The 72,089-nt window shown below is 43.9% G+C and overlaps 2 protein-coding genes across 3 annotated transcripts; both read right to left on the reverse strand.

The window, feature by feature from the left end:
• Positions 1-3,796: 3,796 nt before the first annotated feature.
• OPTC (opticin) lies at positions 3,797-22,268 on the reverse strand. 2 transcript variants are annotated; one of them, XM_081195291.1, is made up of 7 exons: positions 21,345-22,268; positions 16,970-17,192; positions 15,539-15,692; positions 11,140-11,298; positions 8,729-8,931; positions 6,846-6,941; positions 3,797-6,286 (listed from the first exon to the last, which is right to left on the reverse strand). In XM_081195291.1, exons 2-7 carry the CDS (start codon positions 17,183-17,185, stop codon positions 6,116-6,118), a joined length of 999 nt encoding a protein of 332 aa, XP_081051417.1. In that variant the 5' UTR covers positions 17,186-17,192; positions 21,345-22,268; the 3' UTR covers positions 3,797-6,115. The 2 variants fall into 2 exon arrangements, with proteins under 2 accessions (XP_081051417.1, XP_081051418.1); XM_081195292.1 differs by lacking the exon at positions 21,345-22,268 and adding an exon at positions 17,786-18,278.
• A 3,791-nt stretch (positions 22,269-26,059) lies between these two features.
• PRELP (proline and arginine rich end leucine rich repeat protein) lies at positions 26,060-60,020 on the reverse strand. Its single transcript, XM_081193559.1, has 3 exons — positions 59,813-60,020; positions 33,273-34,218; positions 26,060-28,518 (listed from the first exon to the last, which is right to left on the reverse strand). The coding sequence occupies exons 2-3, from the start codon at positions 34,201-34,203 to the stop codon at positions 28,343-28,345; spliced, it is 1,107 nt and encodes a 368-aa protein (XP_081049685.1). The 5' UTR covers positions 34,204-34,218; positions 59,813-60,020; the 3' UTR covers positions 26,060-28,342.
• Positions 60,021-72,089: the final 12,069 nt, after the last annotated feature.

Here is a 72,089-nt window from a genome sequence, read left to right on the forward strand (position 1 = left end):
ATAATACCAAGTTTCACCAACACCCAACAGAAACGGTTTTCCCAATAAGAGAGAAACTCCACTGTTTCAGAAATGCTTCTTCCTAGCAATTTTGCTTTAGGTTTCTTGGGGGCGGGGGCCATCCGTCCTCTTTATTTTTCCTTTAGCACAAGTTCCATTCAAAGTGTGTGTTTCCCAGCAACCAGCCAGTAGGATATAGACGATGCTGTTAACTGAAGGGCAGGAGCTCACGATTCCCATTGATTTAGATAATCAGTTTAAATATTAAAACAGCAGCAGAAGGGAGATAAAAACCCTTAACAGCAGAGATTAAGAAAGCAGTTTACAGAGGTGGGTATTTTGACAACATTCTGTTGCCCCACCTAGTGGCTCAAGGAAGAAAAGTGCATATTGATTCTCTTAAAGGCACTCAGTTCTGTCTTGCATTGTGCAAGCAATACTTTCCATTTCTTTGTAGGCCCAAATATTGCAGTTGGGGTGGGGGGATACCCCATAAAACTTTTTAACAATAACAATAGTGATGGGTGTTGCTGTCCAAAGAATGGTGCTGAAATAGGTGTTTAAAATTATTTCACAGGAGAGAGTAGAAAGAAATTTAAAGTGTGGAGTTGAGGATTTAAGGCAAGATCTGATACCCCTCACCCTGTAAATCCATGCCAGTAACGGAATACATGCCAGTTCTTCTAAATACCCCCTTAATGTTTCCTTTCTCTCTCTCTCTCTCCTCTCTCCTCCTCCTCCTCCTCCTCCTCCTCCTCCTCCAGCATCCTTAACCTCTCTCTCCTCTTCAGCCCAAACAACGGGACTGCTAAATGGAGATTTCACTAATGAGGTTTGGCTGCTTCACATAAAATGGATTTAGACAATCACTGCTGACCCACCTCCTATGTGCATTATGACACAACCATGTGCACTTCTTATCACTCTGCTGTGGACACTAAACAGTGTTTTGTGCATGAGAATTGCATAGAAACCCAACAGATCTTGTGGGCTTTGGGGGAACAGAAGTGTGTGATTTTGGCTGAGCAGAATCACTGCAGGAGAAGAAGAAAAAACAAAGTGAAATGTTCCCCCCTTCCCTTCCTTCTTTTGCGTCCTAGAGACTGCGCACTTAAGCAAAGGGATTATATTCTCCTCCACATCATTTCCATCTAATTGAATTTAGCAGAAGGTTGGTGCTGAATCAAATGCTTCTTGATGTTTCTTCAGGCTTCTGTCTATCTGAAACAGACTTTCCATGTATTTATTCAACTTTAAGAAGAAGATCTTAAGGAAAAAATTACAAAAAACACACAAACATATGGGCAAATGTGATCTTTGAATTTATTCTTCTAATACATAATTTTAAAGAAACAGATGACTTCTCCACAGATCTATCAGGCTGGATTTTAATGTAGCTTCTGGGGCAGGATGCTATATCGCAGATCCTCTGACCTAAACCATTCAAATTGTGATGGAGCTTCCAGTTTTATTCTGTTTCATAGCAATGCAAACTTTGCAATGCAGGGGTGACTTCCGGGTTGGCGCGATCTGGAAATGGCGGATTCCCTCCGAGCTGCGGAGGGAATCGGCTCAACTGAGGACGGGTCTTGCCGCGCCGGCGACGCGGGGACCCTCAAAAACCGCAGGCGCTGAAGCCTGCGGACTGAAGACTCGGTGGGCACCTTAAGCGCCCCCCCGATTCACGAAGAGCCTTTTTAAAGGCTGCGGAGAGGATACGGAGGGTGGTGTGATGCTGAGAGTCGATCGCTACCTCGGTTGAGCGAAGCTGCGAGCCATGACTGGAGAGCGCTGATTCCCTTCCTTGAAATTCGGACTGAAAAGAATAACCCGTGAGTAAAACGGAATTGGACTTTATGAATATTATCCCGTGAATTTGAGACGACCGGGGGGTCTGCTAAAAGGAAGTCCACACCCCCCCTTCTTGCAGACGATCTAAAGCAACGATATAAGAACTAAGCTGGAGTGCCTACCCTTTGTGGGGTGAGTTGAAAAAGACATTAACTTCCAAGATTTGGCAAAAAGAAATTTTTAGCTGGAGAGTGGAGTGTTGGAAGCTTTCTTTCAGTTGTAAACCCCCCCCCCCCGGGCCCGGGAGCGTCCTGCTTTTGAGCTTGTGGAAGAGGTGCGGAGTTTGACAGCTGTCAAAGCTGTCAAACGGACAGTTTAAGTGGAAAAATCGTTATTTAAGATCCCTCTGGATTAAAATGAGTTGCAATTGAGTTAAAATTGTTGGAAACAAAGTAATAACAATAAGTTGGAGGATTGTTGGAGAAAGATTACTAAGTAACCAGATTCCCTCTAGGGGGAATTCTGTGAAATTACAATGGCTGTGGATGGAAAGTTACTAGTGGAAATCGAAAGAATGTTTCATCTGGTGGGAGTCTTACAAGAGCAGAGTCTGGCTATGAATAAACAACTTATGACCTTGACTTCTGGAACAAGCAGCTCTGCTGAATGTATTGAGGACCTGGATGAGAAAGAATCCACAGCTGAATCGGAAATGATATCTAAAGAAGTGGAAGAGACTAAACAAGAAAAAGAGAAAGTAAAGTTGGAAAGTACCAACCAGAAGCTGACATCTGTGGAATATAAACAAGGAGACTTTTGGATTACATCTAACACAAATCTGCGAAAGATGCAAAAGATGAAGGAGGAGGCCCCGGGAGTTTATGGAACACAGGAACTTAAAATAAAGAAATATGATGGGGGCCTCCACTTTGACTTTGACTCTGAAGATGCAGACTTTGTGGAAATTTTCCAGCAGCTGTTTCCAAATGTTCTTGTGGGAAGAGAATATGGTTGGATGGTGACAGAACTTTTTCGAGATTCGACGACCGACATAAAGGATTACCAACAAGACCGGCGGAGAGGGACTGAAAGAGACTTGAAAGCCTCGGACGTGAGGAACCCAGGCTAAGAACTGATATTTTGGATATGTACTGGGAAGGGACGAAAACCGGGGATGGGAGGGAGGGAAGAATAGAATTGTAAAAACACTCAAGACCTTTGGGTTTAGTTAATATGACTTTTATTTAAGACAAATTGGGAAATCAATGGAAGAGAATTTGAGTCCAACTTAGAAAAAAATTACTTTTCTTTATAAAAGAGGTAATTTTAAGATGATTAAGAAGAGAAATACCAATTTGCTGACACAATTTTGGGAATGGGGATGCATGAAGGGGGTGGGGGGAAGTCAGGGAACAAGGTTAGGAAAGTAGGATTTTCTGAAATTATACATGTTTTTGTCTTTTGTCTTTTTTGTGTGTATTTGTCTTTATAAAAGGTGAAAAACCAATAAAAAATTCTATTAAAAAAAACACAAACTTTGCAATGCAGGTTTGAAATTGAGGGATTGGACCACCTTTTTATTTTACAGAGTAGACCCAGCCTACCTACTTATTATCTTGGGATCTCACCTCAACTGTCCCATCAGCACAAGGATTGCCTCCACCTGTGTGTGCCCTATCGCCCCAAATTGGTTCCTAGAAACCTCCCAAAAAATTACAAGGGGAAGGGGGGGGGAGTTCTATTGGCCAGGCAGAAATCCTTGCACTGATGGGACCATTTACTTAGTGCTAAAACCAACCCCATGCAGAACTTGTCTGAGGCCCGGGGCAGGATTCCTGTTAGAATAAAATTATAAACTCAAACAAAAAAGCAGGCAGTCTCTGGTGGCCCCCACCCCCAGCTTAGCCTTCCAAGGTCCGGGGCAAGTGTACACAATGCCCCCCTCCCCCTTCCCTGCTTTGCATGGGCCTGGCTACAACCCCCCAGGATTCAACCTTTAGCTTTCATTAGGTTAACAGAAATCAATCAGAAGTATTTAGAAAATTAATTTTCACTTTAGTTTGTATTTTATTTTAATCAAACGATTGCACACGTATACCATTAATTAGAAGGCTCCAGAACATATTAAAACCTCCCATAGCAACGTTGATAACATAATTAAAAACAAGTTAAGAAGCTTTCAGTCTACAAGACACAATAAAAATGGGTAAAAGGAGGCAGAAAAGAAGCAGACTCAGGCATCCATTCTTGAAGTCTTGCAATAATCCAGCTGGAATAGAAGCAGTTCAGGGAGAAGAGGAGCCAATAGACCTAATCACTTTGCCTGACCACAATGGAACCAGATCTTAACTCTCCCTCCACTGTAGCCTGCCACAACCACATAGTGCACCTGAGCACATGCCAAGTGTTTTCTTCACAGCACTAAGCAATTACGACCTGCTCCATTATCACACATTTAGGGCCAAATTGCATGTTATGTGAACAACATATATGTGCCTTTAAAAGCAGCTGTTGTTTTTTAAAGCTGGAGATGGCTTAGAGACAGCTTTAACCTTTTAGGCAATTGTGGTCCTGATCCAGTTTGAGTGTGTGTTCGTGCATGCAACAGAGGTTCAAAAGCTACTAATATTTTCCTCCTGCATTAAAATCTATGGCAGCAACTACTGGAGAAATAAGGTGGTGTTTGTACAAATTGAATTTTGAAGCATGAATTTTGCCAGGATTACAGTGTTTGAAGAGGGAGCCACCTAATGGAGTCCATGTGCAATAAGTATTTCTTTCGTTTTAGAATATAATAGTGACACGGAGGCACCAATGTTTTGGGGGCCCAGGGCACTTTTGGAAACTTGAGAAACTTTTGTGAGCACCCCACACACTCACACACATCACACAACCACACACACTTTGCAACTGACCAATCAATGACATACCATATAGCCCCACCCACCACTGCAACAATGCAACCTTCTGATACGACAAAATTCCACACAATCACATTCCTTGCAATCATCCTCCACAGCAATCACTCACACAGCCCTCAACCACACAACGCAACACAACCGTACAATACATGCTTTACTACCACACACCTCATGTAACCACAGAACTCCTCCTGCTCCCACAGCCACACACACCCTTTTCAGCCATACAACGAGAACTAACAATTACATTCAAAAAAATCATTCCTGCAAAAAAGCTACTTTCATGTTTAAGAGACCCTAATATTTCAATACATTTGCTTTTCAAAAACCAGGAAAATTAAAGGATTAAAAATATATATGCTGGTTTAATTCTTGAGTTGACTCAAACTCAACAAAACCAGGAAATTAGAAGTCAAGGTTGATACCTTAACAACTGGGCCCCTCCATCAACCACGATGTTGTGCAATGTTACAAACTGTGCTTTCTTACAACTTACCCTTCATGCACCCCCTGCCTTTCCTTGGTCCTTCAGGCCCAAATCCAGAAGCGAAGGATGGAGTGCCTGGGACCAGCAAAGACATCCCACATTGTCCTGATTCTGTAATATCTGAGCCTTAGACAAATTCTCCTGTGTGTTGGTCCAAACCTACATGTGGGCTTGGAAGCACACCAGCTGCATCCTCCACAAGAGGCCTTGATTTGCACAAAAGGCTGTGTTATTGTGCAGCACAATTAATATGCAGCAGATACTCTGCCAGAATAAAGAGGGTCGAAAGGTCAGGACCCAGAGGGGGCATCTGCAAAAGTGCAAAAAGTCCCCAAACTACAATAGCAGCAGGTGGTGGTGTCAGGCTGGGGGAGTTTGGTGGTGGTGGGGAATCAAGAATGGAAGGTCAGCTACAGAGCAACCCAGGGATCCAGAACTGGACTAGTTGTGAATCTTGAAGAAGATGCTTTAGAACAGGATATCAAGTCAAAAAGCTGCACAGAGCCGTTGTTTCATGGAAGGAAATTGCAAGGTGGAGTCTCAGAAAAGGAACCTCAATTGATCTGTCAATCTTTTCTAGCAAGTATCTTGACAGTTGCACATTAGGATTAAAGGAAAAGGAGAAGACGTACTGAGTGAATGCTTAATTTTTTAAAAATAGCACTAGAGTCATTGATTCCTCTTCCCAGCACTGGCAGATCAAGGATTAATGGTGCTTATGCAGCCCAGCACTAGATATACTCAAGTAAATGAGAAGGACTACGGTAAGTTGAAAAAGGGAGAAAGAGGGGGCAGTCCAAGGGAGCAGTCCAGCAGCATCACTATCTTCCTGGCAGTGAAATTAATACCAGGGTCACTTTGTCTTGAAATCTGTTCCCCTTAAGCTTATGGTGCCAGCTGGAGGTTGCTGCTCCATTCAGTAGAAGCGGCCTGTGGGCAGGCGAGGCAGGCAGAAATAAGCACTGGGGAAGAGGCTCAGGTTGATGGGGTTGCCGTCCAAGCGGATGTCCTCCAGAGCCCGGCGGATGTGGCTGTGGTCCCTGCTGTTGCAGAACGTGTCTACGTGCATGGTCTGGATGTTGTTGTTCTAGGGAAGGAAATTGAGAAGCGAAGACGATCACCAGGTGGGGCTGGTGGAGGAGAGTGGGGGGGGGAATCACCAACACTCATAGATCAAGAAGAGGCTCAAAGTTATTAGTGTTTTCCCTTGTTCTGAATTCTGAGACTCCACGGGAAAAGCAGACCAATCAGTAAGCCTTGGGGGCATGATAGCTAGCTGGAAAGGGCCTTCACCACTATAGACCAGGGTGGACTACAACCTGGACTTCAAAACACTTAGGCCTGATTGAATGCATCCAGGTCTCTTGCGGGGCATGGCGTTGGTCATGGAGGTTGGCAAGAGACCCCATTTAGGGTTCAATCGCAATTGCAAGACAGGGAAAGAATATCAGTAGGTACAGATCACATGCAATTAGAGAAATAATGGCAAAGATAATGCATGAGCCCATATTATAACTGCTCGTTTCTTTTTAACAGTAATCCAAAAGGAAATGAATGGCAAATGACTGAGCCTCTCAGAGGCTTGTGCTTTGGCTGTTGGTGTCCTCTCCCTCTCTCATTTAAAGAGTTCATCGTCACTCTCTCACCTGTAGATGCAAAGACCTCAGTCTCTCAGGTAGCAGCATGGGGATGTAGTCCAGTTTGTTGTCAGACAGATGAAGGAACTCCAGCTTCTTCAGATCCTGAAAGCAGAAGGAAGAAGGACCATCAGCCCTTGCCTCCTTGAGTGTTCAAGTGAGGCATCCCAGGATTTTCAATGGAAATGTGAGATTTCAAAAGAAGTCAGCTTGGCTAGGCCCTAGCAGATTGAAATCCAGGACAAAGCAGCTAAGGGTTCATGCAGGGGTAAAAATCTAACCCAACAGGAAGCTGGGCCTCCACAGATGATAGGAGGAACCCAAAATATTATATCAAATTGTGGTTCCTCATAAGGATGTCAGAGAATTCCATCCTAAGCAGCCATTGGAGCAGATATTGCTATAGTTTGCATATCTACCTGTTCAGGAGCTGTGTTCAACTGATGGTGAGTGGGTGTCTTCAAATCCTGCTTTCTCTGGCAAACCTCTAAGCACCCAGCCAACCTAATAGGATTTAACCACTGCCCCATCTCTGCCTCAATCAGCAAGTGCAGGTGTGAAATCAATAATAGTGACAATAATTATGACAGAACTTATGAAAAAAATATAGCAGACAGACAGCAAGATGCTGGGAATGAGCTACAGCAGAAAAGAAAAGATTTTTATGAATAAAATTATGAATAATTTTTTATGAATCCATACAGGTTGGAATAGAAATGGCTGCCTTCTTACCTTTAAGCACCCAGGCCAAGAGACAAGCTCAACAAACAGATGGCAAAAAGTCTTGGGTGCTCTGGAGCCTGCTAAACGTCTGTTACATAGGATGTAGTACAAATGAATATTGATTTTCTACAGCTTTATATTATGTTTTTTTGTTTGTTTGCATAAAACATAGGCAAAAGGTTAAATGCAGAGACCTCAAGGTAATAATAAGGGAGCCTCCATCCCCGGACCTTCCTGAATTCCACTGCTGGGTTCATCACCAATGGTTAATGTCTAAAGCAGGAGCAGCCAAAGTGATGCCCTCCAAATATTGATAGACATCGCCCCCAATAATCTGCTATGCTGTCTGGGGCTGATGGGAGTTAGGACAACATCTGGAGGACCCCACGTTGCCTACTCCTGTTCTAAAGCAAATCAAGAAACTGTTAGGATATTTCCGTTCCACCTTAAAAGGGAGCAGGCTTTGTGAGTCAGAGTCTGCGTATTTCCTGTTTCACAGGATGTTTCTGTTGTGTCTTTTGTTTTCGCTTTCTCTGTGTCTGGAGACACTGAAGCAGGCAGTCATGTTTTTCTTTGTTCTGATCAACGCTGAATAAAACTTGTAAATAATGCTCTCCTGCGTGCAACTTCTGCTGTGAATTATCTGCTGATAGAGAGCGTGCATCGGCTCTAGAATGTGGCAGGCTATTTCTGGAGCTCGTGTCGCTAATTGCTGATACTGTATCTACGGGAAATCAATGGACATCCGGACACGGCTTGGGGGCCATGATGGACTTTGTCTCCCTGGCAGTATCCCAACAGAAACCACAAGGAGAGGGCTCAAACCTGGTGATAATTCGCTCAAATCCCAGGTAGGGCTGTAGTGACTCAGTGACATGGCAAGCAGCTGCAATCAATGAGATTGATCAGCCTCTATAGCTCAGATCCATTAAGAGGTCCACAACACCAGGGGCAATCACTTTGTACCCTAGATCATGTGAATGCTTCACTCACGTTGTCTGTCCCCACTCCCCACCCCAAAACACTTGTGAAATGATGCAGAACATCCATGTGGAACAACCTTCTCTTACCAATACGGAATGAAAACAATCCAAAAAGGAGCAGCAAATAGTGGAAGGGGTCTTAATCTAGGCCTTGCAGCATTTGAGAGATATTTGAGTGATGCTCACCTTGAAGGCTTCTGGTTGAATGCCTGCACTCTGGATTGCATTAAAACGGGCGTCCAGATGCACAATGGAACTGGGCAACTCAGGCAGGGAAGTCAATTGGTTTTCAGGGAAGACAAGCTCTTGCAAGGAAGGCAGCATCCTGAAAGCGTCTTCATCCACCCAGGAAATAAAGTTGCTCGTGAGGTCAATTCGTTTCAATTTTGCTGTGAAAAAAATAGTTTTGGGAGCCAAATCACAGGCGATCACTTGGAAATCAGTTAATGCGTATCACTACCATAGTGTTTCCTATTTTAAATGAGACCACACATTCCTTCCAAGAGAGTGAGAGTAGACTGGGATGCACTTTCGCATTGGTAGTTGATGATAGCCCCTGTGAAAGCCCAATTTTGCATCACTTGCCTGTTCAACCCACCTCCCTCCCCTCACACACACACTTGTTGCAGTGATCTCTGGTGAACTGACAAGGTTAGGGGGAAATTGTCAATTTTGCAGATGCCACCAGCGGTTTGGTGCTGTTAATTACAATATTACTATGAACACCAGCACTGGAGTACATATATGCTATTTAAACAAAATAAAAACAGCTAAAGAAACATGCCACTGAAAAGCTGCTTCAACACATGCACAAAATGTAAGATAAAAGCAAATGTGCAGGATACACTCCTCTCTCAACATTTGGGAGCTGCAACTAGAATCTGGGATCTCTTTGGCGCAGGAGTGTAACACAGATTCAGCACCAAATAGGATCACTTCCTCTTTTTGACATGTTTGGTTGTATTTGTCTTTCTCTAGGGCTTTGATGGGGGTGGACTGAAATATTGAGCCCTCTGGTATTGTAACAGGATTGTATCCAGTGCTATGCCAACAAGTTTCCACTGGTGCAATGAGGACTTCTTTTCCTCTCCTCCCAACAAATCTGCTCTTAAGAGTACCCCTATTTCTCCTAAGCTGATTTGGGGGGGGGCAGACAAGGGGCTGGAAATGGCACAAGAAGAAGAGGAAGTTCTATTGTGCCAGAATTGAATATGACCTCTTCTTTTTTTAAAGAATCAAAATGAAATTAGCTGTTCTGACACTGATTTCTCACAAAAAACTTGCTTTCAACGCACAGCCCAGGAACTGCACAGCTGACAGGCTTTGTGAAGTGAACATGTTCTCTTCCACCAGTTTCCCCTGGTATTAAACAGTGTGAGATGCTAGCAAAATGCCAGCCTTTTCTTTTGGTATTGGCTCAAAACCTTCAAAGGTGAAAACCACATTCCTCTTGAGGCTTTCCACTGGCTGGGAATAGTGCATTACAAGGTCTCAAATGTATGTGCCTGGCAGAAATTGGTCAGTCTTTTCCATCTCCAGATCCTGGCATATTTATTTGTTAAGAAAAAGAATCTTTTAGGCCACAGTTATTTTGGGTTAATGTTCTGCAGCCACAAACACGAGGAAGCCTTTGTGCCTTACATATGCTGGCACCTGGCTGCAGAACAAGCAAAAGTCCTGAGGTTTTCTTTTGCATTTACACATAATTTGTGCACTAAAGATCATATACGACAGGAGTCAAATTAACATCAGGCTGTGCAAGAGAGAATAGTTTGGTGCTCATATGAATCCTATTCCAGATCTTTATTTGTTTTACATATGGTCGGAACTCAAAATAGTTGCCCAGTTGTTAATGGACTGGGGGATCAAAGGGTGAGTTCACCCAAATCCCACCAGGATGGGATGAATATAACCAGGTTATGTCCAGATGAACAGTGAAACTGGCTTTGTGTGATTGCTTCATCACACGCCCAGACTAGTAACTCAACTCACGGTTATCACTGCAGAATCCATTGTGATAGCACATAATAAAGGTGGATATCGTTCCAAGTAGTGCAGCAATTATGTCATACTCACTGCAACCCAGATTTTGCCCAGATTCATCCCATTCACATTTTCCAGCACACTTTCAGCCTGTTCACACATCCATTTAGCATTTGATAGCCACAGGGAAAGCCTGTAGGAATCTAGCCTATGCTGTGCCAGCTCTATGTGTCTTTCACCACGTCGCAGAATTTGTGGTGACATGCCCAAAACCAAATTCCTTTCCCACTGCTGCTTCCATGCACCTTGTGGCCATGAAAACAGGGCCTGATTGGGTCAGATTCTTGGCTTGCAATCTGGCAAGGACCCAATCTTCTTTCAGTCTGCATTATGAAATAAGAGCCAGTGTGAAAACAGACTCTGGTATTCAAATATCCACTTCCGAGACAAACGTGTAGCAAACACATTTCCCATTTCACCCTCAGGAGAGTAGAGAGGAAGAGCAGAGAGTTGCACAGGTGACTTTGCTTGTAACAGACAAGGCTGCCTAGATGGGGTGAAGCAGCTTGCAAGTGTGAGAACTGTAACCAGAAGCCCTAAGGAGTATAGCATACCAAGTCCGGTGAAGTCACTGGCCTGAATCTTGCTGATGTGGTTGAAGCGGGCATAGAAATATGTGGTCTCCAAGGGCAGAGGTGGGATGTGTTCTAGATCAGAGTCATCACAGTACACAGAGGTGCTGATGCACGCACAGACCAAACAGGTGGGAAGACCTAGAGACAGGGTAGAGAGTGTTAGTCAATATGGGCCTGATCAGTGAAAGAGTTTAGGAATGGCCCTCCACAGAGAGGGAGAAATCGTTGCTGAACCCAGTAATGATATATGTGGTGGGACAAAGCCACAGAGCTGCTCTCCTGAGGCCAGCACTGCTACAGCTTAACCTGGATTACACTGGGATGGGCCAGAGTGGTGGTGTGATTGTGGCTGCACAAACACACCAGCAGAGGAAATTGGGTGCTCTAGCTGGGGTATCCATATCCTGGCCACCCTGCCTCACCCCAGCACTGCCCAGGTAAGCTGAGCAACGCCATTGACAAGAGGCTGGCTCTGTAGCTCTGCCTCGCCATTTGGGCTGCTAGTGGTTGAGCTACAGTTTCCACCATTCCTAAGCACTGGCCATAATGGCAAGGGCTCAGAGGGAGATGGAGTTCAATAACATCTGGAAGGCCACAACTTCCCTATCCCTGCTTTAATGAATAAGACAAACATTTAATTCTTAGAGGATTAGAGCTACGGGACACATCCATTCTTTAAGTGCTCACATTTTGGTATTACTTTTTTTTAAAAAAAAATGCATTTTCCATTTTTCTATTTACACATCATACTTTCCCATCATGCATTGTTTCTGGTATTATTTTTTTAATTGAAATGGTGTTGCATTTTACTGTGTTCCTTTGTTTGCTAAACCGATCCTGAGAATTCTCCACCTGAAAAATCTTGTTAAACATTTGTCTCTTTTGAAAGCCATAACATAGTGAACTGTCAGCTGGACATTCATTTTATTATTTGTGTATATTGAATGAATGAATGAATCTTTATTTGCATCATCCACCAGCCATAGCAATAAAACAAACAAAATGTATATTTGTATTATTACAACAAGCAGCAGCAGCAGCAGCAGCAGCAGCAACAACAACAACAACAACAACAACAACAACAACAACAACAACAACAACAACTTATTACTTACACACACACACCATTTGACTAGGTTGCCCCAGCCACTCTGAGTGGCTTCCAACATCATAAAAACACAGCAAAACATCACACATTGAAAACTTCCTGATACAGGGCTGCCTTCAGATGTCTTCAATAAAGTCAGATAGCTGTTCATTTCCTTAACATCTGATGGGAGGGCATTTCACAGGGTGGGCGCCACTACTGAGAAGGCCCTCTGTCTGGTTCGCTCTAACCTCACTTCTCACAGTAAGGGAACTGCCAGAAGGCTCTCGGAGCTGGACCTGTCTGGGCTGAACAACGGGAGTGGAGATGCTCCTTCAGGTATACTGGTATATATTTATACCCCACCTTTCCCCAAAGGAGCTCAGGCTGGCATACATGGTTATGCTATGCACCTCACCAGGTAACCTTGAGCCAGTCACTTGCTCAGTCACACTTACTCAACCTAGGCTGCCTCACAGGTTTGTTGTGGGGATAATACAGGGGGAACAACCTTGTATTCTGCATTGAGCTCCCTGAGGAAAGGGTAAGATTGAAATGTATGAGATAAATGATAGATCTGCTATTTCTCCAAGACTCAAATATTTTCTGAAAACTGTGGGCATGGGATAGAAGGAATTGCCATTCTCATTTTGCTATCAGGTGAGAGGACGACCAAACAGCAGGCCAAGTTTTTATGATGTCCTGATATGGAAAATGTGGGGTGTCAGATTGGCTCTGTTCACAAGTGAGTGCTAAGTTCTTTTAAAAGGCAAAAAAGAGGAACAAATGAGTCAATTCCAATTAAAGAGACGAATCACAAACCACTAGTCCAAATAGCTGCTTAGCAATGAATCAGCCTGGGCCAAGTCCAATACAAAGGGTGCAACATTGCCTTATTAACCTTATGGTGTTACCCCAGGAATTTTGTTTGGCCTTTCATATTCAGAGAAACCCAACCGAAAGGAAATGGGAGTTATTTTTGCACTGAGAAATCATTGCTGCTGTTACGTCTGGAGCCAACAGCCCATTGCAGAGTCAAAGTGACAAGATTCCAGGCACCAATTAAAACTGCTTGAGTATTTAAAATAAAAAAGCCTCCTATTCAGAGGACTAAACAGACTCCAAATCTATTAGTGGAGGAGTTCAAAGCAGAAAGCCAACAATTTCGCTCAGCCTACTACTTAATTTGTCCCAGTTCAGAGTGGCAGAAAATGAATAAAGATATTTATCCCTCGCTACAGGATTTTAATTGTCACTAATCTAATTGCTACTCTGTCCGATTTTCGCTGCGTCGCTGCTCATTAAAGTCTTGGTGCTTTGCTGGTGTTTCTGTTTGTTTCTGAGCAGCTCCTTTATCAAGCTTCTCTCCTGTCTCAAACAAGGAGCCCAAGCCTGCTTGCTTTTTGAATGTACAAGCAGAGCAAATTTTGCTTTCTTTCCATCTGTTAGATGGATGGGCATAGGGCAGAGAGGGGATGAGGTGAAAAGAATCAGGCGCCTCTTTTCAATGTTCAACAGGGTGTGTTTGTTTATCAAAAGAATTGGGAGCTGCTTTTCCCATCAATTAAAATGCTCAAAGCTGGCATGCAGTTTGAAAAAACAACATAAGGACAACAAAGGAATACAAAAATAAACCAGGCAAGATATAAAAGCTGGCAGCAGAGATAAATACAACACTAGCAGCATCATTCCCTTAAAAAGAAAAAAAGAAAAAAGCAGGATTTACTTGAACAGAATTTTTTGTTTTATGGTGGAAGAAGGATGCTTATTACCATAATATATTATTCATTAAATTGGTATCGCACATCTGAAGATCACAGGGAGGTTCACAACAGAAAAATACAAAATGAGAACACAAAATACATAATAAAAGACACAATAAAACAAAAACTAATCAATAGTCCCACAAGCACATTTAAAAGGCCGCAGAATATTAATCAGCCAAAGACTTGGTTACAATGAAAAGTTTTCGCCTAGCACCCACAGTTATGAAGGAGCCAGGTGAGCCTCCCTGGGGAGAGCATTTCACACATGGGGAGCCACCACAGAAAAGGTCCATTCTTGTGTCCATTTGTGGAGGAGGCACATGAAGAAGATTCCTATGGGAAGAGGTGGTCCTTGAAGTATTGCAGTCCTGAGCTATTTAAGGCTTAGGTCAAAACTAACACTTTGAATTGGGCCCGGAAACTAATTGGCAGCCAGTGCAGTTGGGCCAGAATTGATATAATATGCTCAAACTGTCTTGCCCCGGTGAGCAACCTGGCTGCTGAATTCTGCACCAGCTGAAGTTTCTGAACTGTCTTCAGAGGCAACCCTATGTATCATGTGTTGCAGTAGTCTAACCTAAAGGTTATCAGAGCATAGATAACAGATGTTAGGCTATCCCTGTCTAGATAGGGGCAAAGCTGAGCCACCAGCCCATCTGATAGAATGTATTCCATGCCACTAAGGCCGCCTCAGCTTCAAGTAACAGCAAAGGATTCAGGCGGACCCCCAAGCTGAGTTCCCGCTCCTTCAGAGGGAATGTAACCCCATCAAGAAGAAGGAAACCATCCAGTCTGGGGAACCACCCAATAACAGTGCCTCAGCCTTATCTGGATTGAGCTTCAGTTTGTTGGCTCTCATCTAGTTAATCACTGAGGCAACACAATGGTCCATCCCATCTACTGCCACACCTGCAGATGTAAAGGAGAAGTAGAGCTGTACTCCAAAACTCCAGATAACCCAACTCAATGTTTTTGTGTATATGTTAAACAGCAAGTCTGAAGCAGATGCTGCCGAATATATGCGGATTTTTTAGGGCTTTGCAGGCAAAGATGATCAGGTGTTTAGTGATTTATTTATTTCTGGATGTTCAACTTCAATAAGCTTTTAATATTTAGTGATCTGTTGCTTTTAGACTGTTTCTTATTTAACCATCACTTGTCCCCTTTGAGCTAAAGACAAGGAAGCTATCATCACAGCGAGGACCCAAAAGAATAAAGGAGCCATTCATTCCCAGATGTGACAAAACATCCCTTCCTTGGGCCTTCAGGTATTGTGTGATGCCTTAAGCCTAACATGGCACTCCAAACAGTCATGAATTGTAGCTATTGAGGAACCCATCCTGTACGGATATGAAGAAACACACAGATGCTTCACATTCCTCAAGAGACCCCAGCATTACAACTGGGGCAATATTTCACCAGCTGCTTCATGCTGAAATTTCCTGCGCAGCATATGCCACCCTTATCCTTAGTTTTTGTTCCATGCAGAAAGACTAATGGTTTTGAGTGCCGGTGTTTTACTCACCCTGATCTGTTATGGACCCAAACAGGCCTGGTCCCTGAGGCCTGGCAGCCGTGGAAGTTGGTGGGCTCTTTTGTGGAATTTCAGTTGCCCCAGTTGTTGTGCTCAGAGGCCCCGCCAAGCTCTTGGTCGCAGGAGGCAGGGTGCCAACCTCAATCTGTTAGTAAAGCAAGGGTCTTGTGATTGCATTAGTTATGATGCTCAGAGTCTATTTTACAGAGGGGGAAACCGAGTCATATGTAGGGCAGAAGTTTCCAGATTGGTCTTCTAAGGGTGATTCATACATAATGATGTTTTTCTTCTGCACACAAACATTTCAGGTGTCCCTTGCTGGGGTAATGTTACATAGTCTAATGTTCCCAGCAGCTGAAAGGAAATGTCACCCTTCTTGTGGAAATTGCAGTTCACCATATTAGAGGCCAGTTGATTATCACAATACATTTCTTTATGTATGGATGCAGGGGTCTTGATCTGGATCAGGACCCTGGTAGCAGTGGGTAGGCAGAGAGGGAGGCTTTAACGTTTTGTCACCTGCTGCAGTTCTGACCAAGATTTGTGTCTGCTACTTGCATTGGGAAGAAAAGCTCTCATTTGCACGACTGGACATTTTCCTTCCAATGCAAATAGCCGTTGGAGGGGGGATCCAGACTAAGGTTGCACTGGTGGACAAAGGGTTAAAACCTCCTACCTGCATATACAGGGGCCTCAGTCTGGATCAGGTACCTTTTTATATGAAAAAATCGAATCATTCAATTAATTGCAGAAACGGCATCTCATTTAGTTTGTTTCTGAGGGCTAAATCATAAGTTACATTAAAATGTTGCTTTAACTAGTAAATGTAGTTGGTTATGAGAGGGGGAGAGGGTGACAGAATCGGAACAGAACAGTGGCATGTGGAGAATTTGAGATCTTAACCCTCCTCCTGCAGTCTCCGAATCCCCCTCTTGGCTGCAATTGGATGGAATCTCCCTTTGGTGTCGTTTTTGTTGGCGCCATGGCAGGGGAGGAGAAGGTCCCCCTCCCAGCATACTATGGTCCTGATCTGAATCTCCCCACTCCTACTGCAGTGGCATGCAGTTGCTCTTTAAGACTTTGGTCTCCTTAAGCATATTTATGGCTGCCTATGAACTGCCCCGACAATAGCGTTGGTGAAGGATTTATAGACTATGTCTACATATAAGTGTGGACACACTGTACACCCAGAATTGTGATTTGGCCCAAGGGTAATCCAAATTCTGCAAGCAGAATATACCAGTTTGCATGTGTACACTATATACACAACCATCTGGCAAGAGTTAGTGGGTTGTTACAAAGGCAGAGTATGAATATTGGGGACAGCTAAATTATTGGGAGGCACTTAAAGCTGCGATTCTGAGCAGGACAAACAATCTGCTGAATAACAGACCTCACATTTCAGTGGCAATTCTATAGTACCTTTGATGCCAGGTCCCCATAATCGTAGTTCTCTTCATAGTTACTGAGATCGATGACCTCTCCATAGTTGTCCAGGTTGAGGTCATAGTTGCCTAAATCCAGGCTGTCATAAGTGGCAGATGTGTGCTTCTCCTTCTTCTTTCCATCTTCCTTCAGTGGAACAGCCAGAGCCAGAGCAAGGGCAGATATTATGCCCACCAAGGCTGCAGTCTGCATCCTGTGCCTGAGTGGGGAGAAAGAAGAGCAGGAGCACCATAAGAAAGCCAGCACGAGGTGAGTACCATTCCTTGTTCTGACACAGACCCTTTGGCATGTTGGCCTACCTGGGCCTTAATTTTGCATCCATAAAAGTATGGGTATGTTGTAAGTATGAGTATGTTGTAAGAGACTCCAGTAAGATGGTGATGGGCAGAACCTTTCAAAACCTGACATCAGAGCATGGTCTAGAACCTGCTTTCAGTACCAAGTAGAGGAAAGAAAGGAGCTAGCTTTTGAACGTAAACTGAGTGCTTTCCTTCCACCACTGAGAAAACACCACCAAGACCCTGGTTCCCTATGAATCAAGAATTCAGGTTTGCAGTGAAACCCTCACACTGGGTTCCCCTTACAGACTCCCTTTTCGAGAATGCAGGGCAAAGCTGACTGGGTGACCTTGGGCTAGTCACTGCCTCTCAGCCTAACCTACCTCACAGGGCTGTTGTGGAGATAAAATGGAGAGTGAGGGAGCCACATACACCACACTGAGCTCCATGGAGAAAAATATAGGCTATGTGTGTAATAAAATAAGATAAATAAATAAAACCATGGGTTGTTGACCTGATCTAGTAGGCTCTTCTTATGTTCTGAGGCAGGAGTTGGCTGAGGGCAGACTGAGGTTGGTTTGCCCTTCTGGAGCAGCCTCCACTGTCTGTGGCAGAGCCAGATCCTAAGGAGCCTCAATATTGTTTTCTGCTCACTAGCCTTTTCTTCCTAGCACCACGCTTCCAACTCTGCCTTCTCAGTAATCTGGCTGCTGCTTTTTCCTGCTCCAACTCCTCATCAAAGCTTCCACTTTAGCTCCTTATTACTATACCTTCCAGTGCTTTCAGAGACCGCCTGACCTTGCCCTGCGGCACTTTCAAAAGGAGCTCCACTACAAGCTTCATAAAGAGCTTGCAGGCGGCAGGGAGTGGGGGGGGGGACAAGCAGTGGAGGTTCACAGCGCCAGGGAACAAATGGCTGAAGCTTCCAGCCCTGAGGGGATTATTAATCTCCTACCCCTTTCAGTCATTTTCATGCCTGACTGCTTTGCCGTGCTGGAGAGGCCCAGAGCAACTTCACCTCTTACTCACAAGCCAGATTTGACTGCAGCAGAAAAGGACGTTCAGACACAGGGTGGCAAAGCTTCAGAAAGAGGGAGTTAAAGCTTCCGCTGCCACCAGTGGGAATGCTGAGGCATCATTAGCAACTTGGTGAGTTGCAGACAATAAAGAGGATGCTTCTTCCTTAGGTCTTAACCTGCATTTTTGCAGGTTGCCCTGCAGATTGCCAAGTGCATGAACCCTGTCAAAAGCTATTTTTGGTTCAGTTCACAGCCGAGGAAATGAAAGCATGACTAGGAGATGCAATAGCTTATTATTATTATTATTATTATTATTATTATTATTATTATTATTATTATTATTATTATTATTATTTTATTAATTTATTCTCAGCCACTCTGGGCGGCTTCCAACAGAATATTAAAATACAATAGTCCATCAAACATTAAAAGCTTCCCTAAACAGGGCTGCCTTCAGATGTCTTCTAAAAGTCTGGTAGTTGTTTTTCTCTTTGACATCTGGTGGGAGGGTGTTCCACAGGGCGGGTGCCACTACCAAGAAGGTCCTCTGCCTGGTACTCTGTAACTTGGCTTCTCGCAGCGAGGGAACCGCCAGAAGGCCCTTGGCACTGAACCTCAGTGTCCGGGCAGAACAATGGGGGTAGAGACGCTTCTTCAGGTATACTGGGCCGTGGCCGTTTAGGGCTCTAAAGGTTAGCACCAACACTTTGAATTGTGCTCAGAAACGTACTGGGAGCCAATGTAAGTCTTTCAAGACTGGTGTTATGTGGTCTCGGTGGCCGCTCCCAGTCACCAGTCTTGCTGCTGCATTCTGGATTAGTTGTAGTTTCCAGGTCACCTTCAAAGGTAGCCCCACATAGAGCGCATTACAGTAGTCCAAGCGAGAGATAACTAGATCATGCACCACTCTGGCAAGACAGTCTGTGGGCAGATAGGGTCTCAGCCTGTGTACCAGATGGAGCGGGTAAACAGCTGCCCTGGACACAGAATTGACCTGTGCCTCCATGGACAGCTGCGAGTCCAAAATGACTCCCAGGCTGCACACCTGGTCCTTCAGGGGCACAGTTACCCCATTCAGGACCAGGGTACCAGGCCATCACCTTCCTTCCCAATTGGCAAAACAAAACAAAAAGGATCCAAAACCTTTAAGGGAACAGGACTAGAACCCATAGCCTTGGCCACCTACAAGGAAGAGGTCCAGTGGTTGAGGCATTCTGAGTCTGGTACAAAGTTTCCCCTCTGAACAATGTGATGAAGAGACAGAGACTGAGTGACAGAATTTAAAACCGATTAACTTCTCTTGGAATAAGAATCTGTTTTGTTCGGAAGATGCCAGTGCTTGGACAGCAGCCATTTTTGAATCGTAATGTGTTTGCCAACGCATTTATTCCATCTGTTTGTGTATTTATGATTAATAATAATAATGATTATATATATAGAACCATCAATGTACATGGTGTTTACACAAGCCTAGGTGCATGCACACAGACACACAAATTCAAATATGTTCCCACAGCAATGCATCACATATGTCCAATACTTGCAAACAGACACAGAAGCTCGCCCACAGAAGCATACAAGAAGCCTACATTATTACATTTACTTAAGCTTGTTTCAGGCACAATTATAAATGCTGGTTTTAACCTTCGGATCCCTAAATGGTTTGGGACCCAGATATTTGAATCTAACCTTTAGGATCTGGAAGAGCTAACTTGTTTTCTAGGCACCCTTGACTTTGGAGATTTGGCTGATAGCAACAGGGGAAAGGTCATTCTTCGTGATGATGCTCCCAACCTTATGGAACACCCCCCCCTTTCGATTTGTCAGATATGAATGACATTTATGCCATTCAAATGCCACAGCTTCTGATGGTTTTGTTTAAGGTATGGTTTTTTATATGCTGTGGTTATACATTTGTTATACAGTTTCTACTTTATTGGTTAATTTCTGCTGTCTTTCTTACATTGTATCGCCTTTGCGGTTGCGTGGATAGTGGTTCTTTAGACTTTTGCAATGCAGTGTTTACTTCAGTGAACCACCTTGTAGACCATCAGGCAGGAAAGTGGTATATAGATATTTAAATGTATTTAAATAATAAAATAGGCACACACATGACTATTCTACAGGAATGCATATGTGTAGGTAAAAAAAGGATAAAGCACCACTGGACGGTTAAGTCCAGTCAAAGGCGACTATGGGGTTGAGGTGCTCATCTCGTTTGCGTTTGTCCACAAACAGCTTTCCAGGTCATGTGGCCAACATGAGTAAACCGCTTCTGGTGCAACAGAACACCGTGACGGAAACCAGAGCACATGGAAATGCTGTTTACCTGCCTGCTGCAGTGGTACCTATTTATCTACTTGCACTGGCATGCTTTTGAACTGCTAGGTTGGCAGGAGCTGGGACAAAGCAACGGGAGCTCACCCCATTGTGGGGATTCGAACCACCAAACTTCTAATCGGCAAGCCCAAGAGGCTCAGTGGTTTAGACCAGAGTGGCACCCGCGTCCTAGCATAGGTGTACTCACACATCTGTGTGCACACACAGCCTTTAGGATCTGGAAGAGCTTGCCAGAATATGAAAACATTATCAGAGGTGCTCTATCTCTCTTTCTCTCTCTCTCTCTCTCTCTCTCTCTCTCTCTCTCTCACACACACACACACACACACACACGAGTCTTTAATTGATAGGTGGATGTACATATCTGAGTAGAAATCTGTTTGTAACATCCATTTCTGCCCCCTCCCCCATGCATACATACGGACACAAGTAAATTTAACCCTAAAAGAGAACATTCTAGTAAGGTGCCTTTAAGTGAGGACTGTGGTCATTACTCCCCACAGATCTTCCATTGATCATATCCAGCACTGGGACTATCATGGCCAGCTTTTGAGCCTCATCCTGCAGGAAAAACTCGTGCTTTGTGTAATAGTCCCAATCCCTGGGTAGTTTTCATGCCTGTAACTTCTCTGAACCAAGCCTGAAAGATCTTGAGCTCTGCTTGTTAGCAACGAAGAGGGAAGGGGAAGAGGAGCAAATTATTGACATACATACCACTTTTGCTGCTTGCCTGCCTTGAGAGAAGAGGCTCGGTGTTCCTGTAGCACCAAGTGTGATGGGACTGAAAAGCTTTTAATGAGAGTGGTGGCAGTGAGGAGGGAACACAACTGTGCAGATGTGAGGGGTGGGCAGGGGCAGGCAGAAAGGGCAGCCAATCAGGGTGATGATTATTCAGCCCATCTGTCACCAGGCTACCCCTCCCATTTTACCCCCCATGGCTACCTTAACAAAGTCCACCAGAGAGCAAACATGCTCAGTTAAACCTTTTCTCCAAGAAGCTGGTCTTGTTGTTGGGATGAAATGCTGGAGGCCTGGGAGTGACATTTCAGACTCTGTTGCAATTGTGTGTAGGTTTGGAAAGTTAGCAGCTGGTCTGTAGTGTGGGGATGATTTCAACTCACACAGAACACCCTGGGGACAAACACTGCTTCTGGGAACCTTCCTAAATACAGTGGTACCTCAGTTTACGAACTTAATTCCTTCCAGAAGTCCGTTCTTAAAGCAAAGCATTCTTAAACCAAGATGTACTTTTCCTACTGAGGCTTCCCACTGCCCTTTCACTGTTTGGTTTCCATCCATTTTCCAGGACAAAGTTTGCTAACTGGAACACTTACTTCCGGTTTTGCGGAGTTCATTCACCGAATAGTTCGTTAACAGGGCTGTTCGTAGACCGAGGTACCACTGTATTTCAAATTATATTAGTGCCTGACTAAAGCATACTACTACTACTACTACTACTACTACTACTACCACCACCACCATCACCAATAATAATACTATATCTCTTACTTGCAATAATGGCTTCTTAGGGTTATTTTTAGGGTCATGGTGACCTCCAAAATGCTAGTATTGTATGTCTGTGTGGTGGTGGGAGGGATTCAAGCACATAATTTTGGCTTGCTCACTTAAAGTGGATTAAATTGCTCTGCTGCCCAAGCAAGGCAGGTGATATATAGATTAGATAGATAAATAGATAGGTGATGATAGATAGATAGATAGATAGATAGATAGATAGATAGATGATAGATATAGATATAGATATAGATATAGATATAGATATAGATGTAGATGTAGATGTAGATGTAGATGTAGATGTAGGTGTAGGTGTAGGTGTAGGTGTAGGTGTAGGTGTAGGTATAGATGATAGATATATTCTTACTTGCACAGGGTTCCTGGGAGTAATTTGAAGCCAATCAGATCCATCTTTGAGAGAAGGGTATATAACTTTGAGAGAAGGGTATATGCCATTTCACACATGAGCCTGGAACTGATATATCCTCAGAAACTAGGCATTCAAACCTCTCAGAAATAGTACTACAGTACTGTTTTGGCCTTCTATGGCAGCTGTGGTCATTTTTCTTATGTGGGGGGAGGGCAGAAACATGACATAATAAGAAATGAAATCAGTTTGACAGCATTATTAGGAATTTTCTTTTAGTTTTAATTAAATTACATTTGTTTTGTGACAAATATTCTGTGCTCTGTCTGGACCAAACAATTGGAAATAGCTGTCAAAGAAAGCAAAGAAGAATCTGAATGTAATTAATAGATTGATTGATTAGTTTCAATGCATATAGCCTGCCCATGGATGATTGTACAGTCTTTCCAAGCAATTAAAAGGGAATTATATGACATTGTTGTAGTAGCTTTAAAAAAACAACCCTGCATCTTTAATAGCATGCCAAGATGTAAAAATCAAGGAAATGAAGCTTCTCTGCTTATATGGAGACTGGGGGAGGGTGGGGGAGCTTCCGTTACCAGTTTATTGCTGAACCCATCCATTGGGGGCACTTCCACATTGTGGCCATTTTCAGGTGTGATTCAGTCAGATACCAGCTTCAGGTGTAAGTTGATTGGGAGATCTTGCAAACAGGCCGACTTCCCCAAAACATGAGACTTTTTATTAGAAGGAAAATCTTGGGAAATATGCTGATAAGTGTGGCTAACCCTTGCTTTGATGCAACATCATCTAGCCTCCCCACAAACAAATCAGAATGGATACTCATACAGCTGTCAACTTTTCCCTTTTCTTGCGAGGAATCCTATTCGGAATAAGGGAATTTCCCTTTAAAAAAGGGAAACGTTGACAGCTATGGATACTCATTAGATACCATCTAACCCCTGAAAACAAATCAGTGTGTACCCATTGTAGCTGATATCATATGAAATAGGATCACCAATTGATCAGGGAGAAATGGCCTGATCTTCTTTTGTACCTTTAACAGAAATTAGCAGATGAAGTTTACCACAGCATTGAGTTGAAACTTACACAACATATTTAATATGATATAAAAAGAAACCAGCAGATCATGTTCCAAATGTTACAAGCATACGTAAATCCAGAGTAACTCAACAAATATCAATAGGGTTACGCTAGCTTACACTGGTGTAACAAAAGGCCAAGTATGGCCCCATAGATAGATAGATAGATTAAATTAAAAGCAAGTTTCATGCCTGCATTTCCATTAAAATAAATGATCCCAAGCATGCCCAACCCCAACATGGGTACCAGTGGGATATGCTGAGTTTTATCCGGAGGGATGTCCAGTGGACTGAGGTTGTTTGGTCATTAGGGACAAAATCCAGAGTCCTCTGTTTTCAAGGGATGTGGATTAAGGCTCCACCCAAGCAGTGGTTTGGAAAGAGCAGAGATTGATTAGATAAGATGATAGATGGTAGATAGATAGATAGATAGATAGATAGATAGATAGATAGATAGATAGATGATAGATAGATAGATAGATAGAGATAGATGATAGATAGATAGATAGATAGATAGATAGATAGATAGATAGATAGATGATAGATAGATAGATAGATAGATAGATGATAGATAGATAGATAGATAGATAGATGATAGATGATAGATAGATGATAAAAAGAAAGAAGGGGGTAGGTTGTGTATATTGCTGATTGCAGAGCTTCATTTACATTTAGCATGGTTGACTTGATACTAGTTTGTGAAGTATAACAGAAGTGATAAAGGGTCTACAGGAAAAATCATGACAGGAGATATTTCTCAATGTTCAAGTCTTTCAGTCTGAATTGTAAGAGAGGATCAGGAAGGCAGTGGAAGAATCTGGAGTTGTTTGATGGTTGAAGGTGAAACACCTTAGGGTGCAGGGCCTTCTCTAGAAGTCTCTATTTCTGTTGTGCTCTGCTTGCATATTTATACTTCAATTATTATAAAGACACTATGTCTCCAGTGCTCTCACATCCAAAGAAAGCTAGACCCTGTGTCATTGCCTTTCAGCTTAGGTAGGTGGGAAGCACATAACAAAATCTTCAAATCTAATGTGAAAGAAGAAGAGAACATGAGAATGGTCAGTGAATTAAATCATCAGCTTTTCTGAGTCACCGGAGAGTCATTAGCGCTCTTGGAACTGAGGTTGAAATATGAAAATGTACTGAAGAATCTCAACTGGAGAAGTTATGCACGGGTCCAAAGCCTAATTTTCTTTCAAGAAACCCCCACTGAGTTTCATTTCACTAAGCTGTAAAAAGACTTGATTGGCTATAAAGAAGGATTTAGAGAGCGTGCAGAGTGGAACCTGGCTCTTGGGGCAGAGCAAATCATGAGGATCAAAAGGGGCCTGAGTCATGGAAGTGAGTTGAGCAAACATAGCTCAGTTGGTGTCGAGTGATTAGGAGAAGAGAACTGCTCCATGTGTTGGAAGTGACTCATATAGGTCAGCAGAATAGGAAAGTCTTGTGCCCTGTTTATCCACTGGGGTCCCCTTCTGATGTAATGTTTATGTTCACCAATTGACATGTAAAAATTATTACGCAAGCACCTCTGCATGGGAATGTTACCTGGGGACTGTGACATTTCTTGAATGGATCTCTGAACAGAATCCTAGGGTTTTCAAGTAAAGTTGTGTTTGTGGACACAGCCCTGGACAAAGTCACATAGATGTCTAATCCTCATGTAATGTTTCCAGGGGTGCTGACATTGAGGGGGCCTGGAGTCACATGATGCATCCCACCCCCACCTAGCGTGCCAGTGCTCTCCCAGCAGCAGAGGCATATGGGAAGCACAGAGGGTGATCTTCCCCCTCTGCCTGTGCTGCCCCTGCCCAGCATGCCAGCACTCTCCCATCATCAGCGAGGGAGGTGGGCCCCTCAATATTGGGGGACTTGACCCCCTTGAACACAAATATTGAGGGGGCCAAAACCCCTTCCACCACCTATAGTTGATGCCCCTGAATGTTTCCATGTGGCAGAGGTTTTCAATGTTATTGAGTCCACGGCTCCCTTGACCAAATGCATTCTTTATGTGGCACCCCTATGGAGCTCAGGAGCCCAGTTATGTCACCCCTTGCCTGCAGGGCTGACAACCTTTCATCCTTTTTTGAACACCCTCCCTTGTTCCCTCAGCCTCCTCTCCCCTCTCCTTGGGAGTCCTCTGGGCAGCCACTGCCGCCCCCAGCCCCCCGGCCCCAAAGAGAGGTGCCTCCCAGAGGCACCATTCACCTGGGGAGCTTGTAGACAGGGCTACTGCAATAAACAGCTGTGCAAGCCTTTGGGAGGCAGAGATAAGAGAGGGCATCAGAGGAGGGAGGGGAAGAAAGAAAGAGGGAAAGAGGCTAGTGTTGCCCGTTGCACCCTTGACCATCATTCAAGGCACCCCAGTGTGCACACTGGTTGAAAACCACTGTCATATGGGAAGTGCTTGCAAAATCACATTTAAAAGCCAATCTTTGAACTCGAACTCAGGAGGCTATTAAGCGAGAAGCTACCCTAGGCTGCAGGAGTATAAAGAGGACAACACCTAACTTTTCACCTTATTGGTAGGCTCTGGTGAATGGAATATTGCATAGGGGCAGCTTAAATTTAAATCCTTGTGTTGCCCCTATTTCTCAGTCTGTTATTACTCCAGAAAGTAGGGTGGGTAACAGGCTTTGGCTACAGCTTGTGGTTAGTGAGGAGAGCGCTTAGCCATGAGTCCCAGTTCAGATGACAAGCAAAGATAAAGAGACTGCAGCACAGCAGAAAAAAAGGACTGGGGACGCCATATTTTTTCCACAGAATTCCTCCTGACAACAATGAGATGGTATTGTCCTGTCACTCCCAGGGGGCGCTTGATCTATGTGCATTCATGACACATAGTGGCAAGATGCCTAGAATGCAAGCCACTCAGGCTTTGACAACTTGATACCCTGTTTTTAGAAGTTTTTAAGGAGACCTGGGGAGAGTAATGGAGGCAGCACACAACCCTCAAATCATCTCACGAGTACTTCTCTTTTTTTAACTGTGTGTTTTCAGGTCAATTTTTTTCTTACAGGTTTCCAATTAAAAATCTACCCAGAAATGGAATGGGATGGACTTTATCCCCTCTGGAACTAGGACAGACTGGGCTTTAATGGGTCTGTCTGTCCCTACACACAAGCAAGGTATTAGCTATTTCAGGCTAGTATGACTGGTTTGGCCCCACTGGGTACCACACTGTAGGGGGCACCACAATAATGCTGTATAACAAAGTGCAAGAGGTGTGAGCATTTTAGCATCTCACAGGGTGCCGCTGGAATTTGAGAGCCTAAGGTTCACCACTGGTACACTGCTGCACCCCCCCCCCACACACACACACAATGGAGGGGTATCTACTCATCTATATGGGACTCTATTAATATCTGTTAGTTGTTTCTAACATAACAACATATGTTTATTGTTCCTAGTCCAAGAGAATAGTCCATGCCAGCTCAGTTCCACATTCCCACAGCTTCTCTCAACTGTATTTTGGCATGCCGTTGCTCCTCCTCTTTGAGTAATTTTACTGAAAGGGAAAGCAACATTATGCTTGAGAGCTTCAAGGAGACATTGCCTGAAGGATGGGGAGGCACAATTTCCTTTGTGACATCTGTCCTGTATAGACATTGCAAAGGGAAATTGTGTGAAAGTTAGTGAGGCAACAGAGCATTCTGATAAGCAGCCTCTTATGCAAAAAGACTCCCACATACAAACACATACACATGGCCCAGAAGGTATGGCCATATCCTTCAAATCATCATGGCAATGGGATTGTCCTTTCCAGGTACACCTTTCTATCCTTTGGCAATTTCTCTCTAGTACTGCACTTGTGTCACAGTAGCAAACTGAAGTGGAATTATACTGTGGGGAAGAGAATGAGTAATTAATCAAGCAATTATTCTCATTTTAAAATGGTGCTGTTAAAGTACCATCATCCGAATCTCGGTGATCACATTATGTTCGGCAACTCAGGTAACATACTGACAGGATGTTGCTACCATCACCCGTATCATCCCATAAGAGCATAAAGGGGGGAATATCTGTTCTTTGTTACTTTTCATTGTACCCACAATGCACTTCACATGGCTCCACAGAATACAATGCTATGCACTTTTATCTATTGATTAGCACATGCCACAGTATGGTGTTCCTATTACCATGGTATTTATGAATAAATTTGAATATCCCTTTCCTTTTGATCCAGCATCCTTATTAGACAAATGACACTTTGAAATTTTACCTATTTAAATGAAATTGCTTCCTCTTCTTCTTCTTTTTGGTCTCGATAATAATAACAAATCCAACTTCTTTTATAAGCTTGATGTTGTTGGCTAGGGGTGGGTGGGTGCAAATAACTCAATCTGAAGTGTTAGACAGCAAGAGTACAACACAAATGCTGCATCTGGGTGTGTTCTCTTCTCTAATTTTGAGACAAATTAAGGAGTTGGTATTTAAGAAGCCAGTATTACTGTGACTTCTAGCACTTCTGTGGATAACACACATATCAAAGAGGAATCTGTGGAACTCTCCTAGGAGACTCCGTAAGATGCTGTGTAAAACAAGACCTGCAGAGTTTCCTGCAACAGAAGGAGGAGGCGGCAGCAGAATGGAGCAGTAAAGAGAAGGCACTGGGGCAGCAAGGTCAGGGTAGGGATGATAACATATATTCCCCATGTCTAACATAGACTGAAATCAAGTCACTGTGCAAAGCCAAAGTCCCAGAGGAGTGGCGATTGCTGCGAGGCTTAGAACACGACAGATTGCAAGAGTCGGAAGCACATCATCAGGTCCAAGGGGATCGGTGGCTTCAGATGGTTGCCATCCAGGCGCAGATAGCGAAGACGGGGCACGTTTTCAAAATCTGAGGATGGATCGTGGAAAGCGACCATAGAATTGGGGCAAATCTGGGTCCCGTTGATTTCTAAACAGAGAAAAGAAAGCACAGCAGTAAGTTAGGAGAGTCAAGATAATTGATTCTGCACTTCTCTTTTCACCCTCTGGTCTTCCACCAATCGTCAATTCAAAATCCAAGGTTATGCAGTGGTCCCTTTTGGCTTTAAGACCTATGTTTCCATTCATCATTGTGAAATATCTGGAGAAATCCTCCTTGTCTGCCTCGAACAAGAGCTTTCCCAGTTCATTCCTCAAGTCCCATATCACCCTCCCCCCATTTCATAGGCCTGTATAATCTAGTTTATAAACGATACAGACATCTTTCAAAAGAGGTTGGCAACAATGCTGCTGTGTGTACCCACACCACAAAAGTGAACATAGCTTTAAATGCACATAGAGGGACGCGGGTGGCGCTGTGGGTAAATCCTCAGCGCCTACGGCTTGCCGATCGCATGGTCGGTGGTTCGAATCCCCGCGGCGAGGTGAGCTCCCGTCATTCGGTCCCAGCTCCTGCCCACCTAGCAGTTCGAAAGCACCCCTAAAGTGCAAGTAGATAAATAGGTACCGCTTTATAGCGGGAAGGTAAACGGCGTTTCCGTGTGCTGCGCTGGTGCCGGCTCACCAGAGCAGCTTCGTCACGCTGGCCACGTGACCCGGAAGTGTCTCCGGACAGCGCTGGCCCCCGGCCTCTTAAGTGAGATGGGCGCACAACCCTAGAGTCGGACACAACTGGCGCGTACGGGCAGGGGTACCTTTACCTTTATAAGATGTTAGAAAAGGGTGAATGTCACATTCCAAGGCTGCTTAGAAAAGGGATTAATGTAACACAGCTTGGTGTTTAGCATATTGGATATCCATGTCATCCCTGTACTATTCAGACAATATTGCAATCTGTACATTCCAATCTTAAAGCAGATCCGATGTAAAGATGTAACTAAATGCTTGGTACGGATATGTGACTTCATTCATGTATAACTATTGATTGCTAAATTGATGGAGTGCATTTAGGTAAGCAGTACAAGTTTTGCTTGTTGTGAACCACACGGAGAAAACTGAGAAACTTGCACTCAGTTTCCCATATGGAAGACAAATTGGCCACTGGGTCTCTCTGCAGGTTAAGCCTTGGAATCAGTCTGCATTTGTCATTGAGCAGCTCTGATTCTGCGCAAAAAGGGGAGGGGGTTGGAGAGAGAGAAGGAAGAAGCTTAGGAAGACCCAGAACTCTGCTCTGAGGCCCCCCACTGCCCTCCTATGCACCTCTGCCATCTGAGTCCTACCATACCAACAACACAGACATGTATTTCTACAGGGGGTCTTGCATACCCTTCAGGTTAGTTTTGGTAAGAGACATTCAGTGCCCCTGAGATGGTGATGATAAGCAGCAGCAGCATTATATCAACAGAACAGTGTTGTTCCACTTCTAGGTTCCAAAGACCTGCTCAAACATAACACTAGATGGCCTCAGGCTAATGAAGACTCGCATCCGTATTATTATTGTAAAATGAAACTATTCAAATGGCTCCCTCGCTGGGGATGTTATGAAGATAAAATAAACAAGTTACTGGGCCTTTGCTGATTGTGATTTATAAATACTGGCTAACATTATTTAAAGGGGAAAAACAGTTGTTGTTTTCTAAAAAAAACCCTAACCAACAAAGTAGGCCATTATTTAAGCAGGAAAACATCCAACCTCTTCCTTTGATCTATTCTTCAAAGAACCTTAAGTATTCTGTAATTCAGGGATCACTAACCTATGCTCCTCCAAATGTTCCCAGACTCCATCAGCCTCAGCCAGTGTGACAATCAAGACTACTGGAAATGGTAATCTAGCAATATCTGGAGGCCCAAAGTGTTGCCATATCTGCTGTAAATGCTAGTGCTCAGAGGGCTATACAGAAGGCTGGTTATCAAGTAGCCAACTACTACACCCTTTCTAAAAAGGCTCAGTTTTTAGGTGTTAATTTATCTGTTGCTTAGCAGACATTTACTCATATTTAGGTTACAATATCATTCATCCCTAGCCCTGATTGGCTCTGCCCCCACCCTCCTTATATCACTTCCCTGAAGTCTGATCAGTTATCCAAAGGCACACATCACTGGTGAAAGTACTGAGTAAGTGTAAAGTCTAATACTCTTTTGTACCATGTTTAGGCAAAGCCAACCTGGAGTAGTAGTAGTGGTGGTTGGTAAAATTATGTTTACATATGCTTCTTTCCTCCTCTGTGTCAATGGCGTGGGTTTTAGATATCAACAAACCACCTTTGACTCTACTTGGGGATTTCAACAAGCCTGTTAGACAAAGGATCAGGGGGTTGTTGGCAGTGCAAGTATCAGACTCATGGTGTGTGTGTGTGTGTGTGTGTGTGTGTGTGTGTGTGTGTGTGTGTGTTTGAGACAGGGGGTCCAATTCTCATTGGGACTATGGCAGAGACCAATGAAGCCACAGTCCCCATCCAACTCCCACCCTGAGCCAGCTTTTTTTTTAAGCTATGCAACGTGAACAATGTGGCAAACCTTGCATCAGATTTGGAACTTGTTCATAGCACAACAAAGCCTTCATTTGATCAATTGCTTTCCTGTGCTTATGCTTATGAAAGCCAGATACCTGGGCTTTAAAAATATAGAACAGAAGCAAGCTGATATATTTCCACCTTCCTAGAGGAGCCAGGGTAGGGGTGGCAGCTATTATAAGAGAGAGGGGGGGGGAACCTTTTTAAGGGAACCAGCTGAGGATGTAAGGCAAAGAGGTTGGTAAAAAGCCATGCTTGGCTCTAAGGCATTGCACATTATAAGCACTGCAATTATGATTAACAGCAATCTTAATTATAAAAGTTCATGAATCAGAATTTGCTTCCTGTTGCTAAATCATGAACCATATGTGCACTTGAATCTCAGTGCAAACAGTTTATATTTCATGCCATGGCACCAGCTAAGGATTATATCCATGCCATTTCTTCTTTTATTGTTTCAGTTATCTTGAGAATATCAGGGGGCAGGGCTAGGATGGGGTCACCAACTTGGTGCCCATGGTCACCAGTGTGCCCACCAGTACCTCCTATGGTGTCTGCAAAAGGCCTTTGTACCTAACCCATTAAAAAAACTCACAACATAAGAGAGACGTTGGCTCTTCCTAATCAGTTCCTGTCTGCACTGGCTTAGCCTCTCTTACATTGCCAGTTAAACATGCCAACATTTCATTATCTGTCATGCTTGGACACCTACCTTCCTATCCAATTTGAGCAGAGGAGAGGTGCATAGTGCTTCTCTTTCTGCTCTTTGAGGAGTGGCAGCCATTTCTTGTTATGCCACATCCTGATGGCAGCCATTTTGTGACTGGCACCTATGGCCCTTCCTTAAAGTTCAAAAGGTACCCACTGGGTGGTAGTCAATAACATTTTAGTCACAGTAGACCCATTTAAACTTAGTTCCTGTCATTCATTTCTGTGGTCCTACTGTGAGTAAACTTAGTTGAACACCACCTACACAGTCGCCAAAAGGCTGATGCTCCTTATATTATATTTCCCCTCATGTAGCAACCTAGGCAGAGCAAAGGGCAAGGGTGGTGATGTCTTTTGCTGGAGTGCATCTCTAACTGAAAGTAACTAATGAAGTAATTAGTACCCTCAAACTGAAGCACTAATGAGACCCCATTTACCATTTAGTAAAATATCTGCACCCACAAGTATCACATCCCTGCTGTGCAAAAGTGCTTTTATCCTTACTGCACAGATGGAACAACTGATGCTGTGAAACACATGCTTATCTGTTCAAAAGAAATGTTAAAACCCTTTAGGTCTTAATCCTGAGAAAACTCCCCAAGGGGTTAAGAAGTTTGGGAGTGCCTCCTGAAATGGGGCAAGTCCCGTTGCATTTTCTAGGTGATATCCAAGCTAAGTGTCAACCTGAATGCTGTGGGGTTAAGAAGAAGAAGCCCCAAATAAATCCGAGCTCCACATTTCCCTGCTTCTAAAAGTAGGTCTCTAGCCTTTGTACTTGCTAATAAAAGATGTAAAGTGTGACCTTAGGATAACCTTAGACTAGAGACTCCAAGGCGTGTGAATCTAAGTTATGAATTTAAAACAAAAACTTGTAATTTTAACACAAGAATCATTAGTCTTAGATCCTGCCTGTGTTCTGTTGAGCACTGGAGTCATAAATGTTGCATCAATGAGCTAGCCTGGTTCAAATGAAATGTTTTTGCCTTGAGCTGCCAGATGTGAATAAAGTTACTCAGAATTTAACTACATTTTCTCTCTTTGGAGCCCATTGTATAAGTTGGCTTCATTGGCCTAACCCACTGCTCTTCCAGAGTGCCAAAAGTTTAAAGGAAAGTGGGGGGGGGGTAGCACTTGGGCCGGTTGTTTCATGGCTTATTGTTTCCTTTGCTTGCTAAGAATTTCTGGAAAGGATTCTGCATTCCTGCTCTCCTGCAGATGTTTTCAATCAAGGCAGCAGGTGGTGGGAGCTCCAGCAGCACAAACATCTGGGGGTGGTAAGGGCTTTGTTATTCCCATGACTGTGCTTGCGGACTCTGTGGGATGACACCTGTCCTATGAAATGACATGGGCTTTGCCCGAAAGTGTATGGCCCAAAAGCATTGGCTAGATTTTCTGCCTCAGATAAAAAGTATGGGCACTATATATCTTGACTTGGGCACCATTTGCTGCTTCACCTCAGGAAGCAAAATGTATTGGATTGGCCTTGATGGCCATTCTTAGGTGGCTTGGTTCTGCCCCATGTTCTCCTGTAGGCCTAGCCAACTGCAGGTCTCTGCTGACTCACTTTCAATGGAATTGTTATTCAAGTAGAGGTGCTCCAGCTTGGAGTTGATGTAGGGGATGTTGGTGAGGTTGTTGTATGCCAAGTGCAACACCAGCAAGTTAGTGAGGTTGAAGGAATTCTTGGGCAGTCCTTTGTCGGAGAGCTTATTGTAGTTAAGCCTAATGAAAGCCAAGTTAGGGAAATCTTTGAAGTAGTTGTTGGGGATGTCTTCGATTTGATTCTCATCTAGGAAGAGCTGGTGGATTGCATTGGGAACCGAAGGTGGCATCTTGTGTAGCCTGTTGTGAGCTAAGTTGAGCTGCATGAGGTTCTTGAGCCCCTTGAAAGTATTTTTGTTGAAGTTTCCATCATTCAGCTCATTGTGATGAAGGTCTAAGAGGATGAGGTGATTCAGGTTGTTGAATACACCAGCAGGGATCTTAGAGATCCGGTTCCTGCTCAGCCGAAGTTGTTCCAGATTGGGAGGCAAATTGTTGGGTACTTCCCTAAGATGATTCTTCTCCATGTACAGGAACATAAGGCTTTCCAACCTATCCAGCACCTTCTTGTTCACCTTCGTGATGCGGTTGTTATCCAGATTAATCCACCTCAGCTCTGTGGCATTCTTGAAGGACTCCTCAGGAAGCTCATCAATGAAGTTATTCTGCAGGTAGATATAATGGGCCCTGGGTGGGAAAATGGGCACTTTTCTCAGGTTGCGGCTATCACAGTAAATGGCTGAAGGGAAATCTGGAGGGCAGAAACATTCTCTAGGGCAGTCTGGGAAAACTGAGGGAGGGCCAGGTGGCAGAGGCGGAGGCAATTCTGTAGGTTCAACTGGTTCAGAGGGTGGAGGAGTAGCACGCTTTCTTCCAGGCTTGCGCCTCTGTCCATTCACCTCACAAATCAGCACAAGAATGAGTGGGAAAATCAGTCTGGCAAGCCCCTTCATGGTCTAGACAGTCACCTGTTAGAAGACAAGAAGAAACCATTGAAAATAGGACCATACTGGACATAACTTAGTGTTGCTATCCTTTTCTCCAGCACTGGATTTCCCCGACCAGAGTACCTTTAGGTGCAAAAGTGAAGTGTGTGTGTGTGTGTGTTTTAATGGCCAGTAGTACATAGCTTATTTGGTGCACAACTTTTTATGGTCAGGCAGAGCAATCCTGCAGTGGCATAGCTAGCTGCTAAGGTGCCCGGAGTAGCGTGCACACCCTAGGGGTGGGGCAAGCCGCCCATGGAGTGGGGTGCGATGGGGCAGGACTCCTCCAAGGAGTCTGCCTGCTGCCTCCCCTTCAGCTGTAGGGTGGCTGAGGGGGAGGCGGTGGGCAGACGCAAGCCCCATACTGCTGTTTCAGTCAGTGTACAGCTTGCAGGCACCTGAGCCACCACATCACACCCAGGAGGGAAGCATGGCTTGAGCTGCAGGCCCCATGGTAAGCGCCGCCCCCCACGATGTGGCACCCAGTGCACAATGCCCCCCCAACTACGCCTCTGCAATCCTGTATACCAGGGGGTAGAGAACCTTCTTCAGCTCAAAAGCCACATTCTCTTCTGGCCCACCTTCTGGGGGCCACGTGCCAGTGGCATCCAGGGCCAGAGGCAAAAGTGGGAAAGCAATGCATGTAACTCTCATATTTGCGCTGGAGGCTGGTTTACACACACACTCACACACCCTGCTCTGTCCTCCAGCCAGGCAATGAAGAGGCAATATCAGGGTTCAAGTGCACATTCCAACCAGGGAAGGGTATGACTGGTAAGGAGTTGGCTGTTAGTGGTAAAGAAAAAGGCCAAGGATAATCACTAAATGAGTTCTGCTCAGAGTAGACCTAGTGAAATTAATGGACCTATCTATATTCCACCTTTTAGGACAAGGTCCTGGCAAACTGGCTTTCAAAAATTAGTATTACCGTGCAGCAGTACAATAAATGCCATCAGTTATAAACCGACTCAGCCAATATAAAAAAATTCAAGAACAGCCTTAAAAACTTTTTTTTTTTAGGTCTTAAAAGATTTTAAAACAGAGGATTGGTGGTTCATGTCCACTCCAGGGATGGCTGTGGGCAGGATTTCTGCATTGTAGGGGGTTGGACTAAATGACCCTTATTGTACCTCCCAACTCTGCAATTCTATGATCCTATGATAGTTAAACTATGAACAGAACCAGGATTGGATACAACCCCAGGCTTTGAGCTCAGGTACTTTCTGCTAGAGCGCATACTATATTTAGCAAAATTTCAAAATCTGCTTAATTTTCAAATTTCAACAATGATATTTTGATGTTGAAATTTCTTATTTGTTACACTAATTTGTTTTGATTGATTTAATTTTAATTAATAAACTAATTAACTAAAATGTGTTGTTGCAAATTAACTATTGAAATTACTTCCAAATGCTAATTGCTACTGCATGTCTGTTGACAGCTATTGACAGCTGCTGACAGCTACATGTCAGATGCTGTCTGCTACTGCATGTAAGATGCTATCAAATGTGAATGAAAGCCATCAGATCAGATCAGTGGCTGTTAAAATAAAGGCTCAAGATTGGAACTGTCGTATTTGGACTAACTAAAAGTATTGGAACAGGATGAAATAAGAACATCATTCCCTGAAATCCAGAACACAGGAAGTCATTCAAAATTGTTTAATTTGGTCTTGGATAATTGGCTTTTTTAATCATATTATAATTTGGTGTTGTATTAATGTGGCTTTTATTGGATTGTTATAAATGAAAACTAATAAAAATTATTAATAAAAAAAGATGCTATCAAATGCTGATCACATCAGCCAACAGAGAACTGTCAAACCTTGCAAATACTTGTACATCAAATGCCGATGCCTAAGATATTCAGTAAATGTTTGGAGAACATGCATACAGCCAATAAACAAACAAGGGGTATTAGCCACCAAAACTAGAAGAAGAGAATGCTAAGGTGTGGGGTTCTTTTGCTCCATTTTCTGGTTCCTTGACTCATACTTTAGGGAACTAGATGTACTGCTTTATGGTGGTAGTCAACTAAGTTGCAATCAGAGCAGACCTAGTGAAACCTGTAATCCTAACACAGTCATGTTCATTAAGTTAAATCAGTCAACTTAGTTGAATACTACACTCAATATCTTCAATTTCCATAGCTTTCTTTTCACAGCTGTGGATTTGTGAAAGAGATAAATGTGATCCCCATCTTGCAGCCTGGCAACCTAGCCTTGGATCAGTGCCCCTCGTGCCACCAGCACAGCTGGCTTCCAGCCTTGAGTACAGGAGGGTTCCCTGGAAAAGGGAGAGCACCTGCCTTTACCAAGGGCATCGCCTAAGCTCATGAATACGTATTGCAGTGCATATTCTTGGTTTTTGGTTTTTCATAAGTCATGTGTTTACAGCTTGCCATCTCATCTCCTTTTTACGATACCAAAAGGAAGTGATTCGCACAACAAACCCTGCAGTTGAAAATTGTTTAGGCCTGTTGTCTTATTTATATATCTCTTTTAATGAATCCTATAGATGGACAGCCAATGCTGTAAAATATACGAAGTTCTCCATTGTATCTTTTCCTCCCAATCCCACAGCATTCCATACCTTTTAAAAATGGCTGTTTTATTCATGATGGTGATGATTACACTCGGACAGCTTTTTAAGTATATGTTTTGGAAAAACTGAGGAGCACCTGCTAGCCAGTTCCATTTTCAGAATACCTCATTTCTTTTTTCAGCACCATCCTTTCAGTTGTGTGTGTTTCCTTCATCTTGAAAACAAAGAGCACATCTACCTTGTTTGTAAGCATAAGCATTGCTAACCTCTGCAGCAAGGCTGCCCTTCCCTTCATTGCATGGAAGCTGGGACACCACACAGCCACTTCTAGAGTAAGTCTAGCATAAATATCTCACTGAAGAATAGCATCCTCTTCTTAAACAACCATCTGGAAAGGCCCTTATTCTCAAGAGTGTCAGAAGAATAAGAGGGCTTCTCATGGTCACAGCTGTGAAGGAAATGTGAGCAAATTGTAGCCTGTACAACAATGTCCTTGAAAGCTGTAAAGAACCTGTAGGTGTAATAGCAGCTGAGAAAGGTGCAGAGAACTGCTGTCTTCTTACTGAAAAGCTAATGTCTACAATCTCTTCATTTTTCATGTGAGGAAGGGAAACAAGAATCATGCACCTATACCTATGTATTTGGACTGTGGCTCCTTCAAAAAAAAAAATTTGTTTAATTGCTTGCAGCATTTAATGGGAGGCATTTTAACTTCCCATCCTGCCCTGTCTGAATCCTGTGCAAAATAACACAACAGCTTTTGATCCACCCAAACGTGCATCTTGCACAAAGCTACTTGTTTGCACGGGAAAGCTGAACTAGAGAAAGAAGGGTGCCAACATACACAATAATTCTTTTTATTATTCTCATGATGACTTCATTTACTCGCTCCTGTTCTCTGCTTGTGATATATCCTAATAAGTATTTGGGGATCTATCTAATTCTGGGTCCAAATTATTTTGTGTGGTAGCACTGAAGATTGGAATTCAATTGCACACCCACCACCACCCTAACTTTTATTACTGTATCCTTTAAAATTTTAAGAACTTATTCATGCTTAATTGTGTTGCTTAATCTCTGCTGGGCTGTGTCTCAAACGGTAATTGTGATTTATTTTATTTTCCATATTGTATCCTAGCCATATTTAGCTGTGCCACCCAGAGAACATAGGATGTCATCAATAAAAAGAAAATAATACTCAAATTATGGAATTAAGTTTTCCCATGCTTTCCGTCACTCCATCCATCAGGCTTCCTAAGGACTTGGTTCTCATTAGGCATCAAAGTAAGTGGCAGATTTTTCAGCATACCAAACACAGCTCCAATTATGGCCAGATTTTTAAAAGAATGTGACACACAGAGAGAAGGGAGAAGTGCTTTGGACATCTGGTCTTTAAAACCCGAAGCACAAGGCAGTTAGATCCAAACAGGCACAGTGGTTGTCATCATTAAAGCCATGCAAGGGAAATGGCTGGGTCCAAGTGATTTTGCAACCGTCAACTTATTAAATCCTTAGCAAGGCAGGAGCAACGCTGCCGAGGTTCCAAGGTTGTGAATACTCCAACACAATGTATCTGGCAAATGTGAATGCAAATTGTCAGAACATATGGAGAGGAAAGGGAAAGTTGCTTAGCTGGGGTGTGATGAGGTGGGCGAGGTTACTTTCTTCGTTTCCTGGCATCCTCCTACTGAGCGTGGAAAAATCCTGACAGCTTTGAACCACAGTGTTCCACTTCAGCACAAATGGATATTTTAACAGCACTGCCACCAAGCGCCTGCACTGAAATCTGCACCACACTTTTTCTCTCAGTTGTAAAAATGCACAAGCAGGGCCTAATTAACTTAGGAGCCTCAAATGGTGCCAAGGGGCACTGGAGCCATTAGAAGTTCTGCCAAAATGGTTTATTGCAGCTTTGGAACACGTTCAATGGAAATATCGCCTTAGTGATCTATGCTTAATATGGAAGCTGACTCACAAGACAATGAATCAGTACCAAATAGTCTTAAGGGTGCTGTCAGGCTCTCAACTACAGCAACCAGCAAAACAGGAGCAAGCTTCTCCCTTGGGCAGAAAAGAAATGGTTTTAGGCCCATACTCTGTCACAAACTTCCTTTGCAACCATAGATAAGTCATTGTGCTTGTTTTGGAAACTTTTCCAGAGTCCCTTTGCAGAATCATATTGAAACTTGGTCCAGGAGACCCGTGGCCCTCCAGTTGTTGACTTTTGAAAACAAATCCAATCACAAGATTTAAAGTCAAGGGGCCATGTTGCATTTTGCAGCTCCTTGTGCTTATTTTACCTAACAGAGCAGCTCCTAATCGTGGTCTATTAGAATGTATTCTGCAATTGGTCACGCTGGAAACACTGAGTCAAGCTGGTGTAACTCTAGGAACTGAATTATCTCCATTAAAATGCACAGGTAGCTCTCTCTCTCTCTCTGCCCTCATGCAGCTCTTTTGGATCAACTGACAAATCCCAAACCAGGGCCAGACTCTGGTAATATGGTGCCCTGAGCAAGAAAAAAATTGGGTGCCCCCCAATATTCCTTATTTTCACAATAATTATTTTTGGTACAGCTGCTTTTTATGGACCTTCTCAGTATGCACCTGTACAAATACAGGTGATATCATCATCATAATGTTGTGCTCCCTCAGCTCAGCACCTAAATGTGGCACTGCCCAAACCCAACTGAACACACAGAGAGAGAGATTTCTAGTTTTTAAAGTATGCACCTTTCAACCCATTAAAAGGGCCTATTCAGAGCCTATTCCAGTCATGGCAATGGGCCCAAATTGTCCTGCTCTGACCCATATGCCACACTCCCCCTCCTATTTGTACTAACACCCGTACACAATGAGCAACCACAGAAATAAACAGAGTTGTGCATCTCTGTGCCACACAGGCAGACAGACTTATTCTGTCCTATTAATTTCACTGTGGCAGAGCAATGCACATATTGGTTGCTCCGCTTGCTGTGCTGTGCAGCCTACCAATATGTTCAATTTCCCCACATCTGGGAACACGGCCTTTGTAAGTGAAGCAAGATAAGAGAAATGTTCTGAGCTGTAGGGGATTTCTGAAGAATCAGATACATGCAGCCTGTGTAGCTTAACTCTATCTTATAATAGTGCTCACAAGAGTCCATTTTTGCCGAGGCCCGGCAGTCGTGTTTTATTGGGTGTACTAAAGAAATGCTTACAGGCTGAGTCTTTTCAGTTCTCTAGCCTCATGCTGTATAACCAAGTTCCTTATTGCTTAAGATGCTGCTAGTGAACTTGGATATCATAGGCCATGCTTATTTCAGAGCTATATGGCTTAAAAATGAAATCATAGTCCCACTCTATTCTGCCTTGGTCAGACCACATCTGGAGTGCTGGGTTCAGTTCTGGGCCCCCAAATTTAACAAGGATATGAACATACTGGAACATGTGCAGAGTAGCGCAACCAAGATGATCAAGGGTCTGAAAACCAAGCCTTATGAGGAATGGTTGAAGGAGTTGGGTATATTTAGCCTGGAAAAAAGGAGACTGAGAAGAGATATGATAACCATCTTCAAATATCTAAAGGGCTGTCACATGGAAGATGGAAGAAGCTTGTTTTCTCCTGCTCTGAAGGATAGGACCCAATAGATTCAAGTTGCAAAAGGAGATCACGACTCATCATCAGGAAGAACTTTTGGCAGTAAGAACTATTCAACAGTGGAATTGACTCCATTTGAAGATGGTGAGCTCTCCTTCATTGGAGGTTTGTAAGCAGAGGTAAGCCCTGAAAATTAACAATATAACTACTTAGCTAAAGTGGGTTATAGGCCTGTAATCACAAGCCACATTTATGCTAATACCCAGACATGGTACTGTGACAATGGATTTTTGAAATTTTGACAGCAGTTGACCAGCCTTTGAACAGACTTGCTAAGCAGATAGGCTTCTGCAAGAAGGAAGATTACCAGTCAAAGCTAACCTAAACTCAATTCAGCAGAGAGACACTTCCATAAGATTACAGGATGGTGTGTGAAAATGTGTACAAAGCACCTTGCTTCTCTCTTAGACAAGCCATTAGATTGACACAGAGCTTGTAGTCTTGATTACATTGGCTTAAAAAAAGAAGTAGTACACAGACTCGCCCTGTTTTCTTACTTGCTCGAGTGACATGGGTCAAAATGATTTACAGAGCAACCTGGCACTGTAGGCCTGGAAGCCTCTCACATATCATTGTTCCAAGTGTGTTACTTTATTTCCTACCACTGTTGTTGCAAATGTAATGTGATGGTGCAGAAATGTTCCATGCGATACATCAAAAGTTGGGGATAGTGCTGGAAATATTCAGTGCAATACACAAAGGGTTCCCGGAGTTTCTGTTTGTGTACACGCACCCATCATGTATTTAGCATACTGTGGGACAAACTACAGATAAAGCTACGAATAGCCAGGCTTGGACAATGCCTTTTCCTTTTCAAAGAATAGGATAAGGAATAAAAGGGAAGGGAGCTGTTAGAAATATTCCCTTGACAATTGCTTCCTCCCCACCCCTGCAAAACCTCTCAGACAGCCGCATTTCCACACCTGGTGGTGTGTTAGCCACCACCACCTTTTCATGGCATTTTTGCAAGACAAATGAGGCCACTGGAGCTTTGTTATAGGTCCCTGCAGTGGATTCGTCTCTGAAGCAAACAAGCAATCAGTGCAGAACACAGTCACATCCTCCATTTGACTCCATTGCTATTCCATCTGCACCGGCCAGCAGTTCATTTCTGAACCCAGTTCAAAGTGCTTGTTAGTACCTTTAAATCAATAAACCAAATAGCCTGGGATTAGGTTACTTGAAGGACCATCTTCTCCTGCATCAGGGGTGGGGAAACAGTGGTCCTCCAGCTATTGTTGAACTTCTACTGCCATCATTTCTGACTATTGGCCATGTATGGCTGGGGTTGATGGGAACTGGTGGCCAGCAGCATCTGGAGGGCCACAGTTTCCCCATAACTAGTACTGAGAAACTATTACATGAAAAAGGTTACAGGCTCATGCCACAGAAGAGTTCACAATGATGAGCTGCTTTCTCTTTCAGGGGGCAATCACACTTAGTGCAAGATTATTTTTTCAAGTGCTCTTGTGAAAGCATCCCTGCTTAGCAGAATCAATATTAACAATTCCTATTACTTGGCAGCAGCTTCTGTTGATTCCTCAGAGAATTCGGTGTTGCCTCCACTTTCCTTCCCATGAGAATTCTGGTTCTTCACATTCTTTCTCTCCCAGCTCTTTTTTCTTTGCATGGCAACCCTTTCTCAACTAGTTAACTTTTCCCTCCCCTGTGATTCCAATGATTACTGACCCTATGCAGATGACACCAAACTGGGAGGGGTGGCTAACACCCCAGAGGACAGGATCACACTTCAAAACGATCTTGACAGATTAGAGAACTGGGCAAAAACAAACAAGATGAATTTTAACAGGGAGAAATGTAAAGTATTACACTTGGGCAAAAAAAAATGAGAGGCACAAATACAAGATGGGTGACACCTGGCTTGAGAGCAGTACATGTGAAAAGGATCTAGGAGTCTTGGTTGACCACAAACTTGACATGAGCCAACAGTGTGACGCGGCAGCTAAAAAAGCCAATGCAATTCTGGGCTGCATCAATAGGAGTATAGCATCTAGATCAAGGGAAGTAATAGTGCCACTGTATTCTGCTCTGGTCAGACCACACCTGGAGTACTGTGTCCAGTTCTGGGCACCACAATTCAAGAAGGACACTGACAAACTGGAACGTGTCCAGAGGAGGGCAACCAAAATGGTCAAAGGCCTGGAAACGATGCCTTATGAGGAACGGCTAAGGGAGCTGGGCATGTTTAGCCTGGAGAAGAGGAGGTTAAGGGGTGATATGATAGCCATGTTCAAATATATAAAAGGATGTCACATAGAGGAGGGAGAAAGGTTGTTTTCTGCTGCTCCAGAGAAGCGGACATGGAGCAATGGATCCAAACTACAAGAAAGAAGATTCCACCTAAACATTAGGAAGAACTTCCTGACAGTAAGAGCTGTTCGACAGTGGAATTTGCTGCCAAGGAGTGTGGTGGAGTCTCCTACTTTGGAGGTCTTTAAGCAGAGGCTTGACAACCATATGTCAGGAGTGCTCTGATGGTGTTTCCTGCTTGGCAGGGGGTTGGACTCGATGGCCCTTGTGGTCTCTTCCAACTCTATGATTCTATGATTCTATGATTCTATGCTGCTATTCAACATTTTCCTGAGCTTAATAGCAGCATAGGGGAGCAATTTCTATCAATATGGTGGAAGGAGCAGGGAAGATATTAAGCTTTCCTCTTCCTGCATTTCCATCCCTGTTTCGCTGCTCAGCTGACTGGAGAACTGCTGAGAATGGTGAAAAGTAGACTGGACTGAGGATATGTTGAAGACCATATAAGATTAGTCTGTGGGGCAGAAACAGCCCAGATAATGGCTAATTGGGGATTATGCATAATGACCAGAAAATGTACATAATTACATCAATATATGCACATTTTCTAAAGCGTGAACAGATTATGTGCACACTCCCCATGAAACCTCGGGAGTATGTACAATAAGGTCACCAGACGTCCCCGTTTACCGGGAACAGTCCCCGGATTTACAAAATCAGTCCCCTGACAAAATCCATTGAAGTTGAAAAGTGTCCCCGGATTCATTGAAAAAAATCTGGTAACCTTAATGTACAGGGGCCAGTTGTTGTGCACCTTAACTGCTCATTTTACAGTCATATACAGGACTGGCTCAAGACATTTTGGTACCTGAGGCAGACCACAAAATGTTCAGCCTCCATGCCAAGGAAGAAGGAGTGAGTGAAGATCTACATCAGGGGGAATAAAGATTTATATCTCGAACAGGTGTGGGAGGAGACTAGCAGTGTCTCCAATCCACCATGTGTCTGCTGTAGATGAGACATTAGGAGGAGACATGGTATTAGGAAGCTGAGGAGGTGGCAGATTCAACCTCCAAGGAGCATGCTGCAGCTGCTGCTGCTGTCGCCACCACAGTATCAGCAAGTGATGCATTCCTTGGAGGCCATATCAGCTGCCCCTGTGGATCCTGCTGTCTGAGGAGGTCATGACACCTTGCCTCATGGGTGGGCTGCTCCTATTCATTCATATATATCCGGCACTGGGAGTGGCATACATCTGGGAGCGTGGCTGGCATGCGTCCCAGGGGGCATGGCGCGCTGCCCTGGGGGGGGGGTGTGCATGGCAAGCGGTACACATTCCAGGACGTGCACGGCAAGTGGCGAGTGTCCCAGTGGTGTGCGGCAAGCGCCGAGCTTCTGGGGGCGGGGGCAGACGCGATGTCACACCCCCCAGATGGCACCCAGGGTGGGGCGCACCCCTTGCCCCCACCTTCATCTGCCAGTCTTAAAGACAGCCAGACAAACTCCTCCACGAGGGAATTATACACTCTGGGCACTCACCCCCTTTGTTGCAAACAGCAGTGGCACTCTGAGAAAGAACTCAGTAGAGGATCTTAACTTCCATATAGCTTGGTACTCATAAAGCAGTCCTTAAGGTACTGTACCTGGTTCCGAAGCCATGACAGACTCATAGCTTAATACCAACGGCTTGAATTGTCTTTGGAAACAACATACCCAGCAAAAATAAATTAATAGATAAATATCTTGGTGAAGACACAGGAGAATTATGAAAGCCGGGCTGTACAACTCCCTAGTCCACAAGATCACATTGTTCCCTTTCTTTGTGGGCTTCAGGCCAACACATTTTTTATTCTGGCATGCTTATAGTTTGGCACATTCCTAAATCTCACCGCTGAAAAGTATACTGCTGGTTACCAGCTGCTCTACTGTTTTTGTTGCTTTTTAAGGTCACAGTGTGATTGTTCTTCAATTATGGCGCTGCTTTCATTGTGAGTTGGAAAGGCAGGATATAGATATTTCAATTAATATATGAAACAATAAAACATGGAGTCCATTAGTGGTCCATTCCCACAACAGTATTTTTTTGCAGCATGTTCACCGAAGAAACTGATCACCTCTCTGACCCCCATGTCCCCAGTCTTGGAATGTTCTGTCCCAAGAGCCAAACTGCTTTCCTTTTGGGGCTGCTTATGGCTTTGCTGCAGCTGAATTAGTTTTTATTGTCACTTTAGTGTGGCTAATAGTATGCTTAGTTTTAATTGGGTTTTATTTTTCTTGCCTTTTACTGATTTGTAAGCTGCCTGAAGAATTGGGAAAATGGGGTTAAATATAATCTTAAAATACATAAAATATATTTTTATGTATTTTTCCAGGATGCTCTACAAATATAATACCAGCACTATAATGTTCAAAACTTGTTAGCAAAGTTGTCAGGTCTTAAATTAAAGCAGAGAAGGTGATGTTAAACCACATGCAGACATTTAGAGGCCATATATGGACAAATCTGGTATTCAATGCTGACATAGTAAGAAAACAATACTGTACCTATGATTAATTGGGGACATAATAATAACAGTGTATCAAGTCAAATTCCCTCTGTGGTTCTACATTAAAAATAATTAGCTGACAGGGCATCTGGGATCTGTGTATATTCTGAATCAGCTGCCACCAAGCCTTGGCAAATGGCTAAAATAGTTTATATTCCATCATAAACTAGCTAGTTGTTCCTCAAATGCATGGAGGCTGGGCAGAGTAGGCATGTCCGATACTGCTGCCCCACCATGGAATGAGTTTCTCTTGAATATGCTTTAATCAGTGCTTTTTCTGGGGGGGGGGGAGGCTCAGGGGTACGCATACCCCCTAAACATTTTTTGAATCTAAGTTTAGCCTCATTGAGGGGCAGTATTTCAATATGAGTAGGAAATTGAGAGTACCCCTAAACATTTTTTTAAGAAAAAAAGCACTGGCTTTAAAAAGGGATCATCCTGGGTATTATTAAAGATGCTTCACTAATGAAAATTCAAAAATCTCTGCAAACATATCCCCATATTGTAAACAGGACTGATAGAACCCTAATGTGGATGGTCATGTAGGCTCTGAACACAGGATCCCTACCCTTTATTTTTCAAGGGTAAAAAATCACACAAACATAGTCATAGTGTATTGGCCTGTCTGTGTAAGGCCCCTGTGCAGATGTGAGTTCCAACACGTATAGTCAGATACAACGTTGGGCAATTGGTACAATTCTCCCCTTCCCATGTATGCGGCTTTATAAATGCTTTGACTGCCCATGCAAAGTAAGATAGGGCTACTATATGTTTATGGGGAAACTGTGACCTCCAGGTGGTGTTGGACTCCAACTCCCATTAGCCCCAGCCAGGATGGCCCAATGGTCAGGCATGATGGGAGTTATAGGCCAGCAACATCAGGTGTCTGTGCACAGGCTTGCACAGAACAGCAAAAAAGGTGAGAAAAACTGTCCCTGCAGGAATTGCCATTTTAACATAACAATCAAAGGTTCAGGAGCCCCGTCCTCTTATGCAGTGGGTTATCCTAATCTCCCCCCTATTTAAGGTGCTTCACCAACTTAGTGTTAGCATCATTAGCAATTGGTGGACAATGGTTTTAGATTGTCAAAAACATTTGGAAGCTTCTAAAAATTAGACTTTCCACATTCAAATATGGCTTGTGGTTTGTAAAAAATGGAATCTTTTGCGCCTATGCTGTGATTCTCTACAGTCTACTAACCTCAGCATGTTTCATTTCATCAACCGTCCATCATACAGCTAGGAGTCCAGCTGCCACTGACATCATGTATGCAGCCAGCCAACCAGCCAGGCTCCATCAGACAGCTCTTGCCCCATTAACAAACAGCGGTGTATGGCTGTCAAGTTCCCAATTGGTCTGCGGTGAGGAAATGTCAACAGTGTTACGCTAACAAGAAAACACTGAGGACCAACAGTAGACAGAGTCAGAAGTCAAAAAGATCGGTCTGAAAATGTTTTGGGAAATGGCGAGATCTGCCAGTAAGCAGGCCTGCATACGCTTTTTCCAGTGATTGCAGATGCTTTTCTAGGAATCTCTCTTACATACATATGATGGCCTGGCAGTGTCTTCATTTAGAGAGTGGACATGTCTCCTACTTTACACATGTCCTCTATTGAAAGGCTGTCAATCCTCTGTTTAGAAGGATCTTCTCTTTGCTGTCCAGTTCAATGATAAACAGATGTAGGAAAGGAGCACAAAGACATCTATTTCTAAATTTGCATCTACAAAATATAAATCAGCAAATTGAAAGTTTATGCAATTCTGTGTCCTCTTTTGCCTTCTTTCTCAGAGATGCATTTCTTATTTTTTTGGTGGTGCATAAGTGGCCACCCTATTTGCATCATCAAATAATACTGCCACCTGACACCCCCTCCTCAAATCCACACAACACCACAAGGTCTGTCTGAGTCTGAGGAAGATACTTGGGCAAAGGGAAGGAACATGCACTACAGGGCTGTTGGCATACCGGATTAGTGGGAAGCCTGGCCGCCTTTCACATATTTTGGCTGAGCTGTCTCAAAACATTCCTGGGCATCTAAGTTACAGACGCTCTCCATAAAGAGATTCTGTGCCTCCTCCCCTCCCCCTGTATTTGCTGCCATCTGTCTCATCTTAAACCTAGAATTCTTTGGTTCCTGCTTTTTCCCATCATCTTAATGGGGTTGGGGCTTGGAATCATTAGCTCCAACACAAAACGGTGGACTCAGCAGGGACATAGCATATGAATTATGGGAAGAAAATGAATGTCTCAGAAAACTATTTCAGCAAAATGATCTTTTCTGTAAGTCTAGTTCCCTCTAGTAAGAACACAGCCTTTTCACTCTAACGCCCCTCCTTTTGCTCCTCTGGATTTTATCCCAAAATTTTCTTTTTTGTGATACAAGAACTAATGTCAGCTTCTTGTAAGGAGAACTAAAAATGAATTCAGATCTGGAGGCACTGGAGGCGAACAAACCTCCATGCATGCAAAATGTGAACACTGAATTTCAGGAGCTTCCTATAAAGTCATAAAAGAAGTGCCAATCTGCTTTGAATTAGCATAGAACTTTTTAGTTTCTGATGATGCAATCTGTAAGTGTGTCATTTATTTCTATATTTATGTAGCTGGGCTTTCAACAATATAATACACATTTATTTACTAGCTCAACCCTGAAATAACATTTGTGAGCTGAGCTCACAAATTATAAAGGACGGTTGGTGAAATTAAGAATGAGCGGGCCGCAAATAAACAAACTAAGTACACTACAAAGCAAATTTTAAGCAAAATCCAGCGAAAATCATACTTAAATCCCACTGTTTAAATCAGAGATAGCCTGGGCTGAATCCATCCCCCAAGGCAACTTTATTTGGCCTTGTTGATTGTACTGTGCATGTTATAGAGGTGTAACAAGAACTCTGGCCACAACTTTGAGCCTTAAAAAAGAGAATGTCTCACACTGAATGTAACCAACCTGTAGGAAGGACTCTGTGATTTGAAAACAGAGGTGTTGTATGTACTTTGGTTGCCCAAGAAAATCTTTTAATAAAAGCATAAAAAGGAATGCTGTAAGAAACAGATAGTCTACCTTTAGTATTTTTTTATTTTTTTTGGTTTTGTATGTAACATGTACCATATGTGATTGAACCTGAGGTCTGTTTGTGCAGCAACATACCTTTCCAGCCCCCTGTCTGGAAAACAGTGACCCTCAGTTCACAAAGAAGGGGGCAATCTGTGGTCTAACTCTATGGGATATAATTTTAACTGAAAATTATATGGCTAGCTTGATGTATTTGTCTGTTATGAAAAGTAGCTAACTTCTAAAGTTTCTCAGAAGATGCTGGTGTGTATGACCTGGACATGTCTGATTTGTTCAAATTCTGAAAGTGGCCTAAATATTCATATTTTTTTTTAAATAATTTTTATTAAATTTCTTTTATGCACACAAAAGAAAAAAACAAAACATTCAGCAAAAAATCACGACACTTAAGTACTATGAAAGAAAATAAAAAAAAAGAAAGAAAAAGAGAAATAAAGAATCAGACAAAAGAGAAAAGAAGAAAGACAAAAAACTACAACATAAAGACATAAAAACTGTCGACTTCCTTCCCTACTGATTTCGGGTTTCCACTTTCAGTAGTTATCTTTTTACCGCTGGTTTTTGTTTTGGATTTGCACATCGGGAGTTTTACAACAGACCTGCTGTATTTGGTAAGTTTTTAAAATTACCTTCAAAATAGGCCATAAATTTACTCCAGTCTTCTTTTAACTTTGTATTTTTGTGATTTCTGATTTTTTGTGTCAATCTTGCTAATTCAATAAAGTCATGTAGTTTTAATTGCCAGTCCCTCACCGTTGGAAGATTTGTGCTTTTCCAATTTTGAGCAATTAGCATTCTGGCCGCTGCTGTTGAATATTGGAATAGAATTTTATCTTTTTCTTGAATTTCTTTCCCGACCATCCCTAATAGAAAGGCCTCTGGGTTCTTGGGAAATGTATATCTAAATATCTTTTTTAACTCATTGTATATCTGATCCCAAAATTTTTTAATTTCCTCACAAGTCCACCACATATGTATGAAATTACCTTCTTTTGTCCTGCATTTCCAGCAAGCCTTGTCTGTGGTCTTATACATTCTATTCAATTTTTCTGGTGTGAGGTACCATCTGTATATCATTTTTTCTAAGTTTTCCCTGATTGCAGCGCTTGCCGTGAATTTTAATCCCTCTCTCCATAGCTTTGACCATTTTTCATATTCTATATCATGTCCCAGATCTTTTGCCCATTTGACCATAACTTGTTTGATTTTTTCATCTTTGGTTTCCCATTCCAGTAGTATGTTGTACATCTTGGATAGTATCTTCGATTTACTTTCGACTACTTCAATCTGGAATTTGGACTTCTTTTCATTCATTCCTAATTTTTTATCTTCTGTCCATATTGCATTAATTTGGTGATACTGTATCCAACCCGACAACCTCTCCCTTAGTTCTTCATATGGTCTTAGTTTCCAGCTGTCTTGGGATCTCACTAATAGGTCTTCATATGTCAGTTTTTGTACTTCCATGTTTGTTTTTTTGATTGATAACAAATCTGTTGGGGACAGCCACCAGGGTACTCTTTGTTCCAACAATTTCTTATTTTTTTCCCAGACTTCATACAAGGGTCCTCTTATGATATGGCTCGAAAACCTTTTGTGTACTTTTTCTTTATTTAACCAGAGGTAGGCATGCCAACTGAATCTATTATCGGCCCCTTCCAGATCTAATAAGTCCGTATCTTCTAAGGTTATCCAATCTTTGACCCAGCAAAGACAGGCCGCTTCGTAATATAATTTTAGGTCAGGTATTGCCAGTCCTCCTCTCTCCTTACGGTCTGTTAGTAGTTTAAATCTAATCCTTGGCCTTCTTCCCTGCCATATGAATCTTGAAAGTATCTTCTGCCAATCCTTAAATATTTTAGACCCTCTGATGACAGGTATATTTTGAAATAAGAATAGCATCCTAGGGAGTATGTTCATTTTTATTGCTTCCATCCTGCCCAACCACGAGAGATTCACCCTGTTCCAAACATCCAGGTCCTTTTTCACTTTGTTCCATGTTGGTGTATAATTATCTTCGATTAAGACAGAAGAAAAGACAGAAGCAGAATGTGATAAATAAAATAATGGTAGAAGAAGAATCAATAACCGACCCAAAAAAAATACAAAAAAATTTCCTTAATTTTTATGAGGAATTATATAAGAAAGGAGAAGAAGACCCAGCCCAAATAGAAAAATATTTAGAGAACTGCATAGGAAAAACTGTCACAGAAGAAGAAAGAACCCAATTAAATAGACCTATAAATATGGAGGAGATTGAAAATGCGATAAAAAAATTGAAATTAGGGAAGGCACCAGGCCCGGATGGGCTATCGGCCAAATATTACAAAGTGTTGGGAAGCCAATTAGCACAAGTACTCTGTGACACCATGAACAATATTTTAAGAGGAGGGAAAATTCCTGAGACGTGGAGAGAAGCCTTTATAACACTAATCCCGAAACCAGATACGGATAATTCGAACATGAAAAATTACAGGCCAATATCGTTATTAAACAATGACTACAAAATATATGCGGACATCATGGCGAATAGACTGAAGAAATGTTTAATAAGGATAATTCACAAGGATCAAGCGGGTTTCCTCCCAAACAGATTCATGAAAGATAATGTGAGGCACGTCATTAACCTAATTGAATATTTGGAGATTAACAATAATATTCCGGCGTCCCTGATTTTCATAGACGCAGAAAAAGCGTTCGATAACGTTTCCTGGTGGTTTTTACTAAAATCGATGGAAAAGGCAGGGATTGAAGGTGAATTCTTAAAAGGAATACAGGCAATATATTCAAACCAGCATGCTAAATTGATAATAAACAACAATTTTACGAATAAATTCAAAATAGAGAAAGGAACAAGGCAAGGATGCCCCCTCTCCCCGCTTCTATTCATTCTGGCCTTGGAAGTCCTGGCGAATAAAATTAGGTCCAAAACAGAGATAAAAGGGATCAAAATAGGATTTAAGGAGTTTAAATTAAAAGCTTACGCTGACGACCTGATGTTATCCCTAGAAGAGCCGCAGGAAAGCGTGGGCAAAGTATTGGAGATCATGGAGGAATACGGTAAATTATCGGGCTTCAAGTTGAACAAAACCAAAACAAAAATGTTAACGAAGAACCTGAGAAACGATGCGACGGAAAGATTAGAGAGACAATTTGGAATTAAAGTGGTTAAGAAAATAAAATACTTAGGAATTTGGCTTACACCCAAAAATATAAATTTAATCGAAAGTGGCCTAAATATTCAAATAGGTTCTTAAATCATTTTAGTTAGATTCTGCACTCAGCGTCACCCTAAGTCCCTATTTTTAAAAACATGCAAGGAGAAGCGAGCTGTGTAGGGAAAATGTCAACAACACTTTGACCTATTTTGTGTGTGTGTTGAGAGAGTCAGAATGTGACCCCAGCGTGTCCTCCAACCAATGTATACAGGTCACTGTGAAAGTTAAAGATACAAACTCTCTCCTTCTTGTGGCAGTTTTCAACAAGTTCTTAGATCATAGGGGGGAATATGTAGTGAGGCACTTAATGAAATCCACAAGACACCCTCCCTGACTTCCCAAAATTTAATTAATTATTGGCTTCCACGTAGATTTCTAAAAGCAATCACCTAGGGGGCTGTAGCATATCTGCCCTGCCTTTGACCCAAGTCCCAATCCCAATCTCTGCATTAGTGGAGACAGAACTTTTCTCTCCAATTAACTGGAATATATTTTTCTATGGTTGACTGGACATAGGTGTGCTATAGGGCAATGCAGGGGCCACCAACATGTTGCCAACTCACACAACCTAAGGCAGCATGGCCTATGGTCAGGGATGAGGGAACCATGTTGGCTAATGAGTAACAGCTAGAAAGACAGGGCTTCAAGAGGCAGTTGTTCAAATTATTTTTCTCTTGAACCAAGCAGGTGAGACATGCAAGGGGCAAAACTCCTGAGCTGATCCATTCGGCAGACTCCAGAATATCTGACTGAAAATGTTTTATTTTAGTTAAGATACCAGATGTGAATTGAAGTGAGCAAGACTGGTTGAGGCAAAAATGCACAACACAAGAGATGGCAAAAGAATAATTTCTCTTGCCATACATGTAGCAATCTGGCAGATGAACTCACCATGTTAGATGTGAGGTAGGGTTGCCATATTTCAAAAAGGAAAAATCCTGAAACCTGTAATTTCAAGCTTTCAGAGCTGTTTCCGCTGCTTTTTCCATCGTGTTGCCATACACCCAGTTTTTTCTGACATTTTGCCACTTCGGCAAAATTCCCTCCTGACACCATTTTTACACCCAAAAACCAGGACATGTCAGAAATTTTCCTGATGTATGGCAAGCCTAGTGTGAGGGAAAGCTCCTTGGAAGTCCAAAAGACTGACAGTTTGTAGGCAGAGATACTCTCCTTTTGAACTGTGTGTATACAGTGCAGAAGGGCTAAGGGAGATGAGTGAACTTACTACAACTGAGGAGGACTGGGCTTTCCCCTCCAGCCAATGGGTGTAGCTATTTCCCAAGGTTTGGCCTATAGAAACTGTCTCATAGGTGTGGTGTAGGATGAAGAACACTAATATGTTTTGCATGTCAACTTTTAACATTGGGGTTTGAGCAACTGACAGATTCTCAAACATCAGAAGAGAAGATAGTGAGAAGGTGAATTGGCAGAAACTCCTTTCTTTCTTGCCAGACTAGACACTCACGCAAATTTGCTGAGGCAAGTGAATTTAGGACACTTGCAACGTGCCAGGGAAGCTGTTGTTTGATTACTCCAAAAACAATTCAATATGGAGTGATCAATATTTAAAAACAAGGGCTTTCACAGGGCCGCCACAAAAGACAAGGAGGCTGTTGTTGTCCACCAGGCTCTGTCCTGCCTTCCTTATAATTCAAGTACGGTTGCTGCTTTTGACTTTCCAGGGGGCATTCTTGTGTCATAATAGAATATGATGGCCCTTTATATGTACACCTTTGCCTGTAAGGAGTGAGCAAAAACCTCCTGCTGCATTGTCTTCGATTTAGTGGAGGCTGTGAATAGTCAAAGGACTAATCCACACTTTGCTTTGCTTTGTTCTGATTTAGCGCAGAAGAGTGGGTTTTCCTGGGGAAGCCACAGGGCAAAAGCCAAACCACTCGGACTGGAAAACTGCTTGAACCCATGCTTTCTAGGCACAGGGCAAGTAGAAGTGTAGACCTAAATCCTTGAAGCACATTCCAAGCACATCCCCCCCCTTAAAGAATTCTGCATAGTTTACCCCTCACAGAGTTACAAATACCAGCAACGCTTAACAAAATACAGTGCCCATAATTCCCTGAGAGGGAAAATGTGCTTGGAATGTCCTTTAAATGTATAGTGCTTACTCAGCCTGAGGCCTACCTACTCCAAAGGCATTTTGCTGTCTGAGGCAAAGGATAGGATGGCACACATGCACCCCACATAAAGAAGCCAACCAGACTGGCAGATGAATCTTAATTTCAGCACTGGCAACAGGACAGCGTCCTCCGCCACACCTGAGGGCAGCAAGCCGTGTAACACACACTCTTCTGTCCTCCAACACTGTGTTGCCACTTGCTGCCCACTCAAATATACACTGCTGTGGTGGGCAAGCATGTGTCCCCTGAACAGAGCTATGCATCTGCACACACAATAGCTGCTAGAATATGAGATGTGCACGCTGAGCGGGTCAAGGGCCTTTCCCAGTTGTGTCTGTGCTACATCAGAGGAAGGTGAGAGACAGCCAAAGCCAGCATCCAATAATGTAAATGAGCCTAGCTGGCAGAAAGGTGGCTGTGGAACAGGCTCCATGGTAAAAGACATGGGGCAGGTCAACACAAACACATAAAACTGCTTCACTTCTACTTATCCAAAAAAATGGAATATTTTGGTGCCAGGGCATCAGCTATAAGTAATTACTTGCCACAGGTAAGAGCCACCATTAGAACTGTAGAGTTGGAAAGGTTATCTCATCCAACCCCCTGCAATGCAGGAAGCTCAACTGAAGCATCCATGGCAGATGCCCATCCCACCTCTGCTTAAAAACCTCCAAGCAAGGAGGGTCCATAATCTCCCAAAGGAGTATGTTCCACTGTCAAACATCTCTTAATGAAAGAAAGTTCTTCCTGATGTTTAGTCCTCTCTTGTAACTTGAAGCCATTGGTTCGGGTACTGCCCTCCAGAGCAGGAGAAAACAAGCTTGCTCCATCTTCCATGTGATAGCCCTTTAGATATTTGAAGTTGGCTATCATACCTCCTATAACTCTCCTCTTTCCCAGGCTAAGCATACCCAACTCCCTCACCCATTCCTCATAGGGTTTCCAGACTCTTGGTCATTCTCCTCTGCACACATTCCAACTTGTCCCTATACTTCTTAAACTGTGGTACTCAGAACTGGACACAGTACTCCAGGTGTTGTCTGACCAAGGCAGAATAGAGCAGTACTATGACTTCCCTTGACCGGGACACTTTAAACAGTCATGGCTTCCCCTAAAGAATCCTGGGGATTGCAGTTTGTTAAAGATGCTTAGAGTCATTAGGAGGCCCCTATTCCCCACCACCACACATGCATGGCTACATTTTTTGAGTGGTTTATCAGTCAATCCATTTCCCCAGAGGACTCTGGGAATTGTAGCTCTGTGAGGGGAATAGAGATTTCCTAACACCTTTCAGCAGCCATTAGAAGCTACACTTTCCAAAATTCTTTGGAGAAAGCCATGACTGTTTAAAGTGGTCTGATACTGCTTTAAGTGTATAATGCAGAAGGGACTAGTGAGTCAGACCATTATTCCTCAGTACTGTCTACTCTGAGAGTTTCACACTCAGTTCTTCCTAGTCCTATCTGGAGATACCAGGGATTGAACATGGGACTTTGTGAATGCACAGTATGAGGTGCACCACTGAGCTACTGCCCCTCTGAGCCTCAGCATCTACCCACCCCCTAAATTGCAACCCCAACCCCACTTTATATATACAGTCGTACCTTGGTTGGCAAACACCTTGCAATTTGAATGTTTTGGCTCCCAAATGCCGCACACCTGAAAGTGAGTGTTCCGGTTTGCAAACGTTCTTTGGAACCCAAACGTCCACCGCGGCTTCCTATTGGCTGCAGGAGCTTCCTGCAGCCAATCAGAAGCTGTGCCTTGGTTTCTGAATGTTTTGGAAGTTGAACAGACTTCTGGAACAGATTCCATTCAACTTCCGAGGTACCACTGTAACTGGAAAACAACCAGATAGAAGCACATGGATCTGTTGCTGTCATATGTACTTTGGTCCTTAGAAGTCAGAGTGCAGTCTGGCTAGGACTTCCAGTGGTCAGGAACTGGAGCTCTTCACTCAGACAACATGGATTCTGAACTTTTGCCATAACATTCAGGCCTTGACTCTCTGTTCATACCTCTTTCTCTTTCCAGTGTTTATATGAGTCATTATCCTTCTTTTCCAGTCCGTGACAAAAACATTCAAACTCTGTATGAAAAAATTAAACCCAAGCACAAACCAAGCATGCTGTAAAGCCTAAGTAAAGCATGAAGATTCACATATGCTTGTCGAATGTGTATAATCAATTTCCATTCCATTGAGACAACTGTGGATATTTTGGGTAGCTTTCCTATCCCTATCCCTATCAGAATGAAATGTTGGTTCTCTCTGCTTCTTGGAAGCTGCAACGAAGTCCAAGCTGGGTGTACCTGAACTTAAAACAGAAAACTTTACCCTCAGTAAAATAGTCTTTTCTTCTGCTGTCTCCAAAAGACATTGAAGACCAGAGAGGTGAAGCTGCAGACCATCTCTCTCCGCAGACTCTGGAATGACTGAAAAGCCAGGCAAGAGAGTGTTTGCATTGGGCTGGAGCCATCATACCATTAACCATTCCAAATTATTTGTGGGCTGGTTAAAGGAGGGAGCCTCGACCACCCCAGCCATTTGTCTGCAGGGAAGGCTTTCTGCGCCTGCATGCAGATGGGGTGTGCCTCATACAGAAAGCATCTGGAATCAACTGGCTGGATAATTCCTGTGATATTGCAACACAGAAAAAGAAAAACCCCATTGCTAAATGCCTGCACTCTTTTACATCCCTTAGGGCTCATTTTATGTTTCCATCTGCCCGACTCCACATTTCAAAAGCAGCACAATAAAATGCAAACATCATGCATTTATTTGGTGTATATACAATTCCCAGACGGAGTGCAAAAATACGGTGAAATGCCTCTCCTTTGTCTTTCCCCCATTCAACTGCACAGCATAAAATGAGAAAAAATCAAGCGAACAGCACAGGCTGTGCCTCCCAGTCTTTGCAACAGGCCTGCCCAGAGGACATGTCTTGGGATGGGAATTTCCTTCCCACGTGGGCTGGCACTGTAGCGCACACAACTTGGGAGTGCAGGGAGTCTCCTGAAAAAACACAGGTCCCTTTGGCCCGGATAATATTCCCAGCAACTCATTGCTGAATACAGACTCCACAGATCCTGCCCTAGTCTTCACCAACTTCTTGGTTGAAGCAGCTTGGACAGGAACATCAGAAACAGCTTCATACCAAGTCTGATCTTTAGTCCATCATGCTCAGTATCTACACCAAGGGTAGTCATTATTGGACTACAGCTCCCATCATTCCTAACCACTGACCATGCTGGTTGGGGCTGATGGGAGTTGGAGTTCAACAACATCCAGAGGGCATTATGTTGACGTGATTCACACTGACTGGCAGTGGCTCTCCAGGGATCTCTCCCAGCCCTACTGGGATGCTGGGAACTGAACCTGGGACCTTCTGCATACAAAGCAGATCCTCTTAACACGGCTACATGTGCCTGCATTCCAGGGAGTTGGACTAGATGATCCTCAGGGTCCCTTCCAACTCTATAATGATACTCCATTTATTCATTTCAGGCACTGGCAGTGCTAGAACTGGTTGCCCAGCCCCCTAAATAACAGCTGCCTGATGTAGCTGGGATGAGATCTGGAACATGGGCATCCCAGATCACAGTTCACACCCTTAACCAGTATGGTTAGTAACACCAGCTACTGGTGATACTTTTGCCTTCCCTGTATTGTGCCTTCGTGCTTGCTGTTGATGTTTGCAACCTCAGATCTCCCTGGAACCTCCAGTTCTTTCCAGTTGCTCTTTGCCAGTCACAAGGAACAGGGAAGACTTTCCAAAGAGCTAACAAAAGTGCAGTCCAAATCCTGCACTTCTGATTTGCTTGCATTGATGGTAATTCAGCCCGGCTGCTTGAAAGCTCCCTTCTCCCCCAGAGGCGAGGTGCCCGTTCAATTCCAAGCCCCTTTCCTGATTGCTTAAGTTCTGCTCCTATATCAGCCTCATCTATTCCCCCCCCCCCTTATAGTGGAGGAGAAGGCTCCCAACCTCCTCTTCTGAACATCTAATCTCTGGTAAAAATCACATGAGTTGGATTCTGTTCCAAGAGGGAAAGACTGTGTGTGTGTGTGTGTGTGTGTGTGTGCACGCGTGCGCATGTGTGCGCAGTACACATCCTGCATGAAAATAGCCCTTCCCCCAGCAGGCACATGACTTCCTAAACCCACCAGGAATGGAGGTGCTACTGGCTAAGAAAGTGGCATTGCGAAGAGTGCCCCCAAATCCTGCTTTAGTGAGCTTTTCTTCCGTGGGTAAATGCTGGATAAATGTGGACTGGCTGCTGAAGTTCCTAAGCAAATCTCCGAGGCTCAGCAAGATGGATTGCATACACACCACACATTCAAAGCACCCCTGCCTCATACACACAAAGAATCCTGGAAACTGTAGCTTGTTGAGGGTGCTGGGAATTGCAGTGCTCTGAAGGGTAAACTACAGTTCTGGATATTCTTTACAGGTAGGGGGTATGTGCTTTAAATGTGTGGGGTGTATGCAGCCCATGTCCCAGTTACCTGCAAACCTATTTAGTCAAAGAATGGTTCTAACTTATATATTCAATAAGCCAGGAGTAGCTATTCTGACTCCCACATCTCCACGAGAACAGATAGTTAGGAATTTGTCTCAAAATCTATGGAAGCGTAAGCAACTGAAATGGGCTGCTAGATAGATTTCTTTGACTGAACTAATCATCTAAAAAAACAACAACCATGTATCTGTGTTTGGGAACCAGGGGTGTGTGTTGCTTCCTGGGGAAACATTAATGCAGTATATAAATATATATATGAAACTGAATATGGTAATCTTAACACTCATGCTGCAAACCTATATCCATTTACCTTGGAAAATGTGGGAGTTACTTGTGAGTAGTCAAATATAGGATGGTGCTACAAGTAACCTTATTAGAGATTACATACACCCACTTGGAAGAAAAACCTATTGAAACCAATGGGACATTGTTCCAAGTAAATGTGGTTTGTAAATACTGGTGTGTACCAGAGCAAACCTACGCATGCTTCCTCAGAAGAAGACCCACTCTGCCCAAAGGGGCTTACTCTTTCATAAGTGCATATATAGGACTAAAGCCTTATGGCACAATCCTATATATGCCTACTCAGCATAAATCCCATTGAGTTCAATGGGACTTACTCCTAAATCAGTGTCTATGGGATTGCAGTTAGTGTCTCTTAAATCACATCAGTCATTTTAAAGTGTTCTTCTCTTTAGGTATTGAAACTTTTATGGAATTGAACTAGGGACTAAGTCATAGAATCAAAGAATTCTAGAATTGGAAGGGACCCTGAGGGTCATCTAGTCCAACCCCCTTGAAATGCAGGAATTCTGCCCACAGTTGTTCCTGAGTGGGCTCAAACCACCAACCTTCTGGTTAACAGCCAGATGCACTGACCCACTGTGCCACAGGAGTCTTTGAGTGTGGGAGAATGAGTCTGTCTTCCGAAATTCACTTCTTTGTGACAAAACAGAAAGCAGCCCTAAATTCTCAGAAATGCCAAGAATTTGTATTCATTCCCTCAAGGAAAAAATAAACATCGTACGATTTTCTCAGCTACCAGAGTGCGAAGAGGAATTGAATCTGCTTTATTCAACTAATTAGGGGCTCTTAACTCCTTTCTATCCAAAACCGTTTACAAATTGCACATGCGGTGCAAGCAGAATTAACGGAAGCCACTTAGAAGGAAAAAATGAAACCACAACCTAATATTCCTTTCTGAAAATAAAACTCACCTCCCATCTCCCCATACCTTACAAAATTCTGATTATGAATCAAGCTTACAGATAGTGAGACTTCTGAAACACTCAACTTGCTTTGGCAAAGGCTATAAACATACCAGATGTATGTGGATGTGTGCAGCATATGAGGAAAAGAAGGGGGTTCCCCAAGTTTTGCTGCCATGGAAACAGTCTCAGCATTTTTAACCACCTCTTTACTTCACTTTTCCTTTGTTTGTTTGACCGAACTTTTGCATGAACAACTGAAACAAAAAGCAGCCTTTGAAGACCCAGACAGAAAATACCTGTTGATCCATAAGACAGGGGAAAGTCCCACCTGACTCAGGTTAAGAAAGAAGTCCCTCCTTTCTCTTGTTTAGGGTAGGCCATCCCCAGATAGAGGGCACCTGCCCAGGGCTTACCTGTTTCCACCTGACCTTCCTCCTGCCTGTGTGTGTTTTAACTTCCAGGACTCTTCCTCCCCCTCTTCCTCTCCCTCCTCACTGCAGTCCGGTTCGGATGCAAATGACCCTTCTGCAAGCCGTGTGTGTTTTCTCCGGTTCCGTTCCTCAGAGATTCTCTCGGAGAGGGGTGGGTGGGAGCAAGCGAGGGGCGGAGGAGAAAGTCACAACAATAACGTCTTTCTCTGGCAGCCAAACTCCTGGCATCTAATCCACACGCATGTCCTTCTGCCTGGCTTGCTGAAAGGTTCATGTGTAATAACATTTCCTTCTGCTGGGGCAAGAAAACTCCCCGCGAGTGTTGTTCAACAAATCACATTAAAGAAAGAAAAGAAAAGAAAAAACGCGGAGCTTTCACTCTCTCTCTATAAGCATGTTGTCCTCTCCTAACTTTATAGTAACTCAGATGACAGCCAGGCTCAATGGGCAGTAAATGGCATTCCTGTGTTTTAAAGCGAGTGACAGTTCTGTGCATATTTCCCCATTCTTTCTAAATGCAATTGTTTTTCTATGCTAATCCTCCTTTGTTGCTACCATTGTTAACGTTGACTATGTCAGGTTATTGCTGGCTGGGCTGTTAAAGCCGCCTCAGGGTAAGGGTCAAAGGCTGCCCTGGGAGTTCAGAAGGGTGGCAATTTAATGCTCCTAGAAGACCAGGATAAAGGCACCAGGGCTAAACCACAGAAGCTGCAGGAAGTGCAAAATGCCACTGTAAAAATAAAGTCTAATATAGTTGGAGTGGAGGGGGTATCACGTTGCTCTTTCTGCTCATAGGAATCAGTTCAGACAACATGTCACCCACCATGTGCAGAGTGCAAAGTGAAATCCAGACAAGCTAAAAAAAGAAAAGGAAAGGAAAAGCAGCCTGTTAGTTGGAACAAGTTTTTAAAACAGTTGGCACACATTTATTACTGAATTTATATCCCACCTTTTCTCCTGAAGGAGCCTAGGGCAGCAAACAGAAAATGTGCAATTTGACAATAAAAAACCAAAGCAAAAACTTTCTAAAATAGTTACAATGTTCAATAAACAATTACAATTGAAACCATCTGAAAGCAGCTGCAGTTAAAAATGTTCTAGAAGCAATTCAAAACATTATTCCATCCAATGATCCGTTGCCAGGATCCGTATACTTCAGCCACCAAATGCCTGGGTAAACAGGAATGTTTTCAAATCCTCCTGAAAGTTAATAATTATGGTGACAGGTGTATCTCCCTTGGGAAGGCATTCCACAACTGGGGAACCACCACTGAAAAGGCCCTGCAATGGGTCAGCGCCACTGGGCAGTCCCAGTAGCAGCAGTGCCAGCAAGACCACACCTGCCAGTCATAGGGACTGAGACAGCTGGTACTGGGGATTGCACTCTTTCAGGTAATTGGGTCCCAAGCCAATCAGAGCTTTCTATAGAATCATAGAATCATACAATTGTAGAGTTGGAAGGGTCCCTGATGCGAATACTAACACCTTAAATTGGGACCTTTCCTGATGAATTCAATCCTGTGCATAGTAACTCAGCTGGTAGAGCCTGTGACTATTAATCTCAGGGTTGTGGGTTCCAGCCCCACATTGGGCAAAAGATTCTTGCATTGCAGGGGGTTGATCCTAGTGGTCCCTTCCAACTCTGCAATTCTACAATTCTATAAAATCAAATGGACATACTTCTGAACAAACTTCTGTAGGGTTGCAAAGCACGGACCTGGAAAGTGTGGTGCCAAAGGAAGTCTGGATGAGCCTAGAGTTACCTGCTCCCCCCCCCCCTAATGAAAAGCCGGGTCGGAAAGATGCTACTGGGAGTAGAAGTGCCATGGAGGAGGGCCTGCTAACCCCTTCTTCTTCCTGCCAATTGTTGCTCAGTATTGCCTCACTCCAGCTGCTTCTTCACCAATGTGGGGAAAGATCCTCACAGGGAGAAAAATGAGTTGGGGGTTCATTTTTAGCAGATGAATAGCAGTAGGAGAAAGGATTAAGAAACAACTCCCCGCCACTTTTTCATTTCTATATGTAGTCTCCCAAAGGCTGTTTTTCTTTTACAGGAAAAGGGGGAAAGGGACACGGACCATTGTGTCACACAGCTATTTTGGTCTTAAAGCCTAGCTGTCTTATTTTTCCCAGCACACGGGGTTCTAAATAAAGAGGTATCGGTAGCAGTAGAAGTTTCTGATCACAGTGATGTATCTATCCTTTTCGGGAAGCGAGAGGGATGGAAAAGCCGAAGGGATCCAGTTGCACTGCCACAGACGTAAACATTTGTCAAGCCTAGAAACACAGTCAATTATTGATCTTGGCTTCTGCCAAATGGAAAAATGCAAAATCAGTAGGAAACTAAGATCCCATTTTGCAAGATGAATCTTTTAATTGATCCAAATACATCACTGTCAGAGCACCAAAAGAAAAAGTAATGAGGGTGAATCACCCACTAGCTTGCTCACTGAGTCTCTGTGCATGATGCTGTCCATAGAAAGGTAATGTAACATAAAGCCAGGAGCCAAAACTCCTTTTGCTTTTACCCGATAACATGGACTGCAAATGATGATTTCTGTATTAAAGCTCAGTCCAGAGTAACCTGTCCAGGCATTCAACTAATGTATCAAGCCAGGAAGTGCATAGAGGGCATGCGCTACGCTGCCCACAACACCCTCACTTGATCCACCCCCAACAGTCCACAGTAGGAAGATTTAGAGGGGGCTTTCAAGCATGTTTGGCTGAATGCATTTAGAAGTCTGCCCACAATCTGGAACCCTTATAATGTGATGTTGTCAGTCACAGGAAGCCTTCTGAGCACATTCAGCTGAACATGCTTAGAAATCTCCTTCACGTAGTGAAGACAAGGACACCGGCGGTGCAGGGGTGATGTATGTGCCCCAGCTTCCCTACATATGTTGAATGCCCATTTTGTCCATTGCAAAAGACTTCCAAGACTATAACACTCCACAAAATGGGCACCCTGCATTACAAAATTAGTTTTGAAATTGTGATACATCTGTCCAGGATCACCTCTAAGAATGTGATGTACTTATGTTAGCCTGTTAGAAACAGAGGAAGGAGAAATTAATTTAACAAAAATTAGGACAATCCAGAGCTTTGTGTCCCAGGATATGGATTCAGATCTTACTACATAAAACATAGCTTGGCAAACACACAAACTGGTAGCTTAGCAAATATTTATTCCCCTTGATTAACCAGAAATATTAATAATATCCAGGTCCTAAAATATAGATCCTGGTGGTGCATGATTCAATTGAAGTTAAATATTTTGGGGTTCCATTGATTTCAGTAGGAAAGCACCCATGGTTTTATCAAGTTGGGAAAATTGAGCAGTAATTGCAGTTGTTTATTTACAAGGATGAGTTGCTCTTAAGGCATCCATTTTGTACACACAGAGAACTTCGCTGCCAAAAGTGAATCATTCTCTGGACTCAAAAACATAGAAGGAGCAGTTGTTGGGACACCCTGAACTCAGATGGAATAACGTACTGGCCCCTTTTGCCATTTTCGCACAATTCAGCATTTCTCTGGGGATTTCAATGGGTCTCATAAATATGAAGGGAAGAAGACAAGACTGAGAACAGGGAATGCTAGCTGGAGAGCCGGTATCAATATTTCTCCTCTTCTCTCACTCTGTGATTCTTCTCTTTAGCAATCCCATAGCAAATATTCCTTTGTAGTGCAAATAGCCTTAAATAATTGGAGTGGGAGAACATGGACTGGCTGGTAGTGAAAAGCAGCTGGCTCCCTAAGAAAAGTGATTGCTTTGTCAATGAGCTTTTTCTCCTTTTCATTTACGCATCATGTTGAAATCTAGTTCCCTGCCCCTAATGAGTTCTTTGGCACCTTGTCCTCCAGGAAACTGAAATACATTCCTGTGGGATTGTCCTTGCAGCTTTATATAACTTGCATCCCATTGGCTTTGATCATTTCCCCAAAGAACTGGCAAGATCTCCTTCTGTTGGCAACTTTCCCTTCCTCTCCTTTGGAACTAAGGCTGTCATCTAAGTCTCACATATGTGGGAGTAAGCCCCATTGAATTCAACAGGACTTACTTCTGAGTAGACATGCTTAGGATTGTGCTGTAAGCATGTTGCTGTAGGAGACAGTTCATACCAACCATTGGATCAAATTCTCCCTCTGAGCTTCTGCTAGCTAATGAAGTCTCTAATCCACAGTTGGGCAGACAACAGGCTTGTTGGTTCTACTACTTCGTTTTATATTTGAACCCTAATATCTCCCAACCAGAGCCAGGGGCAAAAGACAGACAGTAGAACAGCATGCATGCATACATACCGTATTTTTTGCTCTATAATACTCACTTTTTCACTCCTAAAAAGTAAGGGGAAATGTGTGTGCGTCTTATGGAGCGAATGCAGGCTCTGCAGCTATCCCAGAAGCCAGAATAGCAAGAAGGATTGCTGCTTTAACTGCGCAGCGATCCCTCTTGCTGTTCTGGCTTCTGAGATTCAGAATATTTTTTTCTTGTTTTTCTCCTCCAAAAACTAGGTGCGTCTTGTGGTCTGGTGCGTCTTATAGAGCGAAAAATACGGTAATTTCATTTGTATGCCACCTTCCACAGTTCAAACCATGCTCAAGGTAGTTTACAAAATGAAAAAATACAAAACTGCAACATAACAAAAGCAGTCGTAAACAACAAATAAAACATTTAAAGAATACACAACCAAATTGAACAATTTCCATACAAGTCACAACAAGATCTAAAACCAAGATATAAAATACTAACAGCAACAACAACACCAATCTCCTCAACCAAACAAAGAAATCCCAGCCCATCCAGCAGCCTTAGCTTTTGTAGCTGGAGTCAGTCAGGGCTTTGTGCTCCCAGGCCAGGGGGAGAAAGGCCTGTAAAGCAGGGAGCAGGTCTTCCAGGACTCACAGTCAAAATGGAATTAAAGAACAGTGTGCCTTTAAGCACCTTCTGACTGACTGACTGACTGACTGACTGAGCTAAGGAATTTGTTTTTAGTACCAGAACTGAAGTGAACTCGCAGAAAAATTCCTCTCCTGGTTAGCATTATTCAGTTCAGCAGCCAAGCTGAGGTGGGAAAAGTCATTTTTGTTGGGAGCCAGAAACCCTGCAAATTATCAAGAGATCTACTAGTAGATCCTAATCCACCTTCTGCCTACCAGTGATCTAGCCCAACCCTTCTGATTACTGTAATTAGTACACATGCCTTGTTTGGTACATCTATTTCAAGTGTCCACCTCTCACACACTGAGTGTCAGTGAACTGAAAATACCTTATACACAATGGAGAAATGGAGCTGTGCAATTATAATGTGTATGATATAATATATGAAAAGGGGGCTTGTACATTGATCTGATCTGAAGTGGAAGGTCTTCTGGCATCCCCATCATGTACATGGCATTTCCATTTCTTGACTCTGTGATCTGTGAACCTTTAGCTAGAATGGACATTTTGTTCACCTGCTGAATATTGGCTGAATATTTGGCCCATACCTAGATCTCATTTCTCTCCCAATAAGCTGCTGGAGGAAACATGAAGTGCAAAAAGCCACAAAGAAAACTCTGAAGTTTTTTGTGTTTGTATAAATGACTTTCTGATTGCTTAGTCTACTGATAAATGTTAGGTGGTGATGCTCCAAAATCTGGGTCACATACAAGTTCCTCCATTAGCTTCACTTACAAACTTCTCAGGAAATAACATTTTGTTTGCAAAATGTATTTGCCTTTTCAAAAAGCAATGCTTTCTCCAAAAGCTTTGGGACTGTAGTGAACAACTGCTATTCAGAAAAAAATAATTCCAAGTGAAAAGATCAAATGTATAACTACCAAATTATTTATTTATAGTCTGTAACTGCTACTGCTACAACTTTTACAGCTACTACTACTACTACTGTCAACTAAGATCCCAAATAACACCAATCACTGTATATATAACAGGTTAAAACCTTGCTGTTGCATGCCTGTTAACTATGTCTTTGAACTTCCAGCTTCTTTCACCCAAAGAATCACTTAAATGGCTATTCATCTTTAGAAAATAAACAATTTGAAAGCAGAATAATGCAACACAGAGTTTAAAATAAATTTGTTATGTGCGGACCGGATTGGTTGAGCTGCTAAGTGGGAAAACAACAAACCTCCTGCTGTTTGTATTATTCTTTTTTTGGAGAGGGAAATATGGAGAGTAGCTGAGAGAATGAAGTGACCTAATTATATCAGAATTAGAGAAGGTTAACAACAAACAGATTTGTAGGGAAATGAGTGTTAGTTAGTTATTCAATATTGGAGTGAGAAGCATAATGATAATATCCTTTCCCTATGTGATTCTGGCTTGTATCTAAATAATAGTCACAGATATGCATCGCTACATAAATTATATTCCGCCAGCATTTCCTGATGAATAAAGCAAATCACCTACCTTCCCTTGAGACATCTAAAAATAAAGCATTGCATCTCAAGGCTCCACTAATTTACCATGGATTTCAAGAGAGTTCGGGTGTCACATACTGTAGGGGCCAATCTCTCACCAGGGCCAAGCCTTCTTAGGGAGAGAATGATAGACCTAGAGCAGCCTTTGTCAACCTGGTGCCTTGTAGATGTTTTAGACCACAAGTCCCACCTGGTGAACTGAACTGGGGCTGATGGGAGTTGTAGTCCTGAACATCTGGAGGGCCAGGCTGACCTGGACCTTTTCAGGGAAGGGCCTTCCCCAAAAAAACCATGTGTTCAAATTGATGGAAAAGATGAAAATATAGGTTGGAGGGGTATGCTGAGGTCACTTCCTGAAAGGCAGTTCAGGCCAAGCAATTGGGTGCAGGAAGAGGAGCTGATATTCAGCCTGGCTGACGGGAACAAAAAATCAGGGTGAGGTTTGTAGGGCCAGAGAGCAACGAAGGAATGTGCAAGGGCAAAACAAGGAGTGGAGCCTGTGATCAAGAGCTTTGCTGTAAAGAATAAGGTCTGCTAAAAATGAAGGGGAAGTAACAGTGACAGGGAAGGGCAGTGATCAGTTATAGTGGGGAGTAGTGCAGAAAAGCAGAGGCTGGCAAAGTTACTTGGACCCCAGGTGATCTATGGTTTTCTGCAGCAGCTCAGGGAGTAGATCTCCAGCTTAGCTCAAAAAAAAAGAACTTTGGGACTACAAGGGGCTGGTGACCCTGCTAGAGGATCCCCATCTCAGTACACAATGCAGTGACCTTTGACTGATGCTCTTCCTAGAAGGACAGCCATCTGACTTGGTTGAAACACTTATAACTATAGAGCATGTGAGGTGCAGGAGTACCATCATCCACTATCAGATGGATCATTGTGAAGCAGGAAAGAGCTTATGAGCTGCTCAGAGGGGATATTAAATAGCTTGTGGAAACACACATTCACTGTTCTGTACAACCACCACTGCTGGAATATAGAACAGGCACAGGCAGCTGAAATAAACATGCCAGAGTCATGCGGCAAGGTATGCCTCCCAGTATGAACTACCCACTTCCCATATGTTCATACCTCCCTGTAATGGTTCTAGGGGTTGCTTGTGTGTAAATCAACACCACCCTTGGCTGGTTGCCTGAATGAACCCTTTCTGTCTGGACAGCCACGCGCCCGTGACTGTCTCAATCGCTGGCAGAATCCATTAGTGGGCGTTTCTAGAACTTCTTCCAGCAAAGAAGCTCTTTGACGCTTAGTCTTCGTCTAGCTTCCCTGCACGGAAGCCTTCTGCGCAGCGAGGGTGTGGGCATCGGAGGACCCGTGCTCTCCCCACTGGTTCCCGGCGAAGAGTCTTGGAGCCACCTCGCCGATTCCCCCATCTTCCCCCCTTCTCCACTGGTGTTACGCTGATTTCCTTCCCCAGAAGATGTGCTGCTTCTCTCCCTCCCGGGATGCTCTCTGGAATCCCTCTGGAGCCCTCCCTCTCCCTCTGGCTCCGATGGCAGTTCCCTGACATCCACCTCCTCCCCAGGACCCCCTCCACCCCGGCGCGATTTTCCGATACAACCTCGTCTCTTTCCTCGGCCGACGACGCGGGGAATCCCCTGAAGGAGCTGTCACCATCCTCTGAGGATTCAAAACCAGCCTCCTACCCGCTCCGACCTCTCCCCGCAGAGTGGGCCTCCCAGTCTGATTCTTCTCCCTCTGACACCCCACCTCCCTCCTCTTCGGAGGCAGGAAAACCCACAAAGTCCCCTTCATCGTCTGTGGTTCCAAATTCTTCCTCCCAGAATCTCGCTAGTGTTTTTGGCTTATCCGGGAACAAACTGTGGAATTCTTCCACCAGATACCCGTCATTGATTGACTCAGCAGGAACCCACGTGTTTTCTGACCTGGGGTCTCCCTCCCAAGCTACCAAGTACTCCACCTGCCGACCTCGCCACCTTGAATCGAGGATTTCCGTGGCTTGGTTGCAGTGTTCCCTCTCCTCTACCCTCGGGTGGGTGGTGATTCCTCCCTCCCGCCCCGGAAACTCTCGCCCTTCCCTGTACGGTGTGAGTAGTGACCTATGGAACACCGGATGTATCTTCATGCTGTCTGGCAACTTGGGTTTGAACGCCACTGGGTTCACCTGCTGTGCAAAAGGCCCCAGCCGCCTCGGCTGCAACTTTTTGCACCCTCCCTTTGGGGTAACTCTTGGGTTGACAACCTCACCTGGTCTCCTACCCGTATGGCCTCCCCCTCCCTACCGTGCTTGTCCGCCTGCCTTTTGTAAACTTCCTTGGCCTGATCCAAGTTCATCTTGAGTTGTTGGTGCAAGGCCTCCATTTCTTCTACAAACTGCTCAGCCGCAGGTACACTCCATGCTTCCTCCCCCCTTCCCGGGAAGGCCCTGGGGTGACACCCATAATTGGCCATGAATGGGCTCATTCCCGTGGACACATGTTCCTCGTTATTGTACGCAAATTCAGCCAAAGCTAATTTCTCTACCCAATCATTCTGTCTCTTGCTGACGTAGCAGCGTAGGTATTGTTGGAGTATACTGTTCGCTCTCTCTGCTTGCCCGTTGGTTTCGGGGTGTCTGGCCGTCGAGAAGCTCACCTCGACCTGTAGCAAGCTCATGAGCTTCCTCCAGAACCTGGAAGTAAATTGTTTCCCGCGGTCTGAGATTACCCTCAAAGGAGTCCCGTGCAGTCTGAAAATGTGATCCACAAACAACCGGGCTGTCTCCTCTGCCGTCACCACGTGCGAGCAAGCTATGAAATGGCACATTTTTGTCAGTAGATCGACTACTACCATGACTGCTGTCTTCCCCCTTGACTTGGGCAAATCTGTCATAAAATCAATGGACACCACCTCCCAGGGCCTTCCCGGCGTAGGTAAAGGTTTCAGTAACCCTGCGGGGGCAGCCCTCTCTCCCTTTGCCCTCTGGCATCGGTCGCACCCCCGTACATATTCCCGTACGTCTTCCCTCACCTTTGGCCACCAGAACTGCCTGGTGATGAGCAGCATGGTCTTGTGCTGTCCAAAGTGCCCAGCTGTTGGGTTGTCATGGAGCTGTTTAAGTACCTTCCCCCTCAAGGTCTCCCCCGGTACATACAGTGCCCCATTATAGTACAGTACCCCTTCCTTTTCCTCAAACCCTCCATGGTCTTCCCTTCCGTCCCGGAGTTCCCTGATTTTTGCTTGAGCGAACACGTCGTCTCTAGTAAGCCCTGCCAGTTCTCGTTTCCCAACCAATGTTCCCCCACACACCCATCGGTCCTCGGGAAACACGTGTCGGGTTTCCGGTGGTCCCTCTCCCTCCAGGTATTCCGGTTTCCGGGAGAGAGCACCTGCTCTTACGTTTTCCGCTCCCGACACGTATCTGATCTCGAAGGAAAACTTGGTGAACTCCTGGGCCCATCGAACCTGTCTTTGGTTGAGCACTCGCGCGGTCCGCCAGTATTCCAAGTTCTTGTGGTCAGTACAAACCTGGATCTTGTGCCTTGCCCCTATCAACAGATGTCTCCATTGTCGAAACGCCGCGTAGATCGCAAGCAGTTCGCGGTCATACACCGTATAGTTTTGCTCTGACTTGCTCAGCTTCCTTGAGAAAAAGGCACACGGCCTCCAGTCCTGCTTAGCCCCGGGGTGCAAAAGGACCACTCCCACAGCTCGGTCGGACGCGTCCGTCTCCAGTCTCATGGGCTTCTCCAGATCAACGTGCAGGAGCTGTTCTTCCGAAGCGAACGCCTTCTTCAGCCTTTCAAAGGATTGCTAGGCACTTTCTGTCCACGCGAACTTCTTTTTGCTACTGAGACAATCTGTTATGGGCGCTGTCAAGTGAGCGAAGTTCTTTATGAACTTCCTGTAGAAGTTGCTGAAGCCTAAGAACCTTTGCACATCTTTCCGGGTTTTGGGGGCTTTCCATTCCAGCACTGCCTTCAGCTTGTCTGGGTCCATAGCTAGGCCCTTGTCTGACAACTTGTACCCCAGAAACTCGACCTCCCTGGTGTGAAATTGGCATTTTTCCAGCTTGACCTACAACTGGTGCTTCTGCAGTCTCTTCAGCACTTCCCTGATGTCTCTGACATGTTGCTTCTCATTGTCCGAATAGATTAAGACATCGTCCAAGAAGGCTATGCAGTTCTTGTACAGCAGGGACCCCAACACGTGGTGCATGAAAGCTTGAAAACAGGCGGAGCCTGACTGTAATCCAAATGGCATCACTAAGTACTCAAAGGCCCCCAGGGAGGGTGAACATTGTGGTCTTCCATTCGTCCCCCTCCCTCATCCTAATCAAATTGTAGGCTCCCCTGAGGTCCAGCTTGGTAAAAATCTTTCCCTGCCTCACCCGTGTTAAAATGTCGTCAATCCTGGGCATTGGGAAGGTCACGGGTTCTGATACCAAATTTAACGCCCTAAAATCTACGACCAATCTGGGCTGGTTAGTCCCTTTTTTGTCCACAAAGAACACCGGACTGCCCCCCACCGCCTTTGATTCCCTTATGAACCCCCTCTTCAGGTTCTTGTCAATAAACTCCCACAACTCCTGCATCTCCCGGTCTGACATGGCATAAAGCTTATCCACTGGCAACTGAGCCCCTGGGAGTAGGTTGATTTGGCAGTCAAAGGGCCTGTGGTAGTCTATCTGCCTCCCTCTCGCTGAAGACCTCCTTCAGATCAGCATATTGCGGTGGCACCTCCCCTTGTTGTTCCACGGCCAGCCCAGCAACCCTGGCTACTGTCATTCTTGGGTTCTCCCCTCCCAGACAGTGTCCTAAGCAGTAAGCTGACCCAAAGGTGACTGACTGCTGATGCCATAGTCAAAATAAAAAAAATCCTTCCAGTAGCACCTTAAAGACCAACTAAGTTAGTTCTTGGTATGAGCTTTCGTGTGCATGCACACTTCTTCAGATACCTGAAGATGCACACGAAAGCTCATACCAAGAACTAACTTAGTTGGTCTTTAACGTGCTACTGGAAGGATTTTTTTTATTTTGACTATGGCAGACCAACACGGCTACCTATCTGTGCTGATGCCATGACACTACTGGATCATGCAGTGCCAGCCAGCTCATTCCCAGTATTATTGGGGGTCCTGCCAGTGTGGCCACGTGAAAGGCAATGGTCTCCGTGTGCCTGGAAACCCTCATTTGCATTGGCAGGGTCTGGTGTGTCACTTCCCCTCCCAGAAGTTCCCTGCCATTGATGGTTGTCACCTGCAAAGGAAAATCCAGAGGCAACAGGTGGAGTTGGTGCTCCAGAGCAAAGTCTCTGCTGAAGAAATTACACGAGCTGCCCGAATCCAGCAGTCCCTTAACCTTGACAGGGTGCCCATTCGGGAGTTCTAGCACCACTTCTATGGCTATAGCTGCCTTGGGGGGGGGGGGTCAGGCTGGGGCACTTCTATTGGTTGCTGGCCTGGCTGCTGCCCCTGCTGGTTGGAAGCCAGGCGCTGTTGTTTCCCTGCGCCTGCTCTTCCTCCCCCTTCTCGTTGTGGCCTGCAGCCACCACCATCCCTTGCCAGGCTTTCCTTTGAGGGCAGACCTTAGCAAAATGTCCTGGTCTTTCACAGAGGTAACACTTCTTGGTAGTTTTCCAGTCCTTTCTCTCCCTTTTACGACATTCACAGGAGTTTGAAACCGCGCGCGCGCGCGCGCCATCAATTTCCATTGGCTCTGCCGCCTGGGGAGGCTCCCTCGGTATCTCAGGAATGCGGTAGTCATGGAAACGTTCCCCTCTCATTTCCCGCTTCTCCTGAGCCCGTGTTTCTTGGCGTACGCCTATCGCGAGCACCGCCTTTGTGAGCTCATCCATCGACCGTGGGCGGGGCGCTCGGGACATCTCGTCTTTCACT

Source organism: Podarcis bocagei (genome assembly GCF_964188305.1).
Source record: "Podarcis bocagei genome assembly, chromosome: 5".
Lineage (NCBI taxonomy): Eukaryota > Metazoa > Chordata > Lepidosauria > Squamata > Lacertidae > Podarcis > Podarcis bocagei.

Excerpts from the sequence above, each read along its gene's own strand:
- OPTC (XM_081195291.1), bottom strand. The coding sequence starts at position 17,185 with ATGCAGACTGCAGCCTTGGTGGGCATAATATCTGCCCTTGCTCTGGCT. Across the intron at positions 8,932-11,139 it reads CAGTGACTTCACCGGACTTG|CAAAATTGAAACGAATTGAC; the intron begins GTATGCTATACT and ends TTTTTTTCACAG. Across the intron at positions 6,942-8,728 it reads TTCAACCAGAAGCCTTCAAG|GATCTGAAGAAGCTGGAGTT; the intron begins GTGAGCATCACT and ends TTCTGCTTTCAG.
- PRELP (XM_081193559.1), bottom strand. The coding sequence starts at position 34,203 with ATGAAGGGGCTTGCCAGACTGATTTTCCCACTCATTCTTGTGCTGATT. Across the intron at positions 28,519-33,272 it reads GAATAACAATTCCATTGAAA|AAATCAACGGGACCCAGATT; the intron begins GTGAGTCAGCAG and ends TTCTCTGTTTAG.